This window comes from Haemaphysalis longicornis, unplaced genomic scaffold, assembly GCF_048455015.1.
Source record: "Haemaphysalis longicornis isolate Haplotype H1 unplaced genomic scaffold, Haemaphysalis longicornis Haplotype H1 scaffold_2, whole genome shotgun sequence".
In the NCBI taxonomy this organism is placed as follows: domain Eukaryota; kingdom Metazoa; phylum Arthropoda; class Arachnida; order Ixodida; family Ixodidae; genus Haemaphysalis; species Haemaphysalis longicornis.
The window spans coordinates 50,957,407-51,018,354 of record NW_027526295.1 but is presented as its reverse complement, the minus strand read 5'-3'; the positions used below and the strand labels follow the sequence as shown (position 1 = coordinate 51,018,354).

Here is a 60,948-nt window from a genome sequence, read left to right as displayed (position 1 = left end):
CTTTTCTTGCCTACCCTAGTTCCGAGTCATTCATACAGCAGCTGGCATCTACACCCCTAAAAGCTGCATGCGGTTAGAAGATTACAAGCAGACGCTCAGATGACACGATGCGCGAGCTGAAAGCACAGCCTCGATGGGCACGCACTGCGCATGCGTGATGCCTCGCGAATCTCGAGGTAGTACTGGCGGCCAGGCGTATCGGGCTCCCCTCAGGCGTGCCCACCGCTTTTCTTCTTTCATTAGGCGCCAGCAACCTAGGAAGAAAAGAAATTTACTTTTCGCTTCAAGCTTGTGTTCCGGCCGCCGGAATAGTCCTTTCTTAAAACAACCTTTTCATCATGTCTCCTCGCCCCTAAGTTGTGAAGCATGTTATCTTTTTCTTTTTTTGGATTTTATATCTATCCCTGCATTACTCAACAAAATAAATAGCCGTTCTCAAGCCCCGGCCAATACCAATTTTAGGGGCACGAGCCACTACATTAGGGTGTAGAAGTCTGCGGCAGGGCAGGGCAGGTCACGTGAGCGAGCGTGCCTCCAAAGAAAGCCCGCCATTGGGCAGGGCATCACTGGCCACAATCTTGCACACGGATGTTCCCGTGAGAGAGGGCGAAGAAAAATAGTTCCAGCCACACCTCATCCGAGGAACGGGGCGGAACAGATCGAAACAACGAAGCCCAGCCGAAGACGTGACTCATTGCGTTTGGTGCGGCCGACCCTGCCATCGAATACGAGATCGAACGGTGTCTTCCAATCGCCAGTTGCGGCAGCTCTTGTCGGGTGCCATTTCTTCGTCGTCTTTCTGCAGTGCTTCGCGAGGGCCCGTCGCTCTGCCGTTGCGCTGACCGCTCGGTGCCCGTGGCAACTTCAGCGCTGGAACCGAGGAGCGCGCGTCTTCGAAGCATGTCGGTGGCGGAGGACGTGGAGGGCGAGTCACGGCCGTCGTCCGACGAGATGGACGAGAGGCGGCAGCTTCGGTTGGCCTACCTGTACCTGTGCCACCTGGAGGAGACCCGGCTGTGGCTCTCGTCGTGCATCGAGGAAGAGCTGCCGTCGGCGACGCGGCTCGAGGAGTCGCTGCGCAACGGCGTTTACCTGGCGCGGCTGTCGCACTTCTTCGCGCCGGACGAGGTTCCCCTGCGCAAGATCTACGACGCCGACCAGAACGTGCACCGGGAGCGCGGTTTGTGCTTCCGACACACGGACAACATCAACCACTGGCTGAAGGCGATGCGCTCCATTGGCTTTCCCGAATACTTCTTCCCGGACCCGTTCGACCTGTACGAAAAGAAAAACTTGCCCAAGGTCATCTACTGCCTGCACGCTCTCAGCCTCTACCTCTTCAAGCTGGGCAAGGCGCCCAGGATAAAGGAGGTTACAGGCAAGCTTCACTTTTCCGACGATGAAGTCGAACAGGTGAGTGGCGCTCTCTACAAGTTTTTTGACGCTTGCGGCTTCGGCCGTGGGACCTAAAGTTGACGATACCTATCCATTTAAACCCATCCATTTACCTATCCATACCCATCGTTAAAGCCGCCATGCTTTGTACAGGGTGTTACATCGATAAATGAGCGCCTTTAAAATTTTTTCCCAAGTGAACCGCTTCTCCGTTTGCGTTGACACTTTACAAGAAGGTCGCATTTTAATGCTTTACTAACCTAGTAGCGCCGAGTTTCGCAGTCGCCAACAATTTGACCGCTGCTGTGCCGTAGAATTAGCAATGCACCACGTGCATCGCCGTGCCGATATCCGCCGCTGGCTTGGCGCATGCGCTGTCCATAGCTGGGTCGTCGCCGGACGACGTGACTGGTTGCGCACCTGGCAATGAGGAGCGCTGCGCTAGCCTAGCAGGTGCGGGCATGGCCATTGCCTCCTGTATTTTTCCAGCAATGCCTATTCTTCCGGCGACGGCCGAATTTTTCCTGAATCCTACCGGCGGTATCCGCCCATTGGCTGTTTCGCCTGCCGGAAGTTTTTGCAAATGTTCTGGGCCCGGGCACTAGGTTAAGTTAAATTGAGCTGCATTGGGTTAGGTTGGGAAAGAAAAATAAACGTAGCTTGTGTTTTCTCACCACTGACGCCGTTGTGACCTGGGGAAAACGTCCAGTTGTCCTTGTTGCAACCATGTTGGTTTACCATGGCGTCTCCGTGAGACGCGTCATATTGTACCAAAAAATATACTCATCGTTTTCAATATTTTAGGGGCGAAGCTCCTAAAGCCATGGGTCTGTCCACCCCTTGTGTCTCGTGGTACGTGACCGCCGCATGCTTTCGGAGATGTCGCAAAGTGGGCCGCTTTGCACGCGCAAGAACCGGCTGCAACCGGCAGCGCAAACTCGGCACCGGGAGCGCGAGCTTGTCTGTGTTCGCCAACGGAGGCGCGAGCGCACGTGCACTGCGAGGGGGAGATCACGCAAGAGATCACGCCACGAACGCAGGCAGTCGTTCTCGGAGATCGAACGAGACGCAAGGACCTTTGCTCGTTTCCCCTCGTCTTGTTCGGGCACAAGTTCGCCCTAAATAAAAGTTCTTTCTTTACCGTTGTGTCCCATCCTACGTGACAAATTGTGGTGGTGGTGCGGGGTAGTCCTCGCTGGCGCGGGGTCTTTCACCAGGTCTGGGCCTGGGAGCATTGACTCCGAAAATAAGTTGATTTGTACAATGTACGCACACAGTCTTACGTCTTTCTTAATGATGTAATGGGCGAACTTTCACGGGAGAGTTACGGTTACCGGTGATCTCCCCCTCTCGAGCTTCGCCCCACTTATCATCATTCATTCCGTGGATATGGCGTGATTTTTTGTCCAGTTTGTGCCCCTTTTGTTCTGAACGGTGTAGTGCAAAGGCTAGGTCAGCTACCACCTTCCCTAGAAATGGTTGGAAAAATAAATGGAAAGGAAGAATTTGGAAAAAAATTATTCGGCTGGCGCCGGTGCAATACCAGTTCTCCGCTGTTACCGTTCGGTGTCGTGTGACTTTTGGCAGCCAATGGGAGGCGACCGCGGGTAGAATTTGGGAAAAATTATTCGGCCGACGCCGGCAGATTAGACACTGCCTATTTGATGTCAAACGGATCAGCCCCGAGCAGCCAACCAAGCCTTTTCCTTCGACTTCAGCATTTTCTCCCGAATAGACCCTATGCAAATTGCGCCCCGCCATCTCACGTCGACTCCGGTAACTAGGTCCGCCATTTTGGTTCGGTCGTTTGAAACCGAAACCAATTAGCAAAACATAGAAGGCGGCGTTGACCGCTCTTGCTGATGGACTACAATGCAGGAGCATTGCTTCGTGCCGCAGTGCACGCAATGCGGAAATACCGGTCCAAATGAAGAAAAGGTACCTGAAGTTCCAGGCTTTTGAACGAACTTTCTGACGCGAGCTATGCCGGCGCGAGCGACCTTTGTGACACGCTGGGCGCGGTGCGCTGGGAGCGAATATTTGTCGTTGGTTCCCTAAGCGCGGGATTCCGTAGCCGCTGTCCGGATTAAAAATACAGCTGCGTTGGAGTTCTGTGGTCCAGCCTTTGTATTCTAAATGAAGCCTGAGCGTGCGCCACCTATTCATGCGACTGACAGCGGCGCTCGACCGGGTAAACAGTACCACACGTTGCCGAAATTAGGCTGTTTCTTTACTCGTCGCTGTGGCTCTGCGCCCGCTTCATTTCGTTGTTAAATGGTACCCCTTAGCCCCTACACGAGCCTTTATCTTACCTGGGGCTGTAATCAAACTTTTCTTGCCGCACTACGCCGTCACGGCGCGGTTGAAAATTTCCTGTGGCGGGCACGCACGGTGTGGGAGTGTGTTGTTGGTTTCTTTTACGTTGCATTTAGCCGCGTGTCGTTGCAGAAATGGCGTACACTGTTTTAGAAAATTCGAACTTTTGCACTTGGTTTCCGATTTGCCGGGCTGAAAGGTTTGTTGTTACGTCAAGTTAACTTGGTGCCCATTGTCATTTCAGCCACGATGTATTTACTGTCGAATATTTTGCGACTAAAATACACACTCACTACTCTAGTTTGTCGCATGCTGCATGCATGCCTCCGACGTAATGATAGTGGCCATTGATGTAGGTAGCTGAGACAATTTTCAAGTTTTATTCAGAAAAAAAAAAAGAAAACGGCCAGAGTTGCATCAGGCCGCCGCGGATCAGCTTGGGTGCTTTTGCATTTTTTGTATCCACAGTGAAAATCCCAGTAAATTAAACTACTTCGCTGATTTGTAGCGCGTGCAGTATAGCATACTGTATAACAGTATGGCGTGCAGTATAGCAAAACCAAGGGAAGCATTCGCGCACCCCTGCATGCCGCGGTCTAGTAAACACGACGTTGCCCAGCCTCTGCGTGCTCGCGAGATGACCACGGCGAAATGTGGCATGAATGCTTGCTGGTAGCTCATAGGTGACCTTTCAGGTGCCATGCCAGTCCTTGTTTCTGTCACTGTGGGGGGTTAGGCCAGCACAACTGGGGCAAAAACCCCATTCCCAAGGCTACCAATTTTTCTCCCAAGCGCCTGCACGGCACTTTGTTGCTGCTCGCAATGCTCCTGTACTCGACGTGCATCGAACAGACTCATTGGCAAGGGAAGGGGGGGGGGGGACATTTTCTCGCGGGCTTCTCCAGTCAATGTCTTGGACACTCGCTGGCTTGATTTCCTGCTGTCTCGGACGTCCCCACTGTTGTGGCAGCTCAGTGCACGCAAGCTCCGGTGGCGCCTCTTTAAACCTTCGGCTTGCAAGAGAGCGAGTAGGTGCACAGCAGCCAGAAAGTGACTCCATGCTCCACTGCAACCCGCCGGGCACTCGCACGCTGCCTCCACAATCGCCCCACTGTCCATCTCAAAGGTGAGGCACACAACATAGGTCCGGCCACGTTTCTTCTGGGAGCGAAAGCAGCTGCTGAGCTCATGGATGAGGCCCAACCTGCAAGAATAGAGAGAGTAACAGTAAATATCACTCAGGGAAGAACAGGACTAGTCCGCTACAGTTTATGGTAAAGGGACCGAGCAGAAAACAGTGGCCGCAAGAAACAGACTCAAAATGACCAGATTTTGTGCCTTGCTTAACACTGTTGCAAGGGCAATAATCTACACCTCGAACAGCAATGATGTCAAAATTGTTTGTCAAGTTCAAGCGTGCAAGTATCTTTGCATGCTTTGTTAATGCATTTTCAAGAGAAGGAAGTTTAACATTTAAAAACCTCACCGTGGGTAATGATACCAGTACCCGCATAATCGTGTTCGTCATAACTTAAGCAAGCAATAAGATGATTATTTGGAACTCACTTCCAGAACCTTTCGAGATAAACAGGTAAACATTCGGGCTATACCGATGACCCATCGAATTAAAAAAAAATCTTCTAGTTCAGTGAGTTCCAGCTAACGAGGTTTTAGTGTATTATCTATTCGTGCACACCAAAAACATGCGCTTTAGAAACAAACACAACCACCCCACCACCAAAAAAGAAGACAGACACACAAACAGATTTTTAAGGCAGAACATGCGCAATAAATAATGAAAACAAACAAAAAAGAAAATTCAAGGCGTATGTGTGCTTTTGTATTTGACCTCGCCGCAAAGCGCGATTGCTTTGCGGCAAACGCGCGGGCGAACGACCGTCAAGGAAAACGGCCGCAACCTTTCCGTAAACTTCTTCGCCAAAAATCATCCCGTAAATTCGATGTACAGCATTTGAAAATACCTAATCAACCCACTAGCGGTACGGTGTGGCGATTGTCGCTTTCCTCTTTCAGGGTTTTTGCAACAGGGTCGCCGCTACGCATTTGCATGGTAAACAACGGTAAACAGTGCTATACAAATGCTCATACCGGTTAACTCGCGTCAAGTAAAAAACAAAGAAGAGTTTACTTACTGCGAGTCGCACGTGTTTGTCCGCACCGATGAAGGCGAGCAATGCGCGTCGGTGGTTAGGCGGCATGCCCTGCTCCGCTGCCGCTCGGATGGGTCTTTGGCGCGGCACCCCGCGTGGTATGAGTCTTCAGACACAGTCGGCAGCGCAGACAAGTCCTTCGTCCACAATCCGTGGTCGGGAGCCGGAAAACGCAGTCCAGTTTGAGCCATACCGCGTTACCGTCATCTACTCTTCCACAGTAAACGAGACTTCCCGATCGGCGCCCGTACCAATATGGCCGACGGTCTCGTTTACATCAGTGTTGCTATATTACCAAGCAATTTCGCATAAGGTCTATTGCTAGCCTTCCTAGCGCTTTAGTCACGTGACCAGTTAATGTTTGGGGCGACGCGTGGTGGAAAGTGGCAACGTTGGCAAAACGTGCTCCGCCACGGCGCCGAGTTTTCTATTGCCGACCAGAGCACCGCTGCTGCGGAAATCTCAAATGTTTGCCTTAGCAACCAGGCACGAACTGCCTTCGAATTGAGCTACGGTCGGGCGATCCCTGTTAGGCTCGGGGCCTCACCTCATGACATATGGGAAAAACAGGCGTCCCACTCACTCCCATCGTAAAGCCGGCCGTGCGTTTGACATTGAAAAATACAGGAAGCGATGGCTCGGTCATGTATGAAAGCAGGCCGGGCCGTCTTCTCTGAGCGCTGCGCGGTAGTCGGAGGCTTTGAGCCGTCGTCTGCAGGCGGCGTCTGACAACACCGCAGATATCGCCCGGTGATCTGCTAACAAAGACTTCACCAGGCTAAAAACCAAGCTTTCGCTTTGAAAATCAAGAGTTATGCGAGTTGAGCCGCAGCCATTTTTTGTGGTCTATTTTGTATAGCACTAAGAACAACGATGGCAGTTACACGCCTATTTAGAAAATAGAAACAATGTTCTCCCATAGAAAACAATGTTTTGTTATAGAAGAGTGGTTGCCATGTTGGGACGTCTGAGGCTAACTTGAAAATGTGGCGTGACCTACCTTATGCAGAGCTCAGAAGATGTCGCTCGCGTGTTGGTAAGTGCTCGCTGGGAATGTGGTGGGTGGAAAACGCCTTCTCAAAGAATCCGCGCAAGCTTGCATATGGGAAACGTGTTGGAATAGAATACCCCGACCCCTTTTAATGGGCTATTTCTCGGGTAGAAACCTGACGGGAACTAATTAATGCGGAAGGAAACAAACCAGTAGCAGGGCAGCGTTGATGGGATCTGTTCCGTTCAGTTTTGTTTTCTTTTTTAGGGCTGTGTCACGGCTTGTGTTCAGTCCAGACGCAAGGCATGTGCAATAGTTTTATGGTTTTCGGCGCTCGCTTCTTCGTTGGGCACGCTTAGCATCAATACTTCGTGTATTCAGTTTTGCTTATCTTGGTCACCGCCGATGCGTGACAGAGCGGCCTCCTCGTTGCATATTTTATTCTTCCCATTTTGAAGTCAATGTTAAGCACTGTTTAACCCTGTGCACAGAAGCACCGTAGAACTCAACTTCACACCCACGGATTAAGAAAGACAAGCAACATTTCGCTACAAAGCGCTTAGAGCTGGCTGCCGGTTGTCTTTGCCCCTTGAATGCGCATGTCCGCAAGCCCAGACAAATCAGCGCAATGGCGGGCGCCGTTTCTGACGCAGGTTCGGCTAACGCTGCTCACGAACTCGTCGGTTCCCATGCCGGCGTTCGACCTCATCGATGGCATCCTTGCCAAGGAGACGAGCGCAGACTCTTCGGCGTTGATCGCCATCAACACCGCCATCGACAGGGGCGAGTCCGCTATGCTCCTTGGTGCACTCTCGACACCGTCTGCCCAGCTCAGGGGGGTGCGGCCCGAGAACATAGGCAGGTAAGGGGGCGGTTTTGTACACCAGGAAGGGTGTTCCGACACCTTTCTGGGGCCATTCATTAGATAGCACCCGTTCATTGCATTATGTACCGCGCTCAATTCGGATGAATCCAAAAGACGCGTTGTTTTTTTGTCCATTAGGAATACTGCCTTAAAGGTGGTGAGACAGGGAAAAAACGTTTAGGCAGGATGCCAAGTGCTAAAGCAACGCATTTGTGCTCGGCCTCACGGCTGTGGACAGGCTGTTGTGTCCTAAGAAAAGGGTTTTTAGCTCCTAGCCCTATTCCTATGACAGTATACACTGAATGTAATAAAAGCATCCTGGTGCAAGACTAACGTAAAATATGCTAAGTACTAAACTGGATTCGTTTAACGCATTGTGATACTATGTTCTAGGCGTTTTAGAAATAGGGCGTATAAAAAACACGAACTCCGATGTCCCTATCAAAGAAGCACCTTCTGAGTCGTAAAAAAAAGTTTCCCCATACCGAAGTCCCCCTTACACAGTGCTGCCAGGGCGAAAGTGCGGGGATGGGAGGCAAAGCGAAGTGCTGTAAGGAACTTGCGTGGAAGACTATACAGCTAGATTTATTGTAAAGTAGTACCAGTTGAGCAGGCCATGGGGACGCATGGTGCGAACACATCTGCGCCACACGAAAAACCGTCTCAATTCTCCGATCACGAACAGTCCACTGGGAGTATGAGGATTCCCTTCGGGTAGGTGTTACCGTAAGGGCGCACATGAACGCGAGCTCCTGATTGCATGCTGAGCGGTCTGTAGACGGTCCAGGAGTGATGATCGATGGATGCTGCCGAACTCACACCATGAGTCGGTGATCACATAACTCTTGACCGAATGTAAAGACACCACAAGGTTAGGGCGCAAAGGAACGTTTGGGCTCTGAGGCGATGGAAGAATTGATAAAAGTCTTTTGAAGGAGCCCTCAAGCGGCTTGTGCCGTCTTCGGAGCTTCGCATCACTCCCGGCGCAGGTACCTGGAGGTCCTGGAGCGTGCCAAGGCGTCCAAGCTGGAGCATCGCGCCGTGCGCCGATTCTCGGCTGGCGGTGATGAGGAGGCCGTGGACGACATGTACGAGCGGCTGCTCAGCCTGGCCGAAGTTCAGGGATACCTTTTCGAGACCAACGTCAACGTCCTGCTGGGCCAGATCGACGCCGCCGTGGAGCGCGGTGACCGGGCGCTCTTCGGCCAACTCCTCCTCACCAGGTCTGACCTGGGCGTTCACGACCTCGAGCCCGGAAACGTGCACGCCTACTACCAGGTAAAGTGCGACCTCCCTGCTTCATTTCAACGGCTGCTCCCCTGGCGCTCGGCGCATATTTGGACCTGCTTAGGCTCAGCACGAGCAATAAATTTACTGCGAATACAGAACGAACTCGCTCTAATGGAGATTCCCGGGGAAGGCGCGGCCGCCAATCTATTTCGGGGACCGTCATGAACCGGAATGTTATGGTTGAAACCTAACCACACTCTACTTAACGCTCAACTGCTGCCAAAATCAAAACGTGCATTAGAGATGCGCCGAACGTATTTACGCCTATCAGAATCAAGCATTAGCGATTTCTGGTCGCAAGACTTCCATATAGCGACACATTCACGGAACTCCCGTCCGTTAATTGATGGCGTGAGAAGTGGATATTCTGTATCGGTGGATCGATCATCTCGTTGGTCATACAGGCTGGATTTAGTCGTTCGTGTCGGCGGATTTGTGGGGTCGACTGGAACTTCGGTTCAGATGAACTTGTGCATCGCGTTGGATCTTCCATCTTTTTGTTGGGAGCCCGATGGAATCTTTCTTCTGTGTAGATCTTCCTGGTCAAGAGAGTTTGCACTTTTCATTGCTTTTCGTTATGTACGGTATAACTCCAACGAAACAGCCGACTTGCCGATCTGCCGAAAGACCATTAAGAGGTCAGTGTTGTACTGCTGAAGTCGCATTGAAGCGATGAAAAACGCATCACGGTGTAATCCGCGGTAAGCGCCATGTCAGCCAGACCGTCCTGGTTTACGAAAACTATCGCACTACAGATCGCCAAGAAGAAACTTTTACTTGTGTGTTCGAGGTCACTTCCGCGATTGCCGTTTCTGCGCCGTGTTAACGCTGGTTTCATAGGCGATTTCGGTGCTTCGGTGAGTTATTTTCCTTAACGAACATTTTTGTCCTGTGCTATCTTTAGTAACCGTTCTACCGTACTCTCTGCGGCCCTTCCCTCGCGCAGGAACTGCTCAAGATCAAGGAGGACGCCCAGCAGTTTGGCGCGGGCTTCACGCTGGCCCGCAGCGACCTGCAAGTGGCCGTACAGCTGGCTAACGAGAAGGTGCGGCAAGAGACGCAGCTCGAGGCCTGCATCGGCGCCATCAACGCGTCCCTCGACTGCGGCCGTGCAGAAGACACGCTTGAGGCCCTGCGGGAGCCCTGCTCGCAGCTGCCCGCCGTGTACCCGCTCGCGGCGGCTATCTACCACGACCAGCTGGCCTTCATCCGGCGCAAGGCCGGCCACGACCTGGGCCACGACGAGCTGGTGGCCGGCGTCCGCATCCTGAACGCCATCGCCGAGCTGAACTTTGCCCTCAGGGCCAGCGGCACCTTCGACGTGGTCGCCTGCCTGCAGAACCCGCACGCCCACATCACCGACGTGCGGCCGCAGAGCCACGGCCGCTACGTGTCCCGGCTGCAGAGCGTCCTCTCGGTGAAGAGTCGCGGCGTCTCGACTGCAGCCTTCCTGACTCACACCGAGGTACAGGACGTGGTGAACGAGGTGAACGCGGAAGACGATGGCCGGCTTCACCGGGAGGACGCCATCCATCGCATAAACCAGGCCGTCGCCTCGGGCTCCTCACAGGTGAGTGCGGAAAAGCTTGCGAACGTGGCCTCAAGGGGTAACTATGTGCACATAGAGCGATTTTGGCGAGCGATGCGACAGGCGTAACTGAAAGGCTTCAGTGAACCTGTTCGGGGAGATAGCGACAGAAGCGAGCGACGCAAACTCCCGGGGCGATTCCCGGCCGCGGCGGCCGCTTTTCTGATGGAGGCGAAAAGCAAAAACGCCCGTGTGTACGAGATTTCGGCGCACGATAAAGATCCCCAGGTGGTCAAAATTAATCCGGAGCCCTCCACTACGGCGCGCCTCATCGCCTGCGTTGCGTCGGCGCGTTAAACCCCACAATAAATCAAACTCCCGGGGCCGTTATATTACCAGTATAATCCTGTCGCCGTCCCACTCGCTTACAGTACTAGGCTCACTAAACTTGTTGAATGATGATTGTGGCACTGTTCGCAAAAATACTCCATGTACTTACTGTATTATGCTAGCCAACCGCCATTCTTTGTGAAAAGAAATTGTTTCAGCAATGCGTGGTGGCGGGCGATTAACCATGATGCGGCGTTGCGTTGCAGAAGGCTGACCGAAGGCGCCCATTTTTCTACTTGTGGCGGAAGTTTGTTGCAAGTTTTAGCAGGCAGTTTTAAAGGAAAGCTTTCTACCTATACCAGCCAACGATTCTTCCGCGGCGTGCGGGACAATAAACTCTCAACGCGGCGGAGGTGGCGGGTGGGGGGGGGCGGGGGGCGGAAGAGACGGAGGGTTTCACTCATGGAGCACACTGTAGATGGCGCGGCGAATTTACCCAGCGTTCCCCGCGCAGAGGTGCGTGCTCGCCGGCGTGCGCGTCGGCGGTACGGCTTTGTCGTTTGCCGTAGTGACGGTTGTTTTGGGCCTGTTTTGATGCAGCTTCTTGTTCATTGCGCGCTTCTATCGCACATCTTGAATAACTTGTTCTACAGCACCTCCTCGGTTACCCAGGCACGAGGAATTAAGGGGTCGTTCGGCAATGATACGTTAGGGATTGGTTTGCAGGGCCGGAAAACAAAATGTAGAGACCCCACACACACATCTGGCCGCTATAGGGACCGGGCGGCCGTTGTGTGGCACCACCGTCGCTTCAGCGAACAGCGCCGCCCGTGGAATACCGCTCGTCAGTGGAATGCCGGTGGCGGTCAGCGCAGCGTTATTGTGCATGGCTTTTTGTCGTTTTTCTGCGGTGCGGCTTGCAAAGCGTGCATAACCACAAGGACTTTTCTTCAAATCGGTAAATCTTGAGCGTGGACGGGAACTTTACGAGGCATGCCATGTGTGTGATTTACGCCCGTACTCAGTATTTACCAATGGCAGACGACGCTGAATGCGCCAAGCTAGAATTCAAGCTGGAAGTGAAAGTTCGTACCTTCGTGCAATTTTTTCATGCCTGCATGCAGTTCCGCGTATCGAGGGGTATATTGCAGCTAAATGCGCCCACAAAGCCGGTGTGTGCAACCGATCCAGGAATGCTGCGGTGCTGGCCTTTGGCAGTTGATGGCGAAAGGGCGTCGTGCACAAGCGAAAGACAAAGTTGGGGGGTGACTTCTAAGGTTTACCTCAAAACAGAAATTGTGATGGAAGACGCTTCCGTAACTTCCTGAACTACGGCTGAAAGGTGTTTAATTTCGCAGAAATGCTCTTATTGCAGTCATCGGGAATCGTTTACAGAATAAATACCGCATGAGAGTAGAACGTTATTGCTTGTCGTGGAGAAGCATTGCTTTACAAGAATTGAAATTGTTGCTGGCTAGTTGATAATGGTTTTTCAAAAACCAATTCCTGCGTGGCTGAAGGACACCAGACGGCAGGGTGCCCGAAACCTGTACTCAGTTTCACAACTGAATGCTACGGTTGGTTTACAAGCTGCCACCTACGCTTGAAAAATCATGCACTCCTCCGTCTAACGGCAATGATGGTTGACAGCAAAGCGTTCTCGTATGGGTTTCTTTGGTTGCCTTCTGGATTCTTTTCAACGTTTATTGAAATGTAGAAAAAACACCAAGGGGTCTCTTGCTAGTGCATCAGACCCCCTTAGGGGTAGCGATAAGTTAAGGTTCACGACGGGTATGGGTGGGAAATAGCAAGAAAAAATAGTGGGTCGGGATACGAAATGCAGGAGAGTGTCCCACACTGCCTTCGCTAAATTAGGTGGGTAGGACAGACGCAGGAGATCATTTAAGGAACTTGGTCGTAAGTTAGCGGGAAGGGTTTCTAGGAGAACCTGTCTTTCAGTTTGAAATTGAGGGCATGTCCAAATAATGTGTTCAGTGGTGTCTGGAATTTCACAGGGGATACACATGCCTTGATTAGGTGACGAATGAAAAAACTGTTGTCGTTTTGCAGGGGAAAAGTCTGGATTTAAACTTTGACTAGTTGAGCTTCGAAATTGACCAGCATGCAGTTTGGTCTTTTGATTGCAGCGTCTTTGACTTTGACCATTTCCCATTCGATTTTGCACGAAGAAAGCTTTGCGTTCAACCATCGTATTCATTACACAGAGGCTAGAAGATTTTGCTGTTTAATTTTGAACTTCCATTCATCCCTCTACAAATCTAAACTTTTTCCAGCGTGTCGGAAATGTGTCTGTGCTGGAGGACCCGGACTGATGCACCCATATTTGAGGCAACTAATCGCGCATTTTTGGTGTCTTCACGAGGCATTGCACGATTTTTTAGGTACTCTATAAATAATACTTAAGCATTATAAAACACCAGCTTACGTTAACACTGCCACATTTTTAAACTATCGGTGCCCACCTTTATTCCACGCAGGTGGTAAAACGGGACGGGGAGGAGGGATGGCTTGTAGCTTGGGCTGTTGGGTGGATGAATAACTTTGGCTGTAAATAAAATGACCACCACAAACGTGGGAGTTACACCTCGGCTTTCAGACTGCCATGCTGTCACAGTGTCGCTCACCAAAACGGAAGACACAAAACTTAGTTACAGAAAGAAAGTGTAAACTACCGCAACATTTCTACGGCTACACGGTAATCCATCTCTTTCGCAAGTGCCTTTTTCTTCAAAGCACACCTATCAAGGTATCCCACATCCCAGCGCTAAGGCTGGCGTGGAAACCGTAGTCATCGAAACCAGTGAAGATAATTTAAAGTGGTAGAAATGAATACTAATATTCCTAACAGTTTTATTCCTACTCAGATCGCGCGGAGCCATGCGCAGAGCGCTGAAAAAAGCGCTCGCGTCAGTGTAGCCCGTTCCCAAACTTAGAAGCTTCAAATACGTTTATGTAGTCGATAGGGCATTTACTATGAAATGAATAATAATAATACAAGTTTTATTCGTACTCTGAACGGGTGGAGCCAAGCGTAGATCGCTGCAAAAAGCGCTCATGTCATTGTAGCCGATACCCAACTTTAGAAGCGTCCGACAAGTTTACGTAGCGGTCACTGCATCTAAGAACCCAACACATCTGTCTAGACTTCGTTTCATCTCACATGTCCGCTCACACCATCACCAAAACATTCTAAGCACCGAAGCAAACACGACAAAAACAACGGGAGGCTGTGTAGTCCAATGCACCAGCTCATTCCACTAACGATGGGAGCGCCGAGTGGTGGCGCCACCCGTCCAGCTGCCCGGTCCCTATAGAAACGCTACCTTTTGCGCACCGCTCGCCACGGCTTGGACTCCGTTTTCTTAATTGATGAATACCAATTCAGCTGTGTTTTAAGAGGTCTTACAAGAGGCGAAAGGAGCAACGCCTTCTGATAAATAACGATTATTAAAGTTCCCTCAGTTCCACTATCTCAGTAGCAGTCCGATCTTAAAGGTGGAACTCCGTTGTCTGGTCAAACAACGGTTGGCATTTGTTGTACACTGCCCACTATGGGCTGCCAGATGCTTGCTTGGCCGTCCTTTCAGGCTGGACTACCACGAAGATAGTGGAAGCCTGGCAAATGTTCAAAATAAGGGGAGTACGCGTAAGTCAGCCTTCAGTAGCCCTGTCAGATATGGAAATTAACTGGTAGACATGAGATGATGTAAGGTGTAAAGTGTCTTCTTCTTGCGTTTGGGTGTACGACGTAATATGTACACGTTTGATACTGCGGGAGGATGGCGGTTGTCAAAGGGGGAAAAATGTGGTGTGTGATAAAGAAAAATCCAGGTCTTAGCCTGCGCTGGTCTGTCTTTTTTGTTCAGTCCTCATTTTTTTGTGTGCACAAGTTAGTCAGGAATTGTCATCAACTAGCCCGCGTTTGCGTTATTGCTTTGTTCCTTTCTAACTCCATTTGAGGTTAAAATTGCCATGTCAGCCTTCAGGTAGATAGGGACACGAGGATGACGCTTCTGACACCGGGTCGAGGGCCGCATAATACTTCCCCGTGGGCCGCAGGTTGCCGACTCCTGCTCTATATAGCTGGCTACGGTTCCTATATAGAGAAACTTTGGGACGAGGGATGAATTAAGCGAACCGACGGGGTGGGCGAGTGCCATAGCAAAGGCTTCCGGGGCTCCCGTCCGCCGTGACCACCATGATTAGCTGGCACAAAAGCGTAAATGCCGGCTGTGTACTTCCCATGAAATGAGGCGAGTAATGTAAATATTTGGCCGCCCTTTTCAAGGCGAAAGCCCCATTCTGTGAAAAATTTCCTTTGTTATTTGTGTCGTAGTCCGGTCGAGAAACAGTCAAATCTGGGACCCGGTGGGATTGGGACCGGGATCTGTATGGTAGCAGCCCTGTTCTATACCGTTTTATGTCCGCTCGTTATCAGCGTAGAACAAATTTTTTGCCGTTGTTCCTTCGTGCATATACGCACTTGGGGTATTGGCCAGGAATCTGAAGCTTTGAGGGGAAATGTGGTCGCTTCACAACAATTCACAATTCAATGGACAGGGAGCCCAAGTTTTGTAATAGAGCATGCCGCGTGACACTCAAATGCGATGGCAGGGGAGTGGACCTGGTGCATACCAGCTGTGCAGAACCCCGTTTCTATAGGGAAGCTGCGGAATGAACCAGTCTACATTCTGGCGGGATTCCTGCCGTAAGAGAAACAAAAGCGAATACACGCATACATAATGCACGAATATACAAGACGGTTGTAGTGATTCGCGCCAGAAGGTTAGGAAACGAAACGAAGATGTGTACCTACGGTGTGGCAGTAAAATCCTGAAAAGGTATAACAAGGCATTCACCTTCAAAGCCTGTACGCAGACTTAAGAATTTCAGCCAAAAACCCGGAATGGAAGGTCTTTTTTGCAAAGAAACGTTTCCAACATATCCCAATGTATTTCGCACATTAACGGGCGAGGTCTGAAAACAGGTGCGACGTCCGCGAGATGTTTAACCTGACGCGGTGGTGATCCGAGGCTCGCTCAGGGCCCAGTTGACCTTTCAGTGCAGGGGGCAGCCGTGGATGTGGTTTTAGAGATTTGCACCCGCTTTTTGCGTTGTAGGACACCATTAAGGCCCTTCTGGACCCGGTGGCGGCAATCGCGCACCTCGGCCGGGACCACGTGTTGTTGTACCAGAACCTTCTGTCCCTCAAGCAGCGCTGCCTCGAGGGAGAGAGGCAGCTCAGCGCTGAAGACGTGCAGAACGTCGTGGACACAGCTAACCAAGTGAGCTAATTTCACCTAAGAATGTATGTGTTTGGCATCAAATGTAAGCGTGGTGAAAATATATCCTCAGCCTGGCCATCCCTTCACAACGCCTTACAACCTCGCCTACAAAAGAGAAAACCGCGGATACATTACGCTACGCAACAACTTTTATAGGCGACGTAGTCGCCGCTCGTTTTCAAGGGTGCAAAAACTGCGCGTAAAAGACAAGACAGTAAGGAAGGGACAGGACGGGCCCAGACTCAGAAGTGGTTTTATTGATAAAGCGAACACGACTACGTATACACCATTGCACACGCGCATAAAGCAGCCAGTTTTTGCTCTTTTCCTACCAATGCACCATCCTGTTCAAAAACTCACCCACTTCCGTACAACGTAACAGATGCCTCGCTCACGCAATTTCCATGGTTTTTACGAATAAAAAAAAAGGCTTCTACCAATTCGCGGGCGACTCATTCCCGGCTCCGTGCACAAATATTTCAGCTTGGATGTTCTTGGTCAAGCGATGTGGCAAAACGTTATAAGAACAGAGTACATTCTGCTTCGAAGTGTTAGGGAAAAGCGTACGAGGGTAGACATCAAGGGCCGCGGCAAATAAAAATATGCGTCCGCTCTTACGCGAGGGCCTCCTCGGATCGCGGAGCACCATAGGGGGCTGCCTGTTCGTTGACGCCGATTCGCACAACTTTTTGACTGGCACCGCGGCCCTTTGCAGGTGGCTGTTGAGGCGAGCGATATGTGCATCGGCTTGGCCAAGGTGAACGTGGGCGTTTGCAACCAGGAGGAAGAGAACGTACGCCGAGGCCTGGAGAGTCTCAATGCCGTGCAGCTGTTCTGTGGCGCGGACGCGGCCGTCACCAAGGCCTACATGCGCGAGCTCCACGAAATCTTCCTGGAGATCCGTTGCCGCCCGTCTGTGGGCAGTGACGCGCCCATAAAGTGGTTCAGCTACGTCGTGCGACCGGGCCTCTTCTTCAACCTCAACGTCGTCGAGTTCGTCAGCGAATGGTCCACCTTTCCCAAGGCCGACCCCGACTCTTTCCTCTCCTTGGACGATGTGCAGGTTTACTGACCTTTAACCCTCCTCCTGACCTCCTTTAAAGGCGATGGAAATTTACAATACCGGCCTCTGCTGTTGCCTCATCATGCTCGCCCGTTTCTTTGTAAACTATATCCATACCGCTTTGTTCGGCACCTTTTGTGTATAAGATGAGCAGACGCAATCTGCGTCTTCCTTCCATCGCGGTTTCCATTTTTGAACTCTAGCCGTGACCTCTCTTTGTGACAGTACGTTTCCTGATGGTGGATCCCCCGTTGGCATTATTTAGACGCACTCTTCTGAATGGCCTGCTACAGACTTCATTGAATATAATATTGCTACCCCATATAAAGCTACTTCGACTAATGCCGGGTCTCATAACGTTTTTTATGTGTTAATTGTGTTTTACGACCCGATAATCTACCTAGAAACCTGTAAACAAGAAAATAAAACGTGGTGGGAACGTGTCCATGTATACTACAGAATGGTTATAAGTCAACAATAAATAGACCAAATGTATCTATCGGCGTCTCTCTGTCTGTCCGCTCCTGTTTGTTTTGGTCTACCTGTCCATTACTTAAAGCACTTTCACGCACTTTATTCCACGATTTCACTAATTCTTGCGGACTCTTGTTGTCAACCTGCACCAGACCCGACTCACCCGCCTTTCCGTTCATTCCACGTCTGCCCTTCTTTTTCGCAGACCGCCGTGCTCAGGGTGAACGAGCGGCTGGAGAGGTCTCGCCTGATGACCGAGCTGAATCCGCTGCTCACGAGGCTGCAGGCGCACGCCCGCGGGTTCCTCGTACGCAGCGCCGTCCGCGACCAGTACGCCTTCTACATGGAGCACCTCGACGAGATCGTCCGCATCCAGTCGTGGTTCCGAACCGCCCGACAGCGCCGACGTTACCGCAGGATGCTGTACGAGCTCGAGGCCCTGGTGCCCTTCGTGGTGCGGCTGCAGTCGTACGTCCGCGGGTACCTGGCCTGGAAGGCGTTCAAGGACCGCCGCGAATACTACAGGTCGGGGATTTCGGCGTAGTTCTTTTCTGCGTGCCGTCAATATCTTCAAAAATTATCAGTTCAGCACATGAAAGAATGCGTGTATTGCAGCATCTGTGTCTTGGATGTAGTGACGTACACGTAGGTGGCAAGACATTACAGGTGTCAAGGAGCGCAGGGAGGACTTGCATATGGAATTTAAACTTACTGGAGCCGAAACTCTGCAATTCTAATATTTTTTGGAGTCTGCTTAGGGCCAAGGAACAAATAATGTTAAAAATAACTCAACGAGCTACCTGGAAACGAGCTACCTGGATCAAAGGTGTTACAGCTCAAATAAAGAAGGACTTGGGCTGGCTGCGTAGTGAGATGAACCGACAACCGGTAGACAATGAGGGTAACAGAGGGGATACCAGGAGATGGGTCTGGAAGCGGATGGCCCATAACCCGATGGAGGGATGAAAGGGAGAGATGACGGGTAAGCCCTGGACTCGAGCGGCGCAGGACAGGAGCGGTTGGAGGTCAATGGGAGAGGCCTTCGTCCTACAGGGCACTTAAGCAGGCTGATGAGGATGACTGACACGAAATTTCAAAGCTGAGATAATGATCTAAAACGCTTCCTTTGTATATGGAGATATCTCTCGGCAAAGTTTCAATAGCAACCGTCTAGTGCAACATATTTTAAATACATTTTGATCTTTCCGAGCAGAAAAAAAGCTCAGAACATATCTTTTCGCAATCGGCATCAGCATGACGCCATCTGCTCATCCTGGTCCTGAACTCCCAACGCGAGGGCTCCCGTGACGTAGCCAATGCGCTAGCTGCTGTAGGTGCGATCTGTTCCGCCGTGTGTATCACGTCACGGTTTTTGGACTGACGTCATGCCTTCCGGCGCGTGGACCACCGCGGGTCCGGGCGCGAGAGCGAGCGCTGGCAGTGGGGACAACGGTGACGTCACGAGCTCCCTCCTGTCATGGCGGCCGCTTCGGTGTTCGTGCAGTCGGAACCGAAACTGACACAAATAAACAAGGCTGTAAATAATTATTTGCGTTGCTATCGGCCGTGTAATGTGCCATTATGATTAGTAGGCTGGTCATCATCACCATCATCATCAGCCTATCTACGCCCACTGCAGGGCAAAGGCCTCTCCCATTATTCTCTAATTACCCCGGTCCTGTGCTAACTGCGACCAATTTATCTCTGCAAACTTCTTGATCTCGTCTGCCGATCTTTCTGCCGGCCCCTGCAACGCTTGCCTTCTCTAGGGATCCACTCTGTTACCCTTAATGACCAGCGGTTATCTTGCCTTCGCATTACATGCCCTGCCCACGTCCATTTCTTCTTCTTAATTTCTACTAATATGTCCTTCACACCCGTTTGTTCCCTGTCCCATTCCGCCCTCTTCTTGTCCCTTAATGTTACACCTATCATCTTCCGTTCCATTGCGCGCTGAGTCGTCCTCAATTTAAGTGGAACTTTCTTAGTGAGCCTGCAAGTTTCTGCCCCGTAGGTGAGTACCGGTAAGATGGAGCTGTCATACACTTTCTTCTTAAGGAAAAATGGTAGGCTGCCATTCATTATCTGATAACGTCTGCCGTATGCACTCCGCCCCATTCTGATCCTTCGAATTATCTCTGCCTCATGGTTGGGATCCGGGGTCACAACTTGGTCTAAGTAGATATCGCTTACCACTTCCACGGCCTCACCACCTATCTCAAACCGCTGTGCTCTCCCGGGGTTATTGAGTATTACTTTAATTCTCTCAATATTAATTTTTAGGCCTTCGGTTCTGCTCTGTTTGTCCAGTGCGGTAAGCATGCGTTGCATTTCGTCCCTAGGGTTACTTAGCGAGGCAACCTCATCATCAAATCTGTGGTTACTGAGGTATTCTTCATTAACTCTTACTCACACATATTCCCGATCGACAGCAGCAAAAAAACCTCGCACGAAAATTTAGTGTCAGCAGTTCTTTAAGCCATTCATTTAATTGAAACGATGTACTTTCAATAGCCGCAAACATCGTGGATTACAGACACGCTTTATTCTGTAAAAGTGCATTCTGTTGTAATGGTTGGCAGGGAAGGGTGCCTCTTAACGTCATGAAACAGGACAGCGCATATAAAAAAGATGTTAGTGGGAAAATGTTTGCAACCATTTCGTTCGCCGCGAAAGGGGACCACGTATCGATGGGGTTGGTTGACTTCGCTTTAATAGACGGAAAGTAACATTAGCTGGCGGTATCGTTTTGAGAAGTAACAGGAGAATCCTTAACATACTACGTACTACCTCACATGGCTCGTGCAGCCCTGGTGTTGGGAGGGACGGCTGAAAAAGTGTAGGAAAATCATAATAGGGTCATTGGAATAGCTTCGGCTGTAGGCGTGCATTCCGGAGGCGTACAACGGGTGAAGTATCGCGATAGAATTTACAGACATCGCTCTGTGCGCCCATGCATTTGCCGCGAACAGTGGCCAGGAGGACGCGGTGACGTTCGTCCAGTCCCAGTACTGTGCAAAGGCGGTGATACGAGACTACCGGCTCCTCATGGGCGGTAATCCTGGCGTGCCGGTGCTGCACAAGTTCCTTCACATGCTGGAAATCAGCGAGCGCGACCTGTCCGAGGAGATGGAGCTGCAGCTGGTCAAGGCCAGGGTGGTGGCCACCATCCGGCACAACCAGGAGCTCGAGAAGGAGGCGCTCGACATGGACGTCCGCATCGGCCTGCTGGTGCGCAACTGCATCACGCTCGAGGACGTCGTCAAGGGCCACGGCGGAGGAAAGCGCGAAAAGACGGCGCTGGCGGCCGTCAAGTCCGACTGGCTGCACAGCTCTGGCGGGGGCCTCACAGCGCTCAGCCGAAGGAGTCGCGAGAGGCTGGAGGCGTACCAGCACCTCTTCTACCTGCTCCAGGTATATCAATCTCGCGGAAGGTGCTCTTTCTTACTCTGTGCGACTGGAATACTCTTCAGGAGAGACTACTATAGAACAGCATGTTCGAAGATGTGGTTTGTTGGAAGTGTATCGACACACCGATTCATCGTGCATTGAGGGTTGACCAACTGCTGATTTTACGCCAAGGCATTGGAGGCTGAAACTTACTACCCGTCGTCGAGCCGGGCAACTGCTGGTGGGTGATGTGCTGCTCAGGGTGACCGTGACGTTTAGGGCCGAGTGTTTGTGTTTTGTGTTTGGCTTTTGTCAGTACTTCTGCGGGAGTTTGTGCGTTTTATGTGCACGGAATCTACGGTCAGAAATGGGCAGCGACTCATTGCGGCGAATACGCAATATGTACGTGTGTATGGTACTGCTTGGCTCGTTTGGCTGCCACTTTTCTGATTGAGGCTAAAAGAAAAAAAAAACGCCTGTGTGTGCGAGATTTCGGCGCACGTTAAAAATCGCGAACTGGTCAAAAGTAATCCCGGGCCCTATGGAGCGCCTCATCGCCTGTGGAGCGTCGGCGCATTAAAGCCCGCAATCATCGAATGGCGTTGCGTGTGTGTCCCCGTGTCGATGTATTGGGAGAAACTTTCGCGCCATCTCTTTTTGGTCCCTATATAAAGTTGCTCTGCTATCATTTCGGAGGGTGGCTAGCGCAAGGGCAGTGTGATCGAAGTAAACCCAACCATTTGTTGTGTGGCCTGCTCCTTAGCAAGTGTGAATTCTCTCTGCTAGCGGATAGCCCGCACTGAGCTTGTTACTACGATCCAGGCCTGAATGCTTCCGTCTTGTGCACGTCACCATTCCTTTTTGACCCCATTCTCCCACTCCTAGGGAAGGCCTGGCTCAATCCAAAATTTTGGGGGAATCCTTTATTCTCCTAGCTGATGTGTTGACACAGTCTCAGAGCAGTGAAATCACACTGAAACTAATTTTTCTTTCTTCCCTCGAAAGGTGCACCCGCACTACCTGGCCAAGCTGATCTTCGTAATGCCGACACAAGCCACGAACAGCTTCGTGGAGTCCGTCATCTACTCGGTGTACAACTACGGCTCGACTCCTCGCGACGAGTACTTGCTGTTGCGCCTCTTTCGATTCGCCCTGCTCGAGGAAGTGGGCTCGAAGCTGAGCAAGCCGTCGGACATCCTTCGCGGAAACCCGCTGGTCGTCCGCATGGTCATCGGCTTCTTCCGGACGAGGGGAGGCCACAACTTCCTCGAGCAGCTGCTCAGCTCACTCGTCAGAGACGTGCTCGAGGACAAGGACTTGAACATCGATCTCAACCCCGTGGACATCTACAAGAAGTGGGTGAACGACCTGGAAACCACGTCCGGCAAGCCGAGCGGGCTCAGCTACGACGTCGACGAGGAACAGGCCCTGCAGCAGGGTGCAGTCTGCAAGATCCTGCACACGTCTGTGCTGTCGCTCGAGACCAAGGCCCGGATGTTCGCCCGTAGGATATCGACCAGCAAGGACCTGATTCCCTACGGGATGCGCTACACCTGCAAGGTGTTCAGGAAGGCTTTGGAGGAGAAGTTCCCGGAGTCATCGCCGGAAGACATTAGCAAGGTGACGTGTAAAGCCGTGCGAGCGTTTTGAACTATGTAGGGCTGTGTGCGACATTCCAGCTATTTGAAATCTCACTTAACAGGACTCTGGTGCGAGGTAGTTGGTTAGTGTTCATGAAAAGACGGAACAGCGCGAACGAAACAGGACCTAACGTTAAGAAAACTGATTGCACCAAAAAAGAGATCGAATGCGTAGAGAAGTCATCGATGTTGTGAATAGTGCTACTTGGAGATAAAAGGGAATAATTTCGACTTTTCATCACTTTGGAGTGAAAGAAAGCGCAATACAAGTGGAGGCGAAACAGCAACACTGATAAACGGTTTCCCAGAAATCAGTTCGGGTCGGGCACATGTTGTTCTTGCTCTTTTTTAGCTCTGCTAAATATCCCCAAAGACTGAAGCTTCTCAGTTTTCATAGGTCTTGCACAGATAAACGATGCAAAGAAAGATCCGCGCGAGTCTTTCCGATTGCTGTTTGCTTCTTTCCGATTGCTGTTTGCTTCTTTCCGATTGCTGTTTGCTTCTTTCCGATTGCTGTTTGCTTCTTTCCGATTGCTGTTTGCTTCTTTCCGATTGCTGTTTGCTTCTTTCCGATTGCTGTTTGCTTCTTTCCGATTGCTGTTTGCGTCTTTCCGATTGCTGTTTGCGTCTTTCCGATTGCTGTTTGCGTCTTTCCGATTGCTGTTTGCGTCTTTCCGATTGCTGTTTGCGTCTTTCCGATTGCTGTTTGCTTCTTTCCGATTGCTGTTTGCTTGTTTCCGATTGCTGTTTGCTTCCTTCCGATTGTTTGTTCCTCGCAGTGGCCGCTACTTAGCTTACTTCGTCGGCATGTGGGATTAGACCATAGGCTTCTTTCTGCTGTTGAGGCCAAGTGTGCTGGCTCGGTTCCCAGCCGCGGCGACCGCTTTTCTGATGGAGGCGGAAAGCTAAAACACCCGTGTTTTCGAGATTTCGCGGAACGTTAAAGATCCCCAGATTGTCAAAATTATCCCGGAGCTCTCCACTACGGCCTGCCTCATTACCTGTATAGCATCAGAGCGTTGAACCCCACAGTCAATAAATGACTATAGGCTTCTGTGCGTCGATGCAGCTGACCTTTCTGCGCTGTTGTGTACAACCACGTGCAGGTGATGGGGAACATCCTTTACTACCGCTACATCAACCCGGGCATCGTGGCCCCGGACACCTTCGGCGTGGTGCAGATGGCTCCCGAACACCCGGTGACCAATCTGCAGCGTCGCAACCTGGGCCACATCGCCAAAATCCTGGGATGCGCCTCGGCCGCCGTGCCTTTCAACCAGCCCCAGCACCCGTACCAGATGCGCCTCGATGGCCTCATAGATTCGTGCGGGAAGCTGCTGCACGGGTACGCAACGTTCTGACGGCAGTTTAACAAGCTGCATCTTCTGCACATCTGATGAATAGACATGTTTTCAACATAGTCGAGCAGCTACTAGAGTGGTCTGAACTGCTTGCTGAAGTGCCCTTGTCTCGTCTCGTGTTTAGCTTCGTCTACCGTCAGCTCATAGGCAGGAATATATGCAACCAAAACCAAGCTATCCTCTTTCCAATCTGCTTTTGATGTTGTGCGCCTTTCAACGCCAATTCATATCCGGTGTTTCAAATGCCCGCCTTCTCTGGTTCGTATTTTCGCGTGTTACACAGCACAATCTCAGATTATGAATCTTTGCGATGAATGGCTGCTTTTGATCACATTGCATTGCGGTCCCTGCGACGTAGATTCTTCGCCGACGCGTGCGCTGTGCCGGAGCCCGAGGACTGGTTCGGCGTGGACAGCTACTCCGAGGCAACGCACATCACGCCCCCGACCATCACCCTTACGGCCATGGAGCTGCGGCTCACGCACCGGTACCTGCTCGAGTACAGGGACAGCGTCGCCCCAGACCCGGAGGTACAGCTGTTATTTCCTGGGCGGCGCCATATTGAATCGCCGTCCATAGGCAGTTGAACGAAACTTCACGTAGTAGTCCCCCGGCACCCGCCAACACTATTTCGATGAATCCGGAACTTCCTAAAAACAAAGTAAGCATTAAGATTATGAGACTGCCGTTATCCCAATTTATATATAAAATGCTAAACTATATCATATTGATAATATTTCGGATAATTGTAGGAAATAAATCATATTTAAACAGTTCTATTCTGCGGTGTATTTTTGATGTTTTAACAGAGTGATCGAACGCTAGCGAAACGGCCTGGCCTCAATAAATACAAGCTTCTTTCTATCCCAATTTCATTAGAAGTAGTTGTATTACAAAAGCTTGAGCACGTACGTACGATGCGGAAAGTGTCCTGACCTGACCATGATTACCTCTGGACTCACTGATTTTCCCTGAATACTTCTTAAAAACGCAGCGTGGAGGAATGCCTCTGCACACTTTCGCCCTTCTTAGTCAAGTTTGCACGTAAAGTTCATACATCACTCGCAATCACGAGTATGGGACGAACACTTGTCGTGAACAGCAACTCTCCGCCTGCCTCCTATTGAGGCGTATATGACTGAAAACACGATGAGCAACGAGAGATCTCTGGTAGTATACGCAATTTTCGTCTTCAAATGCACTGTTAAGATTTCTGCCTCTGCTTAGAACTGCCTAGGAACAGGCGAAGCCAAGTTGGACGTTCAGTTTATGTTCTCGCGAACATTCTGGTGAGCTCTGCGGTCGTGGCCATCTCCACTCGAGAGCCCCCCCCTCCCCCCCCCCACCCCCCTGGAAAGCACGCCGGGAAATTTGCTCTGCTCACTAGCCTCCACTGCCTCCGTCTGGAACATAAGGTCATTCCACTCGTTAGCCGTAGCCAGGGGGAATTACTAGTTCATGACCTACGGGCTTAAAAACTATCGTGAACGAATACGAAAGGTTTCATAAATACGTACAACTATTTGAATAAATTTGAGGCGCTAAACAACGGCGACCAGAAGCAACACGTAGACACATACAAGGCGCCACTTCCAACTAAACTTTATTACTAAAAAACGTCACGCCAACAACGTGTGCCAACCTACACGTGTCCATCTAACTGGAGTTCTTTGAGTGAGAATGCGACCGACGGTGTACTGATGCATTTGTTTCCCGCCTTGTGAATGAAGTACGCCTCCACAATCTCTTTCTTGCCTACCTCTGACCCATTTTAGAAACGTGGCCTGTTTGTAAAGCGGAGTGCAGTTCGTACCCTGCAGAAGGCACCTTTTGCACTGCTCGGCCATGTGGCCCCCAGCGTTCTTCTTTACTGCCCAACAGTGCTCGCGCCAACGTTACTAGATAGGTTCAGTTGTAAAACTCTCCCCATGCGCCGTGCATCGCCGGCGTCTCCGTTTCTCGGCGTGCCGCGAGAGGGCGGGACCGCCGCATTTTGCTCTACCCGGCCGCTGCTCGTCGCGTGCAACTGCGCCTCTCCCAACGCCTCTTCGGCCTTCTCATGACGTTATCGCGCGATAATATTAAAGACTACCCGCTACCCGCCAAGTTGTCCGCGTCCAGACTACATCTAGGCCAGAGTACTTTCCAGTAGCTGCCCAGGATCGCTAATGTGGGGCGTAAAAGCCGTTCGTTACGGCTCATTGCTTTGCTTTCTTCAACAGGTCAGCCGTAGCGCATCGTAGTTTGCGCGCGCTTGCGTCGGCTGCTCGCTGGCAGTCAACCACGAGCGTGAACGGTCTGCAGCGAGCTGGTAGCATAGAATAAGCCTCCGTTAAAGCTTAGTTTGATTAACTCTTCCGAATTTTATAAAAAAATCATGAAACCGCTCATTTTGTTTCCAGCCAAAGAAGCAAGGTCAGCATTGGAGCTACGTCACTTAGTGGCTCTAGTAATTCAGGCCACTCGAAGACGAAACTTCCTAATTTTCTCGACGTCCTTTTTAGAATAGTATCTTTTCCATGTTTTGCCCTGACAACAGTTAGATTTACCAAACGTCACTAAGAAGCGACATTTCTGCGAAAGGCGAAATATCTCTAACTGAAAGAATTATTTAGTCAATTAAATGACGAAGTTAAACCAGCTTACATGTCAATAAGCATAAAGTTCTTTTCAGCAATTAATTGGTTTTCACAGTACACACTTTACGGCAGACACAAAGTAGAAAAATATATCCAACGTTTTTTTTTTAATTACAATCAACTCCACATCTTTTTTGCTTAAGGTGAACATGGCTACATTACACCAAAGCACGTTAAGAGAAACAAAGTAAGCAATGAATGGAAACATGCAAGCATTTTTATTTAGAAATCAACTCCACATCTTTTTTGCTTACGGTGAATATGGCTACAAAGTACCAAAGCATGTTAACAGAAAAAAGTAATGAATAGATACATGTATGCAAGGTTGTTTTTTTTTTCATTTACAAAAAACTCTAACTTTGTCAGCGTGCTTACAGTAACTTAGCGCGTTTGCGCGCCGACTTAACCTGCACATTCAAGGGACGTTCTCACTGAAGGAATCTGGAATAGAAATGCATGCGCGTCACCAAATACGATTTCATGACGCGCGCAGAGAATTCCTCAGAGTGAACGTCATTTTGTATACGTACCATTTGTCGATGTCCTGTACTTGAAAATGGCAGTCGCACACTTTGGACTTTGTCGAAAGCTCCTTATCCGCACGCGGGATGACCTAATGCCATAGCGAGCGAAGCGTCGCATCTTTGGGAGCCGAGAAGAAGTGCCTTAATTGTTGCTCTTAATTGTTGCTGCTGGTACACCCGGGAACGAAGCAGGTCGGCATTGTCTGCCTCAGCCTCACATGCAGAGGCCCACATCAATGGAATACATGCAGTCGCTGGCAAATCACTAAACGTGCCACTCGAACGGCATCGCGCATTCAACACTACGGAGAACGACCGCGCGAACAAGAAACGCCGGAGACCGCGGCGCCGAATGCGCCGGCTACTGCGAGTACTGCTCTTCGGCAAAAAAAGGACCCGGAAGAACCACACAAGGGGCCAAAAAAATGTCATTGTCTGCTGTTTATTGTAGCTATTTGCTTCCGAGAATGTAAATAATTACCAGATGTGTGCGCCCACCCACGCGCCCGCGCACGCACGAGAAAAGTATGCGCCGAGCGCTGAACTAGAAGCGAAACCGCCTGCTAGCGCCCCGTCTACCGAGCCGGTTGCGACTGCAGCGCCACAGAGAGAAGGATCGGTGGTGGTTCCGGGCAGCGCCGCCCAGTTTTACAACTGAAAATAAACTAGTAACGTTGGCTCGCGCTCTGTCGTTGAAACATCTGCCTGTTTGGCCAATATAACACTTGGTGCAACTCAAGGGAATCTCGTAGACAACTCCCATGGTGCATTCTGTGTATAATTCGCCGTTCTTCTTGGAGCACGATTGCCGCTTCCTTTGCGTCATCACAAGGCAAACCTTCGCCAATTTGCAGGGCGCGCTAAACACCACATTGACGTCGTACATTTGAACAACTCTTTTGACGTTATGCGAAATCCTGTGCCAATACGGGATAACGTGAACTTTGTGCATGCCTTCTCCGTGGATGTTGTAGACTTGTATTACAGTGTTCCTTATGGGTTGTTCAGTGCCTTTAGAGACAAAATGATTTCGGTGAACTGAAATTTAACGGAAAAGCCAGTGTTACCAGTGACAGTTTTTTGGAACTTGTTCATTTTTACTTTCAGAGTACTGTTGTCGAATTTGAAGACAAGTTTTATGTTCAATGGCGTGGAGCTTGTATTGGTTCGTCGCTAACCCCTTTTCTTTCAGATATTTATTTGAGTGCCTCTGATAGGTGCGTGAAGACGAAACTGGCAGATGCGCATGACCTCACCATACTTTGATATGTGGATGACTATCTTGTTGTGGTTAATCAAGTGGCCGGAACCAGCTTGAATGATGTAGTAAATGGCGTAATTAAAACGTTTGTCAGCTCTTCAAAATTGCTTAAGTTTACGTGGGAGCTGGCAAGCAATAAGTCTGCGGTTCCTAGATTTGAGCCTGACTTTTCAGAACACGCACGTGTGTTGGCAATACAAGGCGCGCGCTAACAAACAGTTGATTCCATTTGATAGCGCTCAGTCGAAATTAATCAAAAGGGGTTTGGCCATGACATGCATCAAGGCAGCCTTAAACAAGTCGTGCGCGCAGAAGGTACAAGACGCATTTAATGAACATATTGCGCGGCTGGGCAATGCGGGATTCTCTTCTACAGTTATTTCTGGCGTTTGCGAAGCACTTCTGCAAAAATTTAAACGAAATACGAGGGAAGGTGACATGCTAAAGGAAATAGAATGTTCACGTTATCCCGTATTGGACCAGGATTTCGCATAACCTCAAAAAAGTTGCTCAAATGTACGACGTCAATGTGGTGTTAGCGCGCCCTGCAAATTGGCGAAGGTTTGCCCTGTGATGATGCAAAGGAAGCGGCAATTGTGCTCAAAGAAGCACGGCGAATTATACACAAAATGCACCATGAGAGTTGTCTACGAGATTCCCTTGAGTTGCAACAAGTGTTATATTGGCCAAACAGGCAGATGCTCCAACGACAGAGCGCGCGAGCACTATTGGGCTGTAAAGAATAACGCTGGGGGCCACATGGCTGAGCACTCCAAAACGTCCACTCTGCAGGGTACGAAGTGCACTCCGCTCTTCAAACAGGCCACGTTTCTAAAATGGGTCAGCGATAGGCAAGAAAGAGATTGTGGAGGCGTACTTCATCCACAAGGTGGGAAACAAATGCGTCAGTACACCGTCGGTTGCATTATTACTCAAAGAACTCGAGTTCTTAGATGGACACGTGTAGGTTGGCACACGTTGTTGGCGTGACGTTTCCATGACGTCAGAACAGTGCATTTAACATAGGGTTTTTCAATAATAAAGTTTAGTTGGAAGTGGCACCTTGTCTGTGTCTACGTGTTTCTTCTGGACCCCGTTGTTTAGCGCCTCAAATTTATTCAGTATGGTCAACCAACTAGCCCTGATCAGGCTTTTGGTACAATTGTTGACAACGGCCTAGCTGGCTTATTTTTTAATATGACTTATCTACTGAAATAAATACACAAACCTCTCACTTAATAGACAGCTCGCGCTATCCAGAGAAAACTAGGTAAATGAAAATGTGCTTTGTTTATTTTTATTTCATTAAAGAAGTGATATATTTCTACAAGGATCAAAATAGGTCATTAGGAAGGTTTCTATGGACTGTACGCGTACACATTTTTGTATTGCTGCAGGAAAATTTCTTTTCCTGGTTTATTTATTATACTGGCCCGGGCTCGGAGCTCCTCAATGTAGGCAGTTGCGAAACTCCACCTCAAAAAATGGCCCGCACCCTAACCCCCCTCCTCTGGGGGGTTAGGTACGTACAGTGGCACCAGCGTGGCCACCGTACGCACTATAAAAAACACTAATTATTTAAACTGTCCATTTAACATTAAACTTTATTTTAAAGGTGCATAATTTTTTATTCTTGTACTTTCCTAAGTCATTTATTGTTTAAGTGAGGCTTTTGTTGGAACAGTTTCGGCGCCTGCGCATGCCTCGACCAATTGGCGCTTGCGCGGACACTCCGGCGCAACATAGGTCCGAACTAAAATACTAAATTTGCTGGTCTTGCTGGACCGACATCATACTGAATGCGGAAACTAATCCAGTAGGTGATCAAGTGGCTCTAAATAATTCAAAGCTTGCTAAAGACGCAGGAGCGAATTAACTTTTTTTGCCGTCGGAAGAACGCAGATGACGTGCAGCAGACAATGCGAAGGTGACAACGTATCTGGTTGAACACACAGGCGTGATTTTTTATTTCACTTGGCTAGAATGCATATAAAACACTTGCGTGGTTGAACGCGTTGGGCTTCTTCGGCACGAAAAATTTACGTAAGCACCCAAATAACATTTTTCTCCAGCCCGTCGAGCGGAGAACCACGTTATATTGTTTATTTTGTCATCAAAAGATGGCGCCACCGGACTGCGAGGGCGAATTTACGTGGTGTGCGAGGAGCAGCCGCAGCTGCATCGACTACGCGCTAGTGTCGCGCAGGTTGGCGCGACACGTCCAGCACGTCCACATCGATGAAGCGGGAGAGTTCAGCGCCAGCAGCGACCACAACCGCACAAAGGTCAGCTTCACCACATCTGCTTGGAGGGAGCGGCGCAAGGATCAGCGTGAGCCTTCCCGGCGGTTTCTTCCCTCGTCAGTGTACGAGGCTGTAGCGCAGGAATTCGAGCTGCGTATACAACCTACACCACCAAATAGCTACGAAGAATACGTGGGGGAACTACGGTGCATCATGCACGCCTATGAGGTTCGCTCCAACTCGCGAGGGGGGGGGGGGGTGCGGTGGAAAGGATGGTGGGACAAGGAGGTGAGGGCGGCTCTGAATGCGCGTCGAGCAGCCAATCGCCAGCACCGGGCCGCGGTGACGGCAGCACTCCCCACAAGCCAGTGCCAAATGCTGTGGGAACAGTACATACCATGCAAGCGGACTATGCAGCAGGCCGTACAACGGAAAATCGCGGCTCACGATCACGCCCAGCTGCACTCTATAACTACTTCTGGGCACCCGCCGCGGTGGCTCAGTGGCTAAGGCGTTGCGCTGCTGAGCACGAGGTCGCGGGTTCGATTCCCGGCTGCGGCGGCCGCTTTTCTGATGGAGGCGAAAAGCAAAAACGCCCGTGTGGACGAGATTTCGGCGCACGTTAAAGATCCCCAGGTGGTCAAAATTAATCCGGAGCACTCCACTACGGCGCGCCTCATCGCCTGCGTTGCGTCGGCGCGTTAAACCCTACAATCAATCAACTGCTTCTGGGCGACAAAAGAGCCAGAAGTTTTGGGCGTATGTGGCAACACTTGACCGGAAACCCACTCTACCAGAGCTCCGGGATGAAACAGGCGCGCCCGTAAGGGACATCGTGGAACAGCTCACCGGACACACGGCGCAGCTGTACGACCCCTTGCCGCCCAATGCAACTGAAGAGCGAAGTGAAGAGTCCGCTCCACACTGCAGTATCGCGGACACTTACGAGTGCGACTGGCAGGTGTCTCGGCGCGCGCTGAACCGCGCACTTGCCGGAATGAGCTCGAGCACAGCCGAGAGTCTGGATGCAATACCGGCGGGCTTGGTGAAAAGCCTAGGGAATGTGACCCGCGACACACTGGCCCTTATTTTCACCGCCATCATTGCCGGGGAGCCAGTTCCGTCCGCAAGAAAGGTGGGTATGCTGGCAACATACGGGACTACCAACCAATCACGGTGACCAGTGTAATTTACCGCTTTACCCTTGTGATTAAAAGCTGGATAAGTGCCTGGGCGGAGTGCTCCGGGGCCTGACGGACCTACAGAATGGCTTCCGATCCAATCACCGCCTGGAAGACAATCTGTTCACCTTGAGCCAGACAATTGAACGGGCACGGAAGGAGTCACGGAGTCTCTTCGCGTGCTTTCTCGACGTCCTGAAGGCGTACGATAGCGTCCCTCATGAGCCGATGCTCAGCCGAATGTCGGCCCTGGGTGTGCCACAAACACTGGTGGACATCCTACGCCGGATGTACGAGAACAACACAGTTGTGGCCTGTCTAGGCGACTCTCAATCGCAGTGGGTACCTGTACGGCGGGGTCTAAAGCAGGGCTGTCCACTCTCCTCCCTGCTTTACATGCTGTATGTTTCTGGACTGGAGCGAAGTCTGATCAATTCGGGACTATGACTCCCGTTCGAGTTCCTGTACGAGGGACTACCACATATTTGGGTGCTACCTGGACTGGCTTTTGCGGATGGTCTGGTGCTCCTGCCGGAAACCATCCCTGACATCCAGCGGCTCATCACACTGAGTGCCACACATCTCTCCCTATTGGCCTCTCCTCTAGTTCTCCGGAAGTCCAGGAGTGAACACCGTGCTCCTGCCGAAGAGCGACACCATCCCCTGGACGACCGAGTACCGGTACCTTGGGGTGATACTCTCCTCTTCATTGGATCTCATGGGGGCTCACGAGGGACACCTTAGGCAGGCCTGCCGAAGAGCCAGTGCTGTGCTACGCCGAGGTTAATGGGGGGTGCAACAGATACACCCTAGTTCGTGAGCTGTGGAAGGAGGGTCATGTCCTAGCACTGATCTTCGCCAACTCAGTGGTGTGCGTTTCATCCAGCAGCCGAGCGTGGCTGGAGTGTGGTCAGCGTGAGGTGGGACGCGTGGCGCTCGGCTGCCACGGTCGCGTTGCCGTTGAGGCCATCCAAAGTGACCTAGGATGGTCGTCATTCGAGTCTCCAGAGGCAAGCAGCAAGCTGCCTTTCGAGGCTCGACTTCGGCACATGGACGATGAGCGGTGCGCATGACGTGTCTTCCGGTACATGGGCTTTAAGGGCACCCAGACTGTGTGGACCTCCCGAGTGCACACGCTGAGTTGCAAGTTCGGCTTTCTTGCAGTGCCGTTACAGACATCAGGCGCCCAGAAGCTGAGCCACGTGGCGCGGAAACGTGTACGTGAGGTGGAAAAAGGCCAGTGGTGCTCGGCCATGCTTTCAAAGTCCACCCTGGAGCTGTGTCGCTCCTACAAGTCCACCCGAGCAGCGAAAACTCTTTATGACAAGGACACTGGGAGTGCACTGCTCTTCGAGGCCCGCGCGGGAGCACTCCACACCCTTCTCTACCGTCAGCGCTTCGACTCATCCCCAGCGGGGCAAAGTGCTATCTGCCGAGCCTGCGGAGATGCACAATAGTGCAGAGCACGTGACTACCCAGTGTGCCGTACTGTCGCCAACCGACCCAGAGGGCACCACTCTACCACAAGTGTTGGGACTCGAAATCTGCGACAGCACCACTAGATCCCCGTTGGTGATGGCGTCCAAGGAGAGACTGCGCCAGTGGTGGTAACGGACCAGACAACCAGGGCCCAGAGACAAAAGTGCTGCACACTGTGACACTGACTCGTAGGGAACCCCGTGATCCGTGCAGTCAGTGCCGGCCCTATGCCATGCCTATCCTTCCCTCTGATAATCTCCTTCCTATAGATATAGTTTGAAGCGGCGGCTATGGTGCCAAAGTTGTGCCCACCCGATACAAAGGGGATATCCACATCGTCATCATCATCCAAAACAGTGGACCAATCGTGGGTCCACCTTTTGATGCATGGGGCCTACGGGAAGTTTCGCAACTGCTATATCAAGTAACTCTGGCCCGTGTTGCGTCGCCATTTCTCAGAGCCCCCCTAAATTTTTCCCCATGCCTTGCTGTTTGATTTTCCTGGTGCACGTCCCCGGCCCCCGATATCCGCCTGCGGCCACTTAACCTTTTTGACGATTCTGACTAGCTCACCACAATTTTCTGTACCCCACACGTTTCATAAAACAGATGTAAGGATTTTTCCTATTATACAAACAATGGCAGCAGAAATAAGAAAACAGGCTAACGCAAAACACGCGTTCAGTGCACGGAACGACCCTTCCATACGTTTTTTACATCGAACGTCGGGCTCTTCGTAGGACCCGCTGCGTGGCCTTCTGGTGGACCTGGGCCCCGAGCCGACTGTAGGAGATTTGGTGGGGGAGAGCGGAGGCGCCACTGTGGACGGCTCCGCGGAGGTGGCCGTGCTGTCCTCCTTGAAGATTTCCCTGTCCCTGTACGGCAAGTTCTCTCCCGAGCAGGAAGAAGGCGCCCCCGAGACAGACCAGCTGCTCAGGGAGACCAAGCACATGGTCGTCGAACTGCTCCGGGTGAGGAGGGGGCTCTGCAGTAGTCGGATGCACTTTCCGGCGGTTCAGCTTGGGATTTTTGTTTTCATTTTTTCATTTGTATTACGTTGAGGGGAATAACCAAATCACACGGTACACTCAAGCGTCAGGAGAGAATGCAGGCGCTAAATTTCTAGATTGGATTTAAACAAGGGTACAATGGAATAGAAAACTCGGCGTACAAAATACGGTACAGTTCCATAACAACGGAACATAACATTAACAACCAAACAACACAAAGCTAGCCACAAAATTAAGAGGACATAGGCCATACCCATTCACCACAAGCAAATACTACCATGTTTTTGTTACACAAAACAATTTTGCAAGTTCTTCGGCAAATGTTTCGGGTTTTGGGATGGTAGGGCGTTTCAGTCACTAATTGTTGAAGGGACAAAGGAAAAGCGGAGTAGGTCAGTACGGGAAAGTTCCGGCTGCACTTTGTTAGGGTGGTCCAAACGCAGAGATGTGTTGCGGGGTTTTATTAGTGAGAAAGTAAAATGATTAGTGCTGTGCTAGTTCGTGAAAGAATATAAGCCGGGAAATTTTGCGCCTTCTTTCCTGGAGTTGGAGACCGTGTCAATGTAATGCTTGGAACAGTAACAGAGCTAGGCCCTGCATGGCTGTATCCCACCATGTGTCATGCACAAGTTTAAAACGCTGTAGTTCAGGCAGCTCAGGGGCAAAATTACCTCGAAAAAATTAAGCCTGGAAGCGATATGGGTGAGTGACCCAAAGCCATGGATGACTCGCACAGCAAGGCCTTGCAGCTGTGGGCTTGTTTTCTGGAATGGCTTATGATGCGACAGATTAACAATCACCTCATCGCCAAGCGCGAACAAAAAGAATCGCCAGCAATAACGGTGTCGCATTGAAGGAGTAAGTTCTCATTTCCTAGTATATTCCCCTGCGTGTTGTGGTCAATGTTATTAGTGATGAAAATTCGCTGCTGACACCACTTTTTCATTGTGTGCTGTGAAAGCTACGTGCGCCCTTCTGTCGTCTCAGGTATTTCAGCACGTGACGACGATTCAGGAACTTTTCACCGCGAAAGTCAGCCCGGACCTGGATCGGGACTTCCTCGAAATGCAGACTTCTGTCCGTAGCCCTAAAACATCCACAGCCAGTCTTCTGGGACGCCGAAAGTACGGCTCCCTCGAGGCCTTCCGCAAGGCGCTACAGAAGAACCTGCGCATGCTCGAGGACCGCGGCCTTGCTTCTTCCGAGGACGACTACCAGGTATACGAGGTCTTTCCGAATCTCTGGCACAGCTGTCTTTAACCTGCAATTCAACAAACTTTGTTGTCTTCATCTCATAATATTGGTGTAACGCTTTGCCTCGATAACGTGTACCATAGATCCGAGGAATATGCTGCCTTATGCTGAGTTAGCAATTGGTTGCTGAAACATGGTATGTATGATAACTTATACACGTAAATTTCATGTGTGGTTGCCTGTACATGCAAGCTGCAAAAAGGAATCAAACCTTCAAATTCCTCGCTGAGCACTATACACTTGTAGGCGCGGGCATCCGCAAAACTTTATTCAAAGTGGTTGGGGGCACACATCGGTGTTGCGGAATGGGCAGCCCTTTTCACTCCATCCAAACGCCATTCCTAGGAATCAGACGTTCCCTCCATTCCTCTCAATTTGACGGAGCACGAACTCCTAAGGGTGGGTGCGGGGGGGGGGGGGGGGGGTAAACGAGGTGGTTCATATTTTTCCCGCCCCTCCTACACATATGTCCCAATCTCTGGGCCTACCCACGTGCACCCTTGCCGCAAGGCGGCCATTTTGAAATGTTGCGAGTAGGACGCTATACTTGGGTACAAGTTGAGAACGGCAATAACTCATGCACGGTATCACTACGCCAAAGGGACGGACTGAGATGTCAACGGGTGCGCGCCTTTTGAAAGGAGGTTGCTATGAATGCGTGATATCGCGTGCCTTTTCTCACGTAGTTTATTTGTCATCACTGCAGCAGTTTAATGCATATTAAGTCCACAAAATCACGGAAATCGCTCGTGCCATGTTCAAATTATTTCCCAGTGACGCACTACTTGCGCCGCGTGGAGTAACATCCGGCTGTGGCGATGAGGCACAGTGGCAACTTCCGTTGCCGTTCTTAGGTAGTAGCCAAGTATACCTCCGGTTCCTTCACCGCGAGAGGCTCAAGCGCATACCGCCTTTCTAGATTTCAGGGACTTACCCCTTAGCCGATACCAAGAATATTTGCCAACAAGGTGCTCACCAACACGGCAACTACCACTAGGAAAATTACGCTACTGTCTGCTTGTTTCGTTCTTAGCCTCGCATATCCAGCGTCATTAGTTATCTCACAGGCACGCAGTCCCTACCTTGCTAATGTCTACATGCACTCGTAATGCTTAGCTTTGCAGAGCACAGAGCAGAATTGCTATTGTGACAGCGCGAGAAACTGTGTGGTGGCTTCACGAAACAGCGTAGTTTGGCGTTCACTGTACGAAGGTCGCCACTTCTTCCACATTATCCTTTTTCGTTTGTTGATTGTCTGAGACGTTTTCAATCCAGGACATCCCTCAAGACCTCTCTTGTTACCCGGGCACAAGATTGCTCATTTTTCTGCATGTATCCCTTAGGCTCGTGCAGTGCTGTAAACAGTGGATCCCATGAGCCCTCAGCGTACGGTAAACTGTAGAGCTTGTTTTTTATACATTAGTTTGGTTTTGACCGCGGCGCAAAAAGACGCGTTCACACGTAACCAGATAGTGCACATGGCTTGCCGGGAGAGTCTCACGTCCTCATGGCTTCATCGCATCCACCTCCAACGGGACACGAATGTACCAAAATCCTAATTGGCCAACGCCTTCAGTTATACTAACCCTACATTTTGCCCCGCAGACCTAAAACACATGCATAGAAAATACGAAGTTATTGCACGTAAGGTGCATGCAAACTCTGCAGGTTCAAGAGCTGGTTTGGCTGTGGGTATCATTTGGAGATCGATACAGCTCGTCTAAAAATCCAGCCCAGTCCATTCCCATTCCATTCCGGGCAAGGGGCGCCTAATTTATTTACCATTGTATTCCTTCAAGCGATGTGGCTGTTCCATTCCCATTTCGTTGCATGGTCGAGAAAAGGTAGGAGTCTAGAGAAATTTCAATTCCGGAGTGGTGACTCCGTATCACTGGCACACATTCATAGGTAGGTCGCCAGGGGGCGGGCAAATTTAATGGGGTGCAACCACTGAAGATACACGCGGGACTATAATTTTCATATAAAGAAGTACATGCATCATCAAAACTTCATCAATATGCAAAAAAAAAATTGGGGCAGCTTCGCATTAGTGACGCAAAGACGGAGCAAATAAGCTTATTCTCGGTACGGCTGAGTTTATGCGGGGGAGATTAGGGACTCGGTCAAGTTTTATGCGTGGTGTCGTTACTTCCCCCCCCTCGAGCAGCAATTTTACCTTCAACTCGCTCACGTTTCGCCACCGCTTCACAGGCGCGATATCCGAGATTGGACTAAAGTCGTCACAACCCTTCTTTTCTGTTGCTCCATCGGTCTTCGCCATAGACCCCCCTGTTCTGTCGCCGCGGCGGCGGAGCGGGCCTTCTTTGTACTTAATCGTTTTTTATTCATCTACAGCAGCCTTACATTAGCATAAAAATAAGAAACAAACGCGTTCAACGACGGAGCTGCTTTTATTCCCCCGTGGGTTCGTCATGTCTCAGCTCCGCATCTGCACATGCGGGGCCTCCGTACGGCGCAGTTTATTATCTCTATGGTACGGCGAATCGAGGCAAAGCTACTGTGAAGCGGTGCCGGAGCGTGCGATGCTCGGTGAAGGTGAGTTCATGACGCTCGCCATCTGGTGATCATCACACAACACAAAAGCTCGCCAAAATGCAACTTCCGTCAGTGTTCCTTTAAATAGCCCCTGCAGACACCTTGCGTTTATCTGGGGGAAATGCGTGATTACGAGGGGTGGGCAGTTTTAACCACCCTTGCCACCCTCCGGACGCGCATGTTGGGAGGTGAAGCATGCGTTTTGCACGCATACAGCGAAGTCATTCGGCGTACGGCGTATCCGCAAAATTGTGGATGGGAGAGATAGTGTCCCTTACAGCACTCATTCGGTCGTGCAACGGCGTTCACTCGCAGGACGTGATGAACGGCATCGCGGGCGACATCCTGCAGCAGCGCAACCACCGCGTCAACCGCCAGAGGGAGCTGGCCCAGCTGGCGGCGACGAAGCGCAAGCTGGACGCCAAGACCTGCCACTACGAGGAGACGGTGGACTACTACCGGCGCTACGTGCAGGCCTGCCTGGCCAACCTGGCGTCCACAAGCAAGTCGCGCCGGAAGTCGCTTTCGGCGGGACAACCGCAGCAGCTACTCGTCGGTGATGTCGCCCGCCACAGGCCGCTCAAGTGAGTCGTCGTTGGATCGCTTTGCCGTAAGGCCATTCGCAGCCTTACGCACTGGACGAAAAATATTTTCCCCCTCCAAGCCTGAGGCTAAGATAAAAGTTATCAGCAGGTCCCGCGAGAGAAGATCCTGTGCGCGTGCAGACAGTGCAAAGTTGTGAGAAGACGGTAAAGTCGACCTAAAACAGATTTTAGGGGCCCTGTATGCACATACTTTCATTGGCACTGAGGCAAGCGTATGGAAACGTTCCGAGGCCCCTGAAGCGTGCCGTGAAGGTAAAACACTGCTGCCTTTCGTAACCAAGCGTGAAAGACCGGAAATTTATTCTTCTGGCGTAGATTTAAAGGGACACTGAAGTGATTTGTAAACATTGCGGGATTAATTGCACTAATGGTATACTCTGGAGTCTCTAGGTTATGTTTGGACTACTCTAGCTGCGTGTACGGGAATTTATTCAGTGGAAAAATCAATTCTAAAATGCTATCCTCCTCTCTCCATACCCCTTGCCGATTTCCTATGACGTATCGTATGTCCCTCAATCGAGATGGCGTGGCTTGACTGCGCCGCTGCACGGCTCGCCGTCTCTCCGACACAGCAAGTCGGTACCGCGTTTAGTCGGCTGGCCGCCGGCGGGTTGTCACAATTTGTTCCTCAGTTGAGACTAAGGCACAAGATTTGTGCCTGGTATAATGTGCTTTTAGTTAGTTTGTAGACTATCAAGCTCAAGTCCAACTAGCTCCACACGAGCATACCTGTGACGCTTCGCTGACTTGTACGCTCCGGAAGACTAGTCAGCGAATTTAATTTAGGCAATAAGGAATTAAAATCAAGCGGAACGCTTTCGCACACCGTGAACCCAAGGTACGGGAAGCACGTTTTTCCGCTGGGTGAACTGGCACAGCGGTCAGCAGCACGACCACACTTTTGCGATCTCTTTTCTGCCTAAGCAATGCATTCGCTAGAGATGAGGTACTTGTGGGAATTTAGGGGTCGCTTACTAAACGAGCGTTATTAAAAAAATAGTCGTCTAAACTGCTTGGAGTGCTAAAACTTAATAAAAATATAAGCAGGCTATGCCAAAAAATCGTGCACCCCCTTCGTCCAACGACGACGATGGTCGAAGGCGAAGCTTTGACATGACGGACTCTTTGTTTGCCGTCTTTTCCAAACCGCTTTGACCATGTCGGCATGGAGCAGTCAGATAGACGCCGGCTTCATGACGCAAGGGACCCAGGTTTGATTCAGGCCACTGCAACCATTTTTTTAAAGCAAAACTTTCTAAATCTACCAGTCAACGATTCTTTCGTGGCGTGCGTGACAAGAACTCCGAACGCGGATGGCGAGGGGGAGGGCGGTTTTTACTCCCGGAGCTCAGTGTAGATGGCGCGGCGATAGGGCGCTATTACTCAGCGTTCCCCGGGCGCAGCTGCCTGCTCGCACCGGCGGGCTCGTTGGAGAGACGGCTTTGTCGTCAGCTTTAGCGCCGGTTGTTTTTCGCCTATTTTGGTGCAGCATCGAGTCCATTGCGCCCTCCCTTCACACGGCTTGATTAGTTTGTTCGACAGCCCCTCCTGGGTAACCCGCACCCGACGGAGTTAAGTGGTCGTACGGCAAAGATACGTTAAGGATTGGTTTGCAGGGTGGTAAAACAATGTAGAGACTATATACAAACATCTGACCTGTAAAGAAACGCTACCTTTTGCGCACTGCTTGCCACAAATGGGACTCCGTTGTGTAAATTGGTGCACATCAGTGCGGTTGTGTTTTAACCAGTAGAAAAAAAAAACGAAAGGAGCAACTGGTTCTGATAAATAGCGATTATAAAAGTTCCCTCCGCTTTCTCGCCATTCTCAAACTTACTAAACTAAAATTACGAGTTTAAATCGGTATAAATGGGAATCACTAAGCTCACATGCCGAATTGTTTCGGTGTATGCGCTTGTGTCACGTGGTGGTGTAGTCCCAAGGTAGCACATCAGGATGCTTAGGTTCCGCTGTCTCACCCTTCGAAAGACGCTCCTCTCCATTTTCTTTCTTCCGACTCACGGCCGGACTACAGCGGCGGCGTCCGCCGCTCTAGCCCGGCCGTGGCCGACGCTGCCGCTGCGTTCGGGACGTCGCCCCCGTGAATTCCAGGTAACGGCTGGCAGAATCTCTGGTTTCGCTCTTTGTAGAGCCACGTTCGTGAATTCAAGTTACTTCGCATGGGCAATTGTTGTGGGTGTCGTTTAAAGCTTTACTTTACAACCACCTTCACAGCGTGGATTGGAGCCAATTTTTTTTAACTTCACCCGGTATCATTCATCATCACCGTCAGAGAAAGTTGTTAGACGCATCAGTGAGAACACTGAAGCTCTCTAATATATTCTCTATTTCCGTTCCCGATAGCGCCGGTTTATGGCCGAGTGCTCTGGAGGATTACGTGCATTGTTTTGGAAGGCGCATGTTTCTGTAAGTTGGTGTATTTGTTTTCGGGTAGCAAATTTTATACTGAATTCACAATTTTTGGGCTGAAATTTTTATTGCTCCACGAGCGAGTTCGTAGAAGGCGTGCAGACTGACACTGACGCGCTGGCTAGTTTTCGGTGGCGTGGTGTTGCCATAAGCACCGACTGCTTGCGGGCACAGTGCCGGATCAGCCGAACCTTGGCCTGCTGCGAACACGTCTCTAACGTTACAGGCACGAGCCAGGCAAGCTTCATTGGTGGGGGCAAAGCGCATCGTATTTGAGCGTCTCCGGCGACGCGGAGGGCGTTCATTCACTGCGTTCGCCTCGGCGATTACAAGCTGTGCTGGCAGGCTTATCTGGGGCCCTATGATCGACTGCATAAATTTAGTGAATTCTCCATGTTTTTTGCGTAAGCACAACGTAAGCTCTCAGTGACGTGATGCATGTATAGCTATGACGACATGCTCTTGAATATGACGCTTCACTGATAAAAATCACAAACAATATATGAGATATTCAACATAAGACATAAAAACACTTGGCATGTAATATAAAAATTTACACGGAATCTGAAGCTGCCGAGGAAAATAATTTCTGGGGGTTAAAATTGCCGTCCACTAATAAGGCGATCAAGTAACGTTGATACAAAAGGCGAGCGTTGAGCTTAAGAACATGCAATATTTTTACCGTATCTATTGCTTTCTTTCAATCGCAGTTAGTAACATATTTGAGCTCTCTGCGTTAATGCAAGTTTTGTTGCGTTATCACCTTCCCGGCCGTTACCGCTACCACGCTATCATCTGCTGATATAACTTTCTGGCGTGATCACAGAAAAATATGGCCGTGAAATTCGGTTACATAACATGGTACGGGCAGCGAAAAAAAAATAAATAAAATGCGGCTGATAACGGCGTAGCTTACCGATGCCGCCGATTCACTCATTCGTCAAGCTCGACCTCAATCATGGCAGTAATGAATAAGAGTGGGTTTTCTTTATTTTTCTTTTAATTCGATCATGCGACCCACCAGCTTACTAGGAGCATAGTCTCTACAACTAGGAGCACTGTGGAGAAACGCCATGCGGTGGGTTATTTGTAATTGAGAGGCTTGTACTGCCCTCTTTGTTACGGTTACGGCAAAGAAATATTTGCTATTTTACTGCCAAACATAAAATACGGGACGTTATATTTGTGCACCGTTATCGCTGACTTCGAAACAGTGAAAAGTATTTTGTTTTGCTAGAAAACAGTTTTAAATTGCGCCTCGTGCGAACCGCGCCTTGTGCAAATTCACTTGAGATTTCACGGCGCCGAAGGTCGGGGAAATTTTTTGCCCTATTTCACGGGGACAGCAGCCGCCATTTGCAAGCTGTGACGTAGCATCTCTTCACTTTTACCCAGGCTGAAGTTGCCAGTGTATGACCCAAGCGTTCCCGGCAACTGGTTGTACTACGTCACGCCTTCTCAGCCACTCACGGAGAGGGCGTGACATACAAGCCGTATTGTTGCTGAATAGAAAATACAGGCCTACATTGTCATGTCCGGTGAATGTAGTCGGATTTTTCATTGCCGACCAAGAATTGTGCGTTTTCACTGCAGAAATAAGGCAAGCTTTATAACTAGTGCCAGTAAACATCATGAAACGCCAAAATGACAAAAGCAAACACCACCGCTTTGTCAACCGGAATCACGTGACCAACCTTAACAGCAAATTAGAAAAAGCTTTCGGAAATTTCCAGTTCACGGTAAATTTAGTGCGTCGAGAATATAGGGGCCCTGACGGATTTTACAGCCGACAACACGGCAGAAGCATGGTATGCCGATTACGGAGATATCGGGAATTCCCAGCCAACGACAAAGTCGGATGCCGAGCGTGCTTCTCGGAACCAAAACTGGTTTTAATTCTAATCTTGAACATCGTCCAATCAACCTGTCTGCTCGTATGCGCGTCACTGCTGTTAGTTTGCGGCCTCCAGCAAATACTGCTTTATCAACCGGATAAACGATAAGGGTCAGTCTACACATTGCAAACAAAGGAGTTTGGCAAATTCAGTCCAGTGTCCCTTTAAGGTAATGAGGCGCGATGATTTTTGTTTTTTCATGACTTCATTTGCGCGGCTGCGGGCAGCACTGCAGCCCTAAGATGTTGTTGGGTCTCTCACCTTCTTGGTTCGCTATTTTTGCAGTTGTACCTTTCGCTCTCCCTCTCCCTCTCACTCTATCGCGGTCTCTCTCACTGAGAGTTTCTTGCATTCGCCACTCAGCGGGGTTTAATAAAGCAGTCGGATCCAGAGTGAACCCTTGTTGACATGCCAAAAAAGAGGTGGTTGGCACTGCTGTCTTGGTAGTGCTGTTTTGTAGGGCGCTTGGTGCTGTTTTTCTTATTGAGGCGAAAAACTTGTATTCGCCACTTTAACGGGCATTGAAGAGCCGCATGTGGTCTTACTCAATCCGTAGATTTCCACCAACTACAGCGCACCTCATAGTCCAGATAACCCAGGCCCCTTAATGTTCATTTTGTATTTGTTTCTCATTCGGTGACTTTTCCACGACTTTCTCAATGACCAGGTTCCGGAGCGCGCTCAAGTACACGGGTGCAAGGCTGCACGAGAAGGGCGTCCTACTCGAGGTGTCCGGCCTCGAGACGGGTCAGCTGAAGAACGTCAGCTTCGAGATCGCCCCCGCGGAGCGCGCGGGCGCGTTCAGCGTGCGCGCAACGTTCCTGGGCGTCAGCGCGGACGAGGTGACCATTGACATCCAGGACCTTCTGCAGCGCCAGTACGATGGCGTCGCGGTCACCGAGCTCTCGGAGCGGGCACTGGTCAACAACAATCTGCTGCTCTTCTTCCTGAACAAGAAGTTCTACGGGAAGTAGGATCCCAGCTGCCACTGCTTCGTCAACGTAACGCGGGAAATTGTTCACGACACGAGAGGACCTATGGGTAGAAGCCTCCTTGGAAGCATTTTCAGGCGGTTCGGGCAGTACCAGCCTGCGAACTGTTTACTAGACCGTTGGCCTTCTACCTAGTCATCTTCGATTTGGTCGCCGTTCGTGCCTCGAATAGCACTTTAGTTCTGCCATAAGCCTGGGGGAGTATTCTGTATGCGTACTTTTGTTGTTTTTGGCATTGGGTGCAGTGCACGTGTGTGATGTGCGAACACCGGTGTCAGCACCACCTTTTATTTTATTGACAACTACCAACCTTAGGCTTGTCTTTTTAAGCTGTTCGGCATTGTTTTGTTTACGACCACGCCCGCGTGAGAGTTAAGTGCGTGGCGTAGTGACTGAAATCAAGGGTTTCAGTCTGTTTTGTATTCCGCCATTAAAATATAAAAACCATGTTTCGACTACGTCTTCATCGCCGCATGCCGGGCGACGCTCGCAGACTCATTGTTCAGCATTGCTTCCACGCAGTGCAGAAAGCTGTGGGAAGTTGCTGCCGAAGCGCTTCCCTCTTCTGCCGTCATTTCCCGCACAATCGCTGCCCCACGCCAGCGCCGTCGTACCCGTGGCGGCAGGCGGAGAAATAGTTCTGCATGTCTGCAGTGCGTGTGTGCCGACAAATAAAAGCATTTCCTCCGTGAGAAAAGCTTATAAGATATCTTGAATGAAACCAGGCGCAAACGTAACAGGACGCAGAAAGGAGTACACAGGAGAAGCGCTGGTCTAACAACTGAAAATTTATTAGGCAGAAAAGAAATATATAGGCAGAAGATACCACACCCCCAAACACCAAAAAACAAACAAAAAGGCGCAGAACACTGCGCAAACAAGATGAAACATTCTATGCCAAAATGGAAAAACAAACATGCGCAAAAATCAACTCACGAGCCCCTGAGATACATGATCTCTTTTGCATGAAGCATTACACTTGCTTGGCTAACGCACTTATCTTTCCTATCATTAATGTGGTACGCCTCAACGATTTCCCGTGTTATCTGGCGATTATGCTTGAACAAAATGACAGTCTCAGAAAAATTCGGAGTGCAGCCACATTTCTTGCAGTGAGAAGACAAATGCGACGAGGCTGCCCCTTTCAATGATAACTGATGCTCACGTAAACGCACATTCAGGCACCGTCCAGTTTGTCCCACGTACGTGCGCCGACACGGGAATAGGGGAATACTGTAAACGACACCCATAGCGCATGACACATAGCGGTTATCATGTTTAACCTTACATCCTACATTTTTTCTGCCTGGACCGCCGCTTGCCCTACTAGCAACTCTGGCACAAATAGAGCGTAGTTTGTTGCGGGCGGTTATAGCAACCTGAACACCGTATCTCGAACCTTTCTGCGTCCTGTTACGTTTGCGCCTGGTTTCATTCAAGATGCATTTCCAACTCGCCCAGCTTGCAACTCTTCTGCTTATAAGATACCCTGACGCCCCTTCTACTGAAATCTGAACACCAATTTTTTTGAGGTCACACCCTTTCTTTTGCGTGTGCTTTGTGCACACACGCTGCCTCTCCGCCATCGTTCGCTCCAGTGTCATCTGCTTCATATCCTCTTGAAGACCATTGACTATCGCTGGGCTGCACTTACTTGTAATATTATATCGAACACAAGTTTTACCAGAGCGGTCGTGTATTCGTTGTCTCCTGTAAGGTAGCGGGAAACAATCGCACTTCCATTTGTTGCCCGGCGTAGTGTGGGCTGACAAAACTGGACCCGGCGAAATAAACTGGACCCACATTAAGATAGTCACGCGTCGCCACAACGCGTCGTGCGACATTTCGCCATCAAAAATTCCGCATGTGGGACAGCATTGGTTTCTGATGAGCACCACGGTTAGCCCCACCCAGGCCCATTCTTATGCCGTTCTGTACCACCGTTCGGAACGTACTAGCAATGGAATTTTTTGTGCTAGTCTGACTTGTTTGTTCGCACGTCTTCCCCGATTCTTCTGTGCTCTTTTCCCCACCAACATTCTAACCTTCTCTTAATCTACTGCTGTCGAATTCACTTTTCCGTTGACCTTAAAGCCAAGGGCTTCCGGAAGCTTGGTGTTTTCCTCAGTGAGCACGGAACGGATAGTTCTTTACTCCGTTACAATATGGCGCATGTTTTATTTGTTAAGGATTGTACAAGGTAAATATAACTGGTAGCGAAGCTTCCATAGAAGCCCATGCTTTCAGAAAATGGCGGCTCTTAAGCTGCTCATGGGGCTTAGCGCCATCTGTGTGAGGAGGGAACACTTCCGACGGAACAAAAAATAAACAGGATGTGACGCAAGATCTGGTCAGAAAGTGACGTCATTTTGGTGGGATTAGCGGGAAAATTTGACTTAAAAGTAGCCTTAGCAGGCCTCTGATCGCTGAGGGCTCATGTCATTGCCATCTGACGCAAGTTGGCGAGCCCTTGGCGTGTGTGCTTCAAGTCAACGCCAGCTTATACTCGTGACTAGAGAAACGTAACTTAGCATACTGTCGTATGATTCTCCTCGGTGTTTATAAACACATCTTGCATCTTCTCTGAACCTTTATTCTGTATTCATGCCTTCCACTGCTGTATAAAAGCAATCAGTTGTTTATTTTGATTGCAGTGGGTGGCAAACGTACCCCCCCCCCCCAAAATGACACTTGACCACTCTCCCGGGCCCCCCCTTTCATATAAAAAACGTGCGCACTCTTTATCCCGATACCAATTTCTACCAACGCCACTGCTGGGTGTAATTGCGTCGCACATACGCAGGTTGCGTGCGTGCCTTAAAGGGACACTGAAGTGATTTGTAAACATTGCGGGATTACTCGCGCAAATTGTAGTTCGGAGTCCGTAGGCCTTGTTTCGACCACTCTGGCCTCGTTTACGCGAATTTATTTAGTAGAAAAATCAATTCGAAAATGCTGTCCTCCTCTCTTTACGCTCGCCCATTTTCTGTGGCGTTTTCGTGTGACGTCAGCAGGAGATGAGCTGGAAAATGGCTGCGGTTCGCCGACCAGCCGATCTACCGATCGAGTCAGTCGGCCCAGCGTTTCGTCCGCCGGCCGCCGACGGGTCGTCGCTATTCGCTCGCTCAATTTAAACTAAGCCACAACACCTTTGTGAATGAAAGAATGTGCCTTTCTTTACTTTGTTAGTTTGTTCCAACCGACAGTAGCTGGATGTACCCTGTGGAAAGTCAACCCAAATGTCTTGGCGGCGGACGTCGTTGCGGCGGCACAGGAGAAAGTCTTAACACATCGACTGAACAAGGACGGCAGTCTCACTGTAACCGTATCGTCTCTGACCGCCGTGAACCGCCTTCTCCAGATGTCTACTATCGCTGGCATGGCCGTGGATGTTCGGGTACCGCACTCTTACATGGCTACCTACGGGAAAATCGAAGGTGTTCCTCTGGAGTACACGGACGAGGATCTTGGAAACTACCTACGCGACCAAGGCGTGATATCCGCCCGAAGGCAAGTTTCCTACCGGCCTAATGACGACGGCGTCGTTACTGAATCTCGCCGAAAATCTGTGATTCTGGAGTTTAAATCAGGTTCACCCCTGCCGGAACGTATGTTCCTCGGCTTATGCAGTTTCCCGGTGACAGAATATATGGGGTCAGCAAGGCAATGCTTTAAATGCCAGCGACATGGTCATATCGCCAAAAACTGCAGAGGACCAGTACGTTGTAAAATATGCTCCGGTGCTCACTCGCACAAGGACTGCACCTCCCGGACCCAACCTCAGTGTGCGAATTCTGGAGGCCCACATCCAGCGTCGTATGGAGCTTGCCCGAAGAAAAAGGCTGCTACTCTCGCTCGCAGTGTCGAGCAAATCCAGGGCAAAACTACCAATCGACGTGAACCTCCCCCGAACCCACAGGTCGTTTTTACAACGGTGACTTCCTCATCGAAAGACGCACCGCTTCAAAGCCCACCACAGAACAAGTCATATTCGGGAGCACTCCAAGAACGGACACCGCCCAAATCTGCTCAACTGTCAGGTGCTACTAAGGACACGGCCTCGTCTTCACAGCGACGTCATCGGAAGAACCTCGACGAGACGGCACATCAATCCACACAGCCAGATGTTGTGAGTCTTCTCATTCCCATGCTTTTTACGGCTCTCAAGGCTTTGCTGCACGCTAACCCGTCCGCTCAATCTCTCCCTGAAGTCGAGGCTATCTTGGCCTTGGAGCCCCTTGTGACGTCATCCTTCAAGGTGCTGCAGCGGGGTTTCGGAGTTCAGCAATGACGACCAAATTTCAAATCACGTCTCCAAAGGTGTCTTTAAACACTAACCTCAAGGACTGCACAATCTTCCAATGGAATGCCCGCGGCCTGCGCTCAAAACTTGCAGATTTCCGTCAACTTGTACAGACTTACCAGTTCCCATTCCTCGTAATCTCGGAATCCCGCTTTGAAGATCACTTTCGGCTAAGAAATTATTATTTCCTTCACTCGCACCGCCTGACGGGAGTAAGTCGGCTGTTTATTGGTTTTCGGAAAGATGTACAAGCAGCAGGCGTACCGGTCCAACCTCACGACACTGAGGAATATGTGTGTGCCACCACTATGATCGGATCTCAGCGATTTACATTTATTGCTTCCTACTTGGAACCAGGAGCTGCATTTGATGCCCGCAGGCTTGAAAATATAATTGCAGGTACAAGCCCACCTCACATCATATGCGGTGATTTCAACGCCCACAATGAAATATGGGGAAGTGCGCATACCAATTCTCGTGGAGCAAGGCTTGCTGATCTACTAATCAATCACGGTATCGAACCTCTCAATGACGGCAGCATCACTTACATAAAAAATACAACTATCAGCAGCTGTATTGACCTTTCCTTCGTGTCAAACAGCTTTATCCAAAAATTTACTTGGCGTACAGATTTGGAAACGAGAGGCAGTGATCACTTTCCGATTTTAATATCTTATCAAGATGCAGCTGTGGGTCGACGTCAAAGCTACGTCAAGCGCACAGATTGGGAAGCCTTCAAAAACCGCACTGACGTGGGAATAACCGCAGCCACTAACGACAATGACATAATACGAACTATGGTTAATTGTCTGACAGAGTCATCGATCGTAGTGAGGAAGCGCCTAGATATTAAGACCGATCCAGAATATGAAAGGCTGCGTGCCATCCGCAGACGCGCTGAGCGTAAGGCGCGACGCACCAAAAACTTAGAGGACTTGAGGCAGGCTCGCAAAGCGCAAAGACACGTAAGGCGTTATTTAGAAAAGCTAAACCGGCAACGGTGGCGTGATTTTTGCGCAAACTTAGATGTCCACAAACCATTATCGAGGATATGGCGCATTATAAAAGGTATGCGCACAGATAACCAGCAACTGTATCCTTTCAAAGCGCTGTCGTTACACGAAGGCATATCACAAAAAGAAGCCGCTGAGGAGTATTGTCGGATCATATCTACAGTATCCATGCCTCCGCTATTCCTTCAGCGTGTCCCCGACGTAACGCCACCAAACGCTGTAGCCGCAATGGATCTTCCGTTTTCTATTCGAGAGCTCGACACGGCCATCTCGAATGTCAAGAAACGTTCTTCTCCAGGTCATGATGACATACCTTACGAAGCGATTTCCCATCTGTCTCACCATTCCCGTCTACGCCTTCTGGAATACTACAACTCAACCTGGCTCTGTGGCAGTGTTCCTACAGAATGGAAAATCGCTAAAATTACTGCAATCCTAAAACCTGGGAAGCAACCGACAAGATTCGACTCATTCCGGCCTATCGCCTTACTAAGCTGCATTGGCAAAATCATGGAAAAAATGATATTTAAGAGAATTACGTGGTACTTGGAAAGCAAAAACCTTTACCCACCTGAAATGAATGGCTTCCGAGAAAACAGATCCGCTATTGACAACATAATCGCTCTCGTCGCTCCACTGGAAGAAGAACTACAAAGCGGACACATACCGACAGTAGTATTTCTTGACATAAAATCAGCGTTTGATTCAGTTTTGCACACTGCAATTCTAGAGTCCCTAGCTGTCCTTGGTCTTGGTGGAAGACTGTACGCCTGGATTGCGAGCTACCTCAAAGGACGTGAAATTTTCATGTGCACGCCAGAAGGCCCTACTTCCCATCACAGTATACAGAAAGGAGTGCCTCATGGAGCCGTTTTAAGTCCTTTATTATTCAACCTTACGCTTATCCACCTAAAACGTGCGCTCCCTCCCGGCGTCAAGGTCACACTTTATGCGGATGACATCTGCATTTGGTGTGCGGCAAAGTCACGTCGTACAACGCAACAGCGGCTGCAGAAAGCTTTGAGCAATGTGTCTTCGTACCTTGCGTCCAAGGGTCTCCGCCTTTCTTCCGAGAAAAGCGTTGCCATGGCGTTCACCCGCAAGCGGATGAGACAATACCCTCTAATCCTTGGCGGTCGTTGTCTACAATACGCACGAACCCAAAAATACCTTGGGATCATCATAGATAAAAATCTATCATGGGCGCCGGAAGTAAAGCGATAACGTACTCGTCTCTCTGCGGTGACACAAGTTATTGGGTACCTTGCTGGATGTCGATGGGGAAGCGACTGCAGATCCTTGGTGCTTCTCTGCAAAGCATACCCTTACAAAAATGGGTTCTGAATTTCTGTTGACGTTTCATTGAGTTCTCATTGATTCAACGGAAAATCAACAGAAACTCAATGTTCATTGAGTTTACACATTGAGAACACAACGGAATTTTCGTTGTGGTCCGCACAATGATTTTTCTATTACGGAGTTCTTGTTGACTTTTTGTTGTATTTTCAGTGACTCATGGTGATTATTTGTGAAACTCAATGTTCATTGAGTTTACACATTGAGAACACAACGGAATTTTCGTTGTGGTCCGCACAATGATTTTTCTATTGTGGAGTTCTTGTTGACTTTTTGTTGTATTTTCAGTGACTCATGGTGATTATTTGTGAAACTCAATGTTCATTGAGTTTACACATTGAGAACACAACGGAATTTTCATTGTGGTCCGCACAATGATTTTTCTATTGTGGAGTTCTTGTTGACTTTTTGTTGTATTTTCAGTGACTCATGGTTATTATTTGTGGGCAAGTCATCAGCAACTGATGCCAAATACTATCTGCATGCTTCTTCGACATGGACAGCCACGTGCACTAAAACTTTAATACCCACTGTCCTGGATGTATGAGCCTAATTAGGCAGCATCTTAGCATATTTTTGTGCAGTGTGAGTGTATTAAATAAGTTGCATTTTTCAAGGAAGTTGCATTTTGTACAGGTAGCCAGCTTTCACAATGCAACTCTCAGCGCTTTCTTGTACCGGTACGTATAATTCCCAGCTGAAAATATGGCAACATATCCATACGACATGCATGATATCATAACGATTTCGAAATGTCTTCAATATCACAAAGATTTCAACGAAAATCACATAACTTTTACGGCATGTTGTCGACACCTTATGAATTCAACGACATTTCGTTGTCCTCAACATCATGAAGGTCCAATATCGCAAAGATTTCAACGACTTGTCGAATAAGTATAACGACATGTCTTTAATGATAAGGACTTCTACTAGATGTCGATATACTGCATGCAAGATTATAAAGGTCTGATATCGTAAAGAGTCAAACAACATGTCGAAGATCAACAACATGTTATGATATAAAGATTTCAACGATGAGTCCTAGACGTTCTGCAACATGTCTTCAAGGTATTCTTACAACATGTCACATATCGCACAAATCAGCGCGTCATGTCTGATGCTTTGTGTAACATCTCGCAGACAATATATGTTCTGCCTTGTCAGCATTGGAAGCATGCAAAGTACAAGATACAGCACAAGGTAAAGTACAGTACAAACTCTGATAACTTGCACTTTCAGTGTGATCGAACAAAATTCAAATTCTTGTTTATACTGTTGTTTTATCAATGTTTCTAGAGTGCATATTTCAATTTCAGCCATTCAGTTAACCCATAAAATTCACTTGTCCATACTACAAAATATCCGCTGCTTCACCACCAGCTAAAAATTTGTCTCCAGATATCATTAAACAGCAGCGTCTATATCTGGTATAGACGCTAGACGAAAACGTTTGCGTTCTGATTTTTCCCTTCTAGACGGACGATAGCATAACGACAACGATGTCAAGATATGCTTTGACTCATACCACGGCAAGCACAATCGTTTGTTGCTGAAGCCTCGGTTGCTCTTCGTCAACAACAAACTGAATCGGCCGGACAGTTTTTTTCGATTGCGTGTTTCCATTTCTGCGCAGGCCGGCGGGGGCGGCCCATGTTACATCTTTTTCGCTCGTCGCTGCCGCCCACAGTACCTGTTTGCTGCACTTATTACGTCGCCGCCACCACATGCTTCGGTCTCTTTAATATTGCCTTGCATTATCCCCAACTTGTTACAAACTCAGAGGTTTTCGCTGCTGTATGCGCCTGACATGCCAGGAGTGACATCGCTTGTAGTTTTAGCGCGATGTTGCTTGTCTGCAAGATCGGTGCGTGACAAACAAGCGTTACCAACGCCACAATTCCAACGGCGCATGCCATTTCCTTCGTGGCTACCGTGGCTTGCGAAGAAAAGATCGCGGGTGACCTGCGATAGCTTTGCTTGAGTCAAATAAGGGAGCTCCGGCTCAATCGCTCGGAGTACTAACAATGTGACCTCGTCTGCAAGATCGGTGCGTGAGAAACAAGCGTTAGAACTGCCAGAATTCCAATAATGCAGCATTGACTAGACACAAACGACAATTTTCATTGCCGGCTTACGTAGTTATACAATCATTTTAGACTTCGGCTGAAGTCCCGCCTGTATGGCTTAGTGGTTACGTCTTCAATTACTGTTTTGAGGGTCCGTGGTTCGAATCCTCGTCGGACGTTTTTTTTTTTTTTTTTTCCTGATGAAGGTTTTATTACCTCTTCTTTTTTAAAACCATAGTAAGCGCCTGTTTGCTTTCAATCACACCGACGTTTGCCACCCTCTTCCTAAACCCAAAGTAGTTCGTTTTCTCGCACCTCCTCTGTAGAGAAACCCGCCGTGAAAACAAAACCAAAACTAACTTTAAAACCTTCTTTACAATTTAGGTATATATGTCAGTTAGTTTACTTTTATTCGCTTTTGCGTTTAAAAACCTCAAATTCAAGTTATAAACACTTTTAATACTTTAAAAGCAGGAAGTTAATTACCAATAACACAATTTTCGTCAAACACAGAAATGCTGCTATTGCAGTCTGGCAACTATCACTCCCTTTTTGTGTGTTTGTTTATGGAGTTGGTTTTGTGCGGAGTGGTAGCTGGGGCGATTTGTTCAGTTTTATCTATTTCAAGCTTAAATCATAGTTATAAAAGCTTTATAGGGTGATGATTTATAGGCCTCAACGATCATCGCGCGTGAAAGGTGGATGACATTGCGTCCGAACAAAGTGTCGGTGTCCTTGAAGGGGAAGACGAGCGTGAAGGATTTTAGGCGGGAAACGTCGTTTCTGCTGGGGTGAGTACGCATTTTTTTGTTTTTCTGTTCTTGTTCGGAACGAGTTCTGGTGCTTATGGGTCAGTTATTCGGTAGACCCCCATCTCATTTGCTCTCAGAGCCTATGCGATATAGCATACTTGTTTGGCGCCTTGGATTTACCAGTCTACCGTTTCCGCAGCCGTCAGCATCAATTTACGCAGAAGCTAGACCTTTGTTGCGATGCTCGCGCTGTAGAACGCGGCAGCTAATTATTTGACATCACGCAAGGCTCTTAAACACCGGGGCGTTTGTTTGTTATGTGTCTCTCAAACAGTGCCTTTGCGGCGACTGTTAATTCCGTGCAGTGCGCTTCGCAGCTATTACGCTCGCGAGACCGGCTGCCGCCGTCGCGACCCGTCTCGTGGTCTTCGGGCCGCGATATGCGTCGTGGTATGCGTGCCGTACTCGTGAAGCTCACATTCACATACGTGGAAATTGAAGGTGAAATGCGCGCGCGTGGTCTCGCAGGGGCGCCTGCCCACTCAACTCTATTTATATTGGAGAATCGAACTTGCAAAGGCAAGCTAGGCATTGAAATGGAGGAGCCTCAACTAGTACACACCAGTTCCGATTGAAATCTAGGGATGCATATGGGCTGCTAGCAAGCGTTCCATGCAAATTAGCATAGCAGAGAGCTTTGCATATATCAGGCATACCCCACTCACAGAACCTGCGTGCCTAATAAATACATTACTGTGACCTAAATTTCAGTTTGGGTGTTGCGGGAATGTTCTTATTAGGGCCTTGGAGGTTACTCATTAACGATTAATAATCTGCTTAATGTAAGCATTCGTGGTTTGTGTGTGCTTTTCTTGTATTTCATCAAGTGCCACCACACTCACAGATTATGCACTTTCAGGTGCTGCTGCTGGCTGTCCGGGTTGGCTGGCTGGCTTTCAGTCCAGTTTCAAAGGCTTTGCCAGGGCCCTCCGTGGCCAACTGACACTGCACCTGCTGTACCCAAGTACTGCCTGGCCTTTCCTTGGTGCTGGGTACGCTTTGCCGCCAGGAATAGTCAATCCTTCATCCATCATCTGGCCGCTTGGACCACCCGTTCAGAAGCCAGCGCATTTGCTCAACGCATCGGTCCAGGCACCGCTGCCACATCAGTGCACCCACTGATTATGTACTTTCAGGTTAGTTATTTCATGTTGGAACCTGTCATAATGTATACCTGTTAGCAGTGCTCTAGCCCCTGGTTATTTGAAACAGTTTCATGAAGCAGTGTTGTGCATTTTGAGGGTGTCATTGCTTAGCAGGGATATTGAAGCGAATCTGGGGCCAATGGCTAAAGTGCAAGAATAGAAATTGAACTGACTTTGAAGCAAGTATCCGTATGTAATCAAGCCAAGCAAACATTTAGGATTTTCGATATGGTTTTGAATTTGCAATACAAACTGGTGTGGAGCTACTTTCCATTTTAAGTAAGCTTACAATATTATCTACTTCAGATCATACTGTTATTAATCACACTATACCGAAAAGTACATACCGCAGTCTGTAGATTTTGTCGGCACTTTTTTCGCAGTCTCTCATGACAGGCACTATTCTCAGTGATTGGAGGATAGCCGAGGTAGCACCAGTCTTTAAATCAGGGACGGTACTTCACCATTAAATTTTCCTAACAAGCACCATACGCTAGGTCAGGGAACATTTCATCCACTCTCAAGTTGCTAATTATTTATAATATCACATTCGAATATCAGCACGGTTTTCACAAGGGTTACTTGAGAATTTTTCGCGTACCCAAGCTGCAGCATAAGTGTCTGATTGATTTTCAATGGCTTCCCGTCGATGAAACGGACCAAACATACCTCCAAAGAACAGAAACGTGCGATAAGGATTGAGCATGAGGGTGATTAAACAGCGCTTCCAAAAGCAGCGTACCACCGGGCTCATTCTGGCAAATTTGCCAGGCTCTAAGTCTGCGATTTAGCGCGACGACCCATTTACGGTGACACTCAAGCGACGCAGGAAATTTGTGCAGCAAATAGACTCCGCACATGCAGACACTTGTTTTGTCATGGTGCACTTCGCACGGTTCTTGCATGAGCACTTTGCGCTTACGCTGATTGTTGGTGCAGCCAGTAACGACGTAATCACGCCTGCCCGGACAAGTAGCTTCTGAACATCGCCAAGTAAAAGGCAATGATGGCAATTTTCCCAGAATTCCGAAAATAAACATCAATTGAGGATAAAAAGGTCAGGCGTCCTGCTGGCAGGACGAAACGTGGCCTCACAGGCAATGCCTGTCAGGACAAAGTGGTGTGGACTGGCCCGCCACCTTAGCGGGTTAGGAACAGAATTGATGGGCGAACGGGACAGCTCTTGGAAGAATTAAACGTTCTCCTTAGGCACTGCTAAACTTGTTGCTGCTGAAATGCCAAATAAATGACACCGATTTTCGATGCCGTTCGGGGCGTCTGATATTCACGCATGGCACGGAGCAACAGCGTGGGACTCAGCGTCGTCTGCTCGCCCCGCAGTCCGAAAGAATTGGTGGCGCCCAGTGCAGGATGGAAATTCTTGTCTATCATGTCTGCTGCAAAATATGCCCATGTGGTCGAGATTTCGGCGCATGTAAAGATGCGCAGGTTGTCAAAATTAATACGGAGCCCTCTACTATGGCTCACCTCACAGTCTGTGTAGCGTTGGTGCATTAAACCCGAGAATCAATCAATTATAATTTATGCTTCATCTACATTGAAAAGAAAACACTTGAAAATCTTTGTCCCCCAGGTGGAATCTCTGTCACCGCCACTGTATGTAATTTTATTGCACTCTTACCTCGCAGTCGTTTCCACCCAGATCCTGTGCATAATCGCTCAGCATTGGAAGCTCAGGCGGAGGATGGTCATGCGCTCAACATACCAGAACACTGTCACTAGAGCACCTCTCAAACTCTCGTACTCCTCAAGAAGTGCGCAGCATGCCTGGGGGGGCACAGTAAAAACAGTGCCTCTTATCACACGCCACCACCACATGAAATATCGTTGCAGCTTTAAGTGCATAAATTTTCCTTATTCGAGCCACAGTCATTTGAAGCAATGAAAAAAAAAATAAGGCAATCAGCGCGCGGAGATGACACAGACAGTGCAAAATTACCTTATCTGAGCCGCTGTCCGCACCTGTCCAATTGTCATGCTGTGCTAGCTCGCTGTGCTAGCATTCATCGTGCAGCCTGCTTCGTGTCTGTGGTTGTAGGAGGCGTGAACAGCGCAGTGCGGAATTTCGAACCAAAAACAATGCTGGGTACTCCTTACGACAAGGCATTCGCAAACCCACAATCCTGCAGAAAGAACACCAGCCACACAAAAAGTTCCTGCTAGCACCACGCCGCAAACCACATTTCGCGTATGACCCTCGTGCACTGCTAGCCAATGAAAAAATGAAGGAGCAAATTGGCCTAGTTGTAACTAGGGTTCACTCTTTTCAATTTAAATAATTTAAAAAATCAATAACAGTCTGCTCATTTTATTTTGCTGAATCGGGTGCTAAAAAAGGTCAGTTTTTTATGGATAGTTGCATGAGTCAGGGCAAGGCATCGTACTGCCTACTTTGTGTGCATTACAGCCATCTGACTATTTTAGCCACATAACCTTTCATCCAGATTGACCTAACAGCACCCAAATGGTTTTTTTTTTGGCCTTTCTACCACAAAGCAATACACCCACGGTGTACTGCAGTGGGCACTTGGCAAACACTTTAATGAATTCTTGAAACGCTTGTTTAAACAAGCCGAAAGCATGTTGAGGTATGCATGTTCACCCATAAAAACTAAAAATATACATTTAAATTAAATCTATTCGAAAAGAATTTTTAGTGGATCAATGCCAAAATCTGTAAATGAATTACCGTAATATTCTGAGAAATTGTTCATGGGTACTCAAACTCTTCATTGTCTCGATCCTGGAGTTCATGTTGGTTCAACTGTTTCGGTTTTATTTTCTGCTCGCAGGTTGACATTGGGGGCGGTGTGCTAATTGAGAAGGGGTACCTGGATCAGCTGGTGCATGCGTGTGCGAGTGGCCCTGGCAAATTTGCCAGGGCTCTTTTGCGCCATGTCTTCACTCCGGAGGAGCTCAAGAGGAAAACTCTCTTTGGAGGGAAAGGCAAAGCCCAGGGCGACGCTCCTACAAAGCCAGGGTTGGACCAGGTGCGGATGAAGGCTGTGTTCGGTGAGTGCACATGATTTGCAATTAGAGTGCCAAGAACAAAGCTGTCATCTTTGTCAACTTGTAGCTAATCACCCGTTTTTCTTCATGTGCACAGTGAGATCAGTGCATCCCTTTTATGCTTTTTGGGAAAGTGTCTATTTTTGCACACTTTTATTACTAATTCTGAGAACTTGCTGAACACGTTTTCATTTTTTATAGTAAATCATAAATTCATTCTATCTCTTGCAGGCTACACGGGCCAGAAGTTTCCAGGTGTGAGCGCCGGTTACATAAAAAATAACCTATCATCGCTTTTGAATCGAGAAATAAAGTAAAAAGTGCACGCTGAACACCTTGTTTTTCTTTTTGCATGTCTGCATGAGGCACAATTTTTAGTCACATGACATGCACTACTGCCACACCATAAACTCGTGTATTGGTGGTGCGATAAAATGTAGATTCTTGTTCAACCTACAATGATCGCAAAAACCTTTGAAAGAAATCGCAGCAGAAACACATTGAGCACTCGTGTAAAACTCAACAACATATCAACAGAAACGCATGGGGCACTCGTAAAAATCTCAACAAAATATCAACAGAAACGCATGCGGCACTCGTAAAAATCTCAACAAAATATCAACAGAAACACATTGGGCACTCGTAAAAACCTCGACAAAATATCAATACGAAATTCAGTGGAGACTCAACGGAAAGGCAACAGAAACTCAATGGGAATTCGACGTAAGAAATTCAACGGAAAATCAATGAAACCACGGTGGCCACTTTTCCTGAAAAACTCAACAAATCCTCAACACAATCTCAACAGAAATTCTTTGGATACTCAACAATGTTTGTTGAGTGAATTCAACAAAATTTCTTATGAAACTCAACAATCATTTTTGTAAGGGTATGTGGACGGCTTGCTGCGCTACAGTCTGCCTGTTCTGCAACGGCTGTCGCCCACATGCAAAAAGCAACTCAATGCGGCTAGAAATAACTGCCTGCGTACCTGCCTCGGCCTTCCTAAGGGCTCATCGTGTGTTGGCACTGTCGCAGAGGCTGGTTGCTTGCCTTTAGATATTATTAGAATGCAGGAAACATTTCGAATATACTTGAGGCATACGCTGCACGCAAAATCCAAGTTCTTGGCAGGTATTGTACGATGCAACAAATTTTCGAGCTTCGCAGAAACTCTAAATTCTATAAACATCTCCGTACCTACCCAACGACGACAACTCATGCCATCTGGTTTCCCGCCTTGGACTCTATCACCCCTATACATAAAATTAAACATACCTGGACTCACATCAAATAAAGTTATGCCTCAGATATGCCTCCTTCGATTAACACTTGCCCATATAAGTGACCAATACTCTCGTATGACCCACATTTTTACTGATGGATCATCTACGCCTGACTGCAGTTCTTCTGGGCTCTTCATTTCATCCACCGGCCAAGCACTCTCATACCGTCTTGAGCGCCCAACGTCATCTACATCTGCTGAGCTTCATGCCATCAAACAAGCACTTCGCTACATTCTCCGCCAGAAGCCAGCACAATGGGTAATCTTTACGGATTCGAAGGCGGCACTGCAAACTCTTCGACGTGCAAGCTGCTTCAGCATTCACGAACATATATCCCGCGATGTCTCTTACTTAAATCATCAAGTTTGTGTCGCCGGACACCGCGTGATACTGCAGTGGATCCCTGCCCACTGCGGCATCATAGGCAATGAAAAAGCAGATGAGGCTGCCAAGAGAGGATTGCAACTGCGGAACGTGAGGAACATTTTCTTCACGAAGCACGATGCCTCTAGGCTAGCAAAGGAGCTTGTTTTCAGGGAAAGAAGCACCTTCTGGTCTCTCCCGGAAAACCAGCACCCATTCCTCCATCATGTCGACCCAACTTTGGCACTGAGGTTACCGGAGCGACTACCACGCCGGCTAGAGACTTTGCTCCATCGCTTACGTCTCAACGTGGCGCTAACACATACCTACCGATATCGCCTTGGCCTAACCTCGAACCCCTATTGTGACAACTGCGGTTCACCAGAAACCGTCGAGCATATTTTACTGGAGTGCCCTACATACTATCAAGCAAGAAACAATCTCGCACAGAAGATCGAGTGCCTCAACCACAGCTCCTTCACTTTAAAAGCACTCCTGGGACCATGGCCATCTCCCTCCTCTCAGCGTAAAGTGCTAACCGCATTATTTGAATACATCAATGACATCGGCGTCGCTGAGCTGATATAGGACCAGACCATCCTTGCACTTTACAACCGTCCATAGAATTTTCACGTGTCGCACTGACGGTCCCCAACGCACACGCTTCCTCTTTTTTTTTCTTTTTTTTTTCTTCTTTCTTCTCTCCCTTCCACATTTCTTCCTATTGCAACTTTTTCCCTCCTCCCGTACCCCGCAGAGTAGCATGTCGGCGTTAACATGCCGGCAGACCTCTCTGATTTCCTCTAATAAAGAGCTTTCTCTCTCTCTCTCTAGTTTGCACACTGTGTCAAACTCAGAGTCCGGGTCGCTCCACACAAGCGCTGCACAAGTGCACATGCGACGCTTCGCTGACTTTACGCTAGTAGGAAAATCTAAGGCCAATTGAAGGCGGGAGAAGAGTCGTCAGCGAAGTCAATATAGGTACTATGAAAATAAAATCAACCGAAACGTTTACCGCACAGCGCAAAACTAGGGAGCAGGAAGCATTTTTTGCGCTGGGTAAACAAGCACAGCGGTCAGCAGCACGACCGCACATCTGCGAACGCTTTTCCGTCAAAGAAATGCAATTGCTAGACGTGAGATATTGTGGAAGTTTGGGGGACGCTTACTGCACGAGCGCTATACAACAAATAGTTACATAAAGTACTTGAAATGCTTAAAATAAATAAAAGTGTGAACTGATTATACATTATAGACCTTATATATCCCGCCCGGTCAGTGCCGGCTCGTGGCCTAGTGGTTTAAATACAGTTTCAAACTTTCAAAAAAAGGGCGCCGATCCACTTCCTTATTTGGCGCATACACACAAATCACTCTCCATG

The 60,948-nt window shown here is 49.2% G+C and overlaps 2 protein-coding genes across 3 annotated transcripts; both read left to right on the top strand.

The window, feature by feature from the left end:
• The first annotated feature begins 208 nt into the window (after positions 1-208).
• On the top strand, positions 209-44,869 carry LOC144168880 (ras GTPase-activating-like protein IQGAP1). 2 transcript variants are annotated; one of them, XM_077697872.1, is made up of 15 exons: positions 209-1,413; positions 7,527-7,735; positions 8,728-9,016; positions 9,975-10,598; positions 16,028-16,192; positions 16,908-17,255; positions 17,935-18,254; positions 20,702-21,143; positions 22,125-22,739; positions 23,941-24,104; positions 24,479-24,650; positions 34,188-34,418; positions 35,445-35,675; positions 38,583-38,851; positions 43,865-44,869. In XM_077697872.1, exons 1-15 carry the CDS (start codon positions 901-903, stop codon positions 44,169-44,171), a joined length of 4,899 nt encoding a protein of 1,632 aa, XP_077553998.1. In that variant the 5' UTR covers positions 209-900; the 3' UTR covers positions 44,172-44,869. The 2 variants fall into 2 exon arrangements, with proteins under 2 accessions (XP_077553998.1, XP_077553997.1); XM_077697871.1 differs by having other exon boundaries at positions 216-1,413; positions 23,866-24,104.
• An 8,365-nt stretch (positions 44,870-53,234) lies between these two features.
• Positions 53,235-58,307, top strand: LOC144168878 (uncharacterized). Its single transcript, XM_077697870.1, has 4 exons — positions 53,235-53,721; positions 54,602-54,878; positions 57,701-57,898; positions 58,149-58,307. Exons 1-4 carry the CDS (start codon positions 53,633-53,635, stop codon positions 58,176-58,178), a joined length of 594 nt encoding a protein of 197 aa, XP_077553996.1. The 5' UTR covers positions 53,235-53,632; the 3' UTR covers positions 58,179-58,307.
• Positions 58,308-60,948: the final 2,641 nt, after the last annotated feature.

Coding starts and splice junctions, on each gene's coding strand:
- LOC144168878 (XM_077697870.1), top strand. CDS start 53,633: ATGACATTGCGTCCGAACAAAGTGTCGGTGTCCTTGAAGGGGAAGACG. Junction 53,722..54,601: donor GAAACGTCGTTTCTGCTGGG/GTGAGTACGCAT, acceptor ATGCACTTTCAG/GTGCTGCTGCTGGCTGTCCG. Junction 54,879..57,700: donor CACTGATTATGTACTTTCAG/GTTAGTTATTTC, acceptor TTCTGCTCGCAG/GTTGACATTGGGGGCGGTGT.
- LOC144168880 (XM_077697871.1), top strand. CDS start 901: ATGTCGGTGGCGGAGGACGTGGAGGGCGAGTCACGGCCGTCGTCCGAC. Junction 17,256..17,934: donor TCTCCTTGGACGATGTGCAG/GTTTACTGACCT, acceptor TCTTTTTCGCAG/ACCGCCGTGCTCAGGGTGAA. Junction 18,255..20,701: donor GACCGCCGCGAATACTACAG/GTCGGGGATTTC, acceptor TGCCGCGAACAG/TGGCCAGGAGGACGCGGTGA.